Below are 72,089 nucleotides of genomic sequence, written 5' to 3' on the forward strand. Positions count from 1 at the left end.
TGTTTTGGTTTGAGAAATAAATTGTAGTGTTCTTTCATAGAAAAAAAAAATATCACATAACGGGAAAAGATATTATTAAATATTTGTGTTACTGTGCATATAGAGAGGACACACTGAAAGAACTGATTGAAGAGTATTGTTACGCCTCAAAAATATTTAAATTTAAGTAAGATAATAATAGATAATAGTTCCTATTTTGAAGTGACTGCGTCTAATTTACAAAGTAAAATATTAATTATAAATTATTGTCTACTTGCTTTACTAAAAAATCTGAAACTGGTGCAGAGAACAGCCTGCATCTCCTACTTGACGCTGCACTAAAATAAAATGAAAAGGATCTACATCAGGTTCAACAGAGGCTAAATTCAGGTGTGCCAAACACAGTAACCTAAATGATATCCTTACAGATATATATCAAGTGCATTTTATATGTGGATATATCTTGAGGAGGACTCATTTAATAAATGACATTTTTATTCACTGGCTACTTAGAGACTAGGTGATAAGGTTAAATCTAACTTTACATAGATCTCTAAGGGTTAAGTATAGTATAACGTATGAGCAAAATCTCAAGTTATAGTCATTTGGAATTATGCTGGCAGAAATTGATAATGAGTCTAGGAGCTGAGGGAAGATTCTGCTGTTCTGCTGCACTAAGGAGACTGACTTCCTTCAGGAGACGATAAAACTTCTGCATTAAAATTCTGATCTTGCATTTTTTTAGGACACTGACCACTTAAACTTGTGGCTGATTTTGCTCCCAACTCGACTTTGGAGTTAGAATATGTCAAAGAATGCCTTTCTATTTGAAAATGTTGATTCAACAAAAGACAAATATTTCCTGAGAATATTTCCTCAAATTGCCAATATTTTCTGTGAAATTTATCAGATATCTCGTTTCAACAACACTGAGTTTATTTATTTGATTTGATTAAGAGTAAACTGCATTCCTTACAGAGATATGTATTAGATTGATTCGTCTTTTAGACCATTTTAATATCTATAATAAAAATGCTACTAAAATATTTTTTTTTAATTACATTTAAGATTTTTCATTCAAACAGATTAAACTTAACTTATGATGGAAACATCCAGAATCCACCAAGACCAATCACTCCCAGCTTCTTTTATTTGGTAGCTACTGACCAGAAAGTACATCATTTGGCAAGAGTGTTAGAGCTGTTGGAAGCAATGCCATCTTCTGCAGATTAAAGTTCCTTGTCACCTTATATAAAAAATGCTTTAATATAGAGAAAATATATTTTAGCTCTTAGTAAAGCTTTATAATATTATACATAACTGCTGGTATCTTTTAAAAATTTTGGTTCATCTTTGTTATTAAATGTGTTTAAAACATAAGGATTGAGGATCAGTCTATTTTTCTTTCACATAAGATAAGAAGCCGTTGTTTCCCTTTTAAAAATTGAAATGGCAGCTGCTTTGGCAGCTGCATAGCAATGTAAACAAGATACCGTTTTCAAGTTTCCACGTATTTATCATATTACAGACTCTGAGAGGCTGAATCAATAAAATAAAAAACTCTAAGTAAAGGTTGAGTGGGTTATACTACCAACAAGGAGATGTGTTGTAATCCTAGCTCAAAACAGTCTAGAGCAATGAGGAATGAAAATGATAAAATTAAAGCACAGTTTCCTTCCCTAAGAGTAGGTTGATATTTACATAAAATATAATAAGGATATAACTAACTTAATGCTCCGATAGATTGTTAGAAATCATTCATATGTTCCTTCTTTTTTTTTTTTTCCAAGAAAAAGGGAACATTAAAATATTTATCAAGCAAAATGATTCACATAAATTACACTCAATTGCAAAATACTTCTAACAGAACTAAAATGCAAAATAGACTAACAGCTATCTGCATTTTCTTTATTAGAGGATGAGTCATTAATTCTCTTTCTTCTTGCATTCATAGAAAACATGACAGTCTGTGATACAGATTATGAATGCAGGGACATTAAATTTTGTGAGGTTAACCAAGCTGAATGTAGCAAATCAGTAAAGAGTTTAAGTTCTTGTTTCACCATAATCATATGAGCAGACTCACTGACTCTACTGCAGCTCACCCTGTCTTGCTTTTCGAGTGCCAAAATTTTGCATACTTTTTTTCGTTTCACTGGATAGGTAAGTATGTTTTGTCTTTCTGCCATATGAGATATCTTTTGTGTTCTCTATATGCAGTAAATTTTATAGTAAACTAAACTTTATATATGCTTTAGAGATTCCAAATTCTGCTTAATGTCTTCATCTTTAAGGTACACTTGGTTATTAAAAAGCTAGCTTTCAGAAAGCCACAAAATCTGTAAAAATGGACCAGTGAGAATTTAGTCTGAAGCCTAATGATTCCAGTATTTCCAGGGTGAGGGTAGTTGGGAAACATTCAGACCACATGAAGCCTGAATTGTTTTGGATTTAGTTGAAATACAATCTTTTACAGTACAAGAAAGTCTCCAGTAAGCTTACTCACAAGCATACCCTATCTTACACGTAGTCAACGTGACATTTTGGACCACATAGTATTTCTGCATATACATAAAGAAACCAATGTTTTCTTATCTAACTAACTGACATCCTTGCAAAATCTGTCCTTTACTTCCCTTGTGAAATCGTGGAAATACTCTTTGTAGCAGAAAAAAACTAATGCTTCTAGTTCTGTAGGGCTGGAAAATCATCATTTTTTTTCTTAATTGAATTCTTATCTAAAGAAACATAGACAGAAGTGAATATTGGCAAACTAGACCCAGTTTTTCAAACAGAGCATTCTGTCCTTGGGGAAGAAAGACAAATATGTCTCATGATCACATTTAAAGAAAACGTATCTGAGGCCACTTGGATTTATTTTTTAAAATCTGTCCTCACGTAGTTATGAATTCAGAGCAAAGAGTAATGCAAGATGGAATGGGTAAAATTTAGCTGTCTCAGATACCTACTTAAGTGGCATACATTTTATAATTATGTGTGTGTATGTGCTTGTTTATGTGTGTATATATAGCACTTGCAAACAATCATATATCAATACATGCACACACACATATTTATGCACATATCTACAAGCTTTTAAAATATTTTAGCTGGGTGTGTGGCAAGGAAATAATAATAATAATAATAATAATAAAAGTTCTTGCCCAAAGCACTGAAGGACTAAAGCTATGCCTGACTAGTAAGTTAGCATCAAATGATGGCTTCTTTTGCAAAAGACTGGACCACAGCATTGTTTATTCTTCATTGGCAGCTTGCCCTCCCTTAAGGCACAAATAAAATACTATCTTTAACATTCAAACAAATCAATCTAATCAAGGGATTCATGCAAAAGAGATTCAAATCTGGAGAAAGTAAAATGAATGAATAAATAAATAAATAAATAGGGGGAACTTTTAGTCAAGTCAGAAGAAAGAATTATTGACTTATTTTAGATATAGGACAGCGAAATTGAAGCAGGTGTCAGAGGCAAACAAGGTCTGCATCCCACAGGCAGTACTGAAAGCCTGCATGTACTAATGCTGAGGTAAGCTACTGGTGGCAGGATCTCTGCATGGGTGGTCAGGCAGATACCTATCAGAGCTGAAACATAGCCAGAACGTCAGTTTCGAATGCATCTAAACTGAGCTGCAGGTGTGCACCACAGTATGCCCTGAAACAGAAATCTGGTCGAAGCACGCAATGGCTGCCATCCAGACAGCACTCCCAGGAAAATATCCTATACAAAATAGATGAGAGGGAGAAGACTTGCTCTGGTTTGGAGGCAGGCCGTTTTCCAGACAGTGAACTCTAAGCTCTGAAGCATTCCCAGTTCTCCTCTTTCTAATTTAGATTACAGCCTCAAGTTTTCAAGTACCCACTGTACTTCCTGTCTATTTGCCAATTTGTATAATAATGATAATAATTATACCAATTTTCAGGGTGGAGTTGTACATCTACTGCTGCTAGTGCAAACAAATAAATGCTTTTGCCTTTCTAGAAAAGAAGTTATAGAAAAGAGTAAGTAAGCAATTTCAGAAAAAACTGTTTAATTTTCTAGAAGTGGCATTTTGAAGCCTAAACTCTGAGAGAAACAACACAATTCACTTTGCACAAGATATATACAAAGGACTAGCAGACCGGTCAAATGCCTGTCTACATACTCTGCTATTACAGTGTTATAAACACTACCTAGGACCCAGCCTGAATGGTCTAAATCTCTGCACATTCTGGTTTTCTATGACAAACTACGTCTATTTACGGTATATAATTTACTGAGCAGGTACGAAGAGGAGATCCAGACTCAGCCACTGCATCTTGGAGCCTGATGTGTACTGCGTTTACCTAGTCACTAGAAAATGAAGTGATGAGACATATAACCTTGTTATCACACCTGGAATCTGAAATTTGCCTTTCAGTTTGCAACAGGTCAAAATCACTGTTTTGTTAGCAATCAGAATATACTTTATTATATATTCCTCTCTGTCAGGCTAAACTTTCAAGTGGAACTTCTGTATCAGGAACTGCTGCAAAGAAAACAAAACAGTTTGGTAAAAGTTTCTAATTGTTCCAGCTCATTCCTGTTAAAATCTTTTGGTGTAAATAGATCTTTTCTCCTTCTTTAACCATCTTTGCTCAGATTGATGTCAAATGCCAGAAACTTGTAAACTTACTGGTTTAAACTTGGATGAATTTTAAGTGGTTTAACATTCTGGGAGAGAGACTCACACCTAGCTGGCAGAAGTTTCAGATTTGTGACTAAATGGCTGTCACATCAGCGGCTAAAAATAAGATCTGTAAAGATCTGTAATTTTCTTAGATTTAAGGCAGCCCTGATTTAAGACTGTGACTGGTATTTGGTCTTCTGCATGGTTCTCTCTCCTTCTGTCAATCAAGCTAGAAGTTTTCTGAGGACAAGGAGAAGCAGCTGCAGAGTGAATAGGAGCTCTGAGTAGCTCATCAGCACAGCTGTTCCTCTACATTTGTTTCCAAAGCAAAAAGTCTTTTGTGTTTGTATTAGGCAAAGAAATGTACTATTTGTGCCTATGAGACTTTTCATTAAAACTTCTGAAAGGTAAAGAAAGCAAAAAATATGCTTAAGAAGTGGAATTGCATAGGAATATTAGACAATTATTTTATTTACTCTGGATAAGGAGTTAATCCATATCAATTACATTTTGATGAAGTCAAAAACTTTTGACGAAATCAGTCAATTTAGATAGGATATTAATATTGTTGAAGATTTTAGTACCATACTGTTTGAAAGTTGAATCATGGCCTGTCAGTCAAAGTACTTCCCCTTCCCCTTCCCCTTCCCCTTCCCCTTCCCTCCCTCCCTCCCTCCCTCCCTCCTTCCTTCCTTCCTTCCTTCCTTCCTTCCTTCCTTCCTTCCTTCCTTCCTTCCTTCCTTCCTTCCTTCCTTCCTTCCTTCCTTCCTTCCTTCCTTCCTTCCTTCCTTCCTTCCTTCCTTCCTTCCTTCCTTCCTTCCTTCCTTCCTTCCTTCCTTCCTTCCTTCCTTCCTTCCTTCTCTCCCTCATAGAATCACAGAATGCTTTGGGTTGGCACCTGGCTTAAAGACCATCTTCCAAACCCGCTGCCATAGTCAGGGTTGCCAACCTTTAAATCAAATAGTGCTTGCTTCCTCCCTTTCCTAGCTCTTCTGTTCTTCCTCCCTCATCCTCTCCTTCTTCCATTCTTTTGTTCTTTCTCAAGAAAAATTACACCACATAACTACATTTAGAGAGATAACATCCATATTTATCAATTAACCTATAAATACACGGAGATCATGGTTTGGTTCTCTTCATGTGAGAATAACATTTGTCTTAAAAAAAGATAAATCACTATTATTTTTCCCAGTGTTATGAGGCATCCTTCCTCCTAACTGACTTCACTATCTTTATTAAAAGAGTCTTGGTTTATGAAGAGGAACACTGACTTACTTCCGCATGTGAAAGATTCATCTGATGCTGCAAAATAAAGATCATTCTCTAATTTCTAGCTGTACCAAAAAGATTACAATTTGTCTTGATCTGTATTGCTTTTACTCACATAAATTTTACACTGATTTTCTGATGAGATTATATCTAGCAAAGTCTGTGATTTGCACTGTTTTATAGTTAGATTTTGATACAGAGAGACCAATGAGTACATGCTGCCCACCATGGAAGTCCAAGCAGCTTCATGTTAAAGTACATGAAAAATCACTGTTTTTATTTAAAAAAAAAAATACATACACAGGTCAGCAGTTTTCTTTTTGTCTTCGTACACACAGATCTAGTGGTTCTTAAAAGGTCTGACCCCAAGCCATTGAAATCAATGAAAGTTTCTGTTGACTTCCAAAGGATTTGGACCAAAACCAGTTTACACATTCATGGCTTCAAAGTAGGAGACCCATTTAAAAATGTGGTTCTTGGTGTCTAATGCTACAGTCTTTTGTGTTTTCATTATAACAATTGCAACACAAGATCTTTGTGCCAGATGTTGGGTCACTCACAAGAAACATCTGTTACCAGCACGCAAAACCTGGCTGGATCAGGGCCATTAGGAAAAATAAACAAAAATACTTACTTTGTTTTCTTTACAAGAATTATTGTAATTCTCTCAAGAACATGATCTTTCCCCACAGGAGTGAGATTTTGAGAACTATATACACAAAAAACTGAACACACTAGATCAGTGCCAGCAAGAGTGTTCCTGAAAACTTCTAGATTCATTTGGATTTATTCTGAATCAAAGCAGAGGATCACCTTCCCTTTTTTCTGACATAATACATTTATTTTTTCCTTCTGTCTCAAGTAAGATATCACTTTCAATATAAGAATAAGAGTACAGAAGAGCACAGAATAAGAGTAGGCACAATTCCTTTTTCCTCTTCCAATTTTAGTTTCTTTGCAAGCCATTTGAACTGGGATAGTGCAAGCTATTTAGATTGTTAATTGTCTAATGAGGTGTTCAGTTTGTCTTTTAGGAAAAAACCATGTGTCAAATCTATTTTCAAAATCTAGCAGTCAAAGTTCAGACAAGGTAGTCATATAGCCCAGAGGACAGGAATCAGTCCCAGTGGACTTGCTTTTGGCAGAACTTGTTTAATACTGCTTTGTGCTAGCAGGAGAGCTGTGGCCTGGGACACAGACCAGTGGTCTTCTCTCTGGGAAGGGTCATGTGCTATGTTGAAAACTTGAGGCTGTGCCCAGCCATTCTTAGTAGCTGAGCTCACATTTGCAGAAGAACTCTGAAAAGAACCCCCACAAGTACACAGATCAACCAAGGGAGAAAGATTAGCTTGCCTGCAAAGGATTATAGCTATTGTGCTACTAAAATATCTTTAGATATTGTTCAGGGAAGGTGGGAAGTTCAAAATTAAATGTGGTTGCACAGAGACTGAGATTTCAGCAACTAAACCAGTGCCTAAGATAAAATCCATGGGAAGCAAGCAGTGGTGATGATGGAACATGGCCAAGGGCTCCAGCTGGGTAGCATGGGTAGGATTAGCCTTGTTGAGGAAGAGAAAGAATGGAAAGTCCTCAGCAGAAATTTTCATATAAAATATTGGGTGCAGAGAGAGGAACATGGCAAAAAAGAAAACTTCTCAAAATGCATATATATATGTTTTATTTTTTTTACATTAATATAATGGTTTTATTTCAGTGGAAAGTGTAGACTTACAGATCAGTGGTTATTCTCAGATCATAGGTGAAATCTGTAGTCATACAATTAAAGAAATGTTAAAACCTTGGAAGAGTCAATAGTTTACTGGCTGCCTTATTTTACCCAATCTATATTTAGTCATAACATTTTTCTACTTGTTCCTTCTATGCCCTCCCTCCCATCCCTTTTGGGCTTGTTCTGGCACATAGAAAGGAAAACTGGCTTCACATGTACTAATTGCCTGCTATAGTCTTGATCTTGGTTCTGTACTCAGGACCAGATGGGTGGAAGTGCTGTTCAGAACAATAAATCAGAGGAAGTTTTAGGGGGTTGTCAGCCCATTCCTCTTTGGATGTGCATTTGCCTGTGGAACACAAAGCACACACTACTCACAAGGGAGGCTGCAGATGTCAGACCAGTATTTTTTGTGACCTTCCTTAGTATTATTCTCTGCAAAGACCTCCAGAATGATATAATGAATCCCCTTAGTGAATTTTGCTTTTGCTGGCTGACATGGGCTCAGTATTATTTCCCCGCCTGGAAGGTCCTGGTCATATAAGGGAAGGAAATGCAGACATTCACAAACTTCATCCTCCTGGAATGAAAGAAAAACATGCCTCCCTGAGAACACCTGTTACTGGTTTAAATGTCTGTTTACGCTTACCCTTAAAACATGCTGAAACCCAAAGAAGGGTGGAGTTTGAGAAGGAGAAGACAGCTGAGAAAAATCTGCCCTGCACAGGGTAAGAATTTTTTACTTTGGAAAGAAAAAAAAAAAAAAAAAAAAAAAAGAGAGAGAGAGAACTCAGACAACTCTGCCTGTTGGTATCTTGATGGTGCAGTAGGAAGTTGGTGGTAGAATATAACTTTTGTCTAATGTCAAGCCATTTGCCCAACAGGTGTAAATTCCTGTACATCACTGGAGATTTCCTTTGTGTTAAGTTGCTTTGTGTTGTGGGGCTTACAGTCAACTTCCTGGCTGTATTTTTAAAAGGAAGCTAGAGATTTTTGTATGACCTGCCTTCTGCTTTGTCTGTCTTGCCATTGCTGCTTCAGACAAAGCTGACTCATCTGAATCACTTACTGTAACTCCTTTTGATCGGTCACTACCTCCTGTGTCTCATTCTCATGTCATTCACAGTCCACTGTTGCTCTCCTCTTCCCTCCCACTCATAACTAAGAGCACGAGATACATGCCTGAAGAGAGAAACTGATCTTACATTAGCCAGTAAGGGCAATGGCCTGACAGCTGCATAGCCAATTTTTTTTTTCCTTGCTTCCTGGACTAAACTCGATAAGTTTTCTGCATAACCCCTTTGAAAAAAGAGGCTGATGTGGTGTTGCTTGTTGAGTGAAAGCTGTCAAAAGTTAGTAATTCTGATTTTCTTCCTGAGCGTTAACATCTGCTTGAACTAAGAATTGAAAAAAACTGCTAGCTTTTCTCCACCAAGTGAAAGCTTCTTGAAATCCCTTGACAGCCTGATATTATCCGTGGAGCTTTTGGAGAGGGTCCAGAGGAAGGCCACAGAGATGATCAGAGGGCTGGAGCACTTCTCCTATGAAGACAGGCTGAGGGATTTGGGCTTGCTCAGTCTGGGGAAAAGAAGGCTCTGGGGAGACCTCATTATAGCCTACTAATATTTAAAGGGAGATTATAAACAAGAGGGAGATCAACTTTTTTACATGGGCAGATAGCAACAGGGGCAAGTTTTTTTACTGAGATGGTGAGGTGATGGCACAGGCTGCTCAGAGAAACCCCATCACTGGAAGTGCTCATGGCCAGGCTAGATGGGACCTTGGGCAGCCTGACCTAGTGCTTGATCTAGCTGTTGGCAAACCCTGCCCATGGCAGAGGGGCTGGAATTAGATGATCTTTGAGGTCCTTTCCAACCCAAGCAATTCTATGATTATATGATCTATTTCTGATATATGTGGAAGAGCTGAGCAAAACTTAACATTTTTTTTTCCTTACACATGCCTAAAGGTAACAGAGAGAACTAAAGATAAAGAGAGAACATGATAATTTCTAGGGATAAGCAGATTTCAAAGATTTAATTTTATTTTGCAAGACTTGTAAAACATCTGTATGACATTGTACTTCCCAAACAACAGTTTAAAACTTACTGATTCCCTAGGTTATAAGGGACAGAAGCAGAGCATAATTCAAGCTCATCACTGTGGCACACACATTTATTTTTCAGTGAACATTTAGCCAGTGAATTATTTTAATTTCTCTTTTCAGCTTAGGTTAAGTAAAAAAGCATTCAAGCAGTTGAAATCTGATTTATTGCATGCTGAGCTCTAATAGCAAAGTCAAAAATACTTGTTACCAACTAGATCAAACTAACAAATGCATGGCTCCAGCTCAAGCAGGGTATGGAAATCAACTTTCAGACAGATGTTACAAATTTAGTGTTAAGAAATGAACAAATTACTTTGCTTCTTTTACCTGAAAAACTATATCTTTCATTGTAAGGCTGCTGTGTTGTAGAATCACAGAATCACTGATTGGCTTGGGTTGAATGGGACCCCAAGGATCATCAAGTTCCAACCCCCCTGACACAGGCAGGGCCACCAACCTCCAGATCTGGTACTAGACCAGGCCACCCAGGGCCCCATCCAAACTGGTCTTGAACTACTCCAGGGATGGACATCCATAACCTTACTTGTCAGCCAGTTCCAGTACCTCACCATTCTCTCTGTAAAGAACTTCCCCCTGACATCCAATCTAAACTTTCCCTCCTTGAGCTTAAAACCATTCCCACTATCCAACTGAGTAAAAAAGTTGATTCCCCTCCTTTTTATAATCACCCTTAAGTACCAGAAGGCTGCAATGAGGTCTCCCTGCAACCATCTCTTCTCTAGGGTGAACAAGCCCAGTTGTCTCAGCCTGTCTTTGTAGGGGAGGTTCTCCAGCACTCTGATCATTTTCATGGCCTTCCTCTGGACCCTCTCCAACAGCTCCTTCTCTTTCTTGTGCTGGGGGCCCCAGACCTGGACACTGTACTCTAGATGGAGCCTCATGAGGGCAGAGTAGAGGGGACAATCACCTCCCTGTCCCTGCTGGTCACCCCTCTTCTGATGGAGCCCGGGATAGCATTGGCTTTCTGAGCATGCTGCTGGCTCATGTTTAGTTCATCCACCAGGACTTTCTGGTCCTTCTCCATTATGTTTTTATGACATATAGAAGTGTTCTCAAATGTTAGCAAGATGAAAACACTTGTTCCCTTTGGCCTGACACAATATTTGCTGAATTCAGGAGAAAACCTTCCACTGATTTCAATTCATCATCAGCATATATAGAATTTTCAGCATTTTGAATGGTGTTATTTAATTACTTCACAGTCATTGCTACCCCATTCTAATGCCAAGATAGAAAGTGATGTGTAGAGCTTTTCAGAAATCAGTAATTAAGCACCATAATTATTTTTAGGGTTACCAGTTAGGAGAAACACACGCACATTGCTGGCTAAGTAGCATATTTTGGCGATGTTGATCAGATAAATATTTTATTTAAAAGTATAACAAGTTTACTAGCAGTAAAAAGGTTGAAAGAGGCTTTAGATTAATTGGGATATTAAATATTGCTGAGGTGATGACTCATTACACCCCTTCTGGCACAAAGTATGTATCAGGAAAACATATGCTCATGTTTTGAAAGTCTTGCAAAAGCTTTGCTGGAATGTCAGGCCTCTTTTGATGAGATCATTTTCTTCATGCTAAGTACATAGAACTACTAAGCACAAGCAAAAAGAGCAAATACCAGTCCTGTAGAGGATTTAGTCAGGGCACAGCTGGCAAGAACAACTATTTGGTGTAGTCTGATTAAACTTTGGTTTTAATTTTGAGATGAGTTCAGGAACAGCACTATAAAAGATGATGAAAGAAAGCCATATGGAATTCTGGGCTGCTGACCAGTGTAGATAAACATGTTGGCTTACAAAAAAAAAAAAAAAAAAAAAAAAAAAAAAGAGGATTCCTCTTTAATTCTGCACAACAGCGGTACCTGGAAATGGTGTTCAAAGTTAAAAACTGTATTCAGGTTTATGGCAGCTATGGGAATACTTTAGGTTTGGGACTATGGAAAATGATAGACTTTCAGCCAGAAAGAGCATTATAAGATGAGCTCTTTTTTAACATCTGTAAAATTATGCAGAGAAAAGCATAGAGAAAAGCTTGTATTAACAGATACAAAATATTTTTCAAGCTATCTGTTTTAGCCTATTTCTATAGATGTTGATGAATAAATATGGCAAAATCTCCACACACTAACATCACCTTTGATCTTCCCAAATAGCTTCCCACATGCTGGAGATGCACTATAACAACAGCTGTTATCCACACAGTCTAACAGCTTCTAATTGGCATATGTAATCATAGATGGTGATAATCTGAGATAATAAGAGCCTGGTTCTTTTGTACATCATTGTCCCTAGCGTTGATGATCCTGATGATCTGTTGCATGTTATAAGAATTCTGTGATTAAGAGACTGGAATTATCTACTAAGTATTGTGCAAAGCATGACAGGATAAAAATGGAAAGATGTGTTTCAAATAAATACTGATGAATAGTTTGTTAAAGTATGAATAAGTGTCTACTAATAAGAACACAGACATGGTTTCCTTATGAATATGAACTAGTTAAATGAGTAACTATTCTGTAAGTTTATATTTGGCAAGGCTTGTTCATTAGTCCGCAAGCAATTTCTTTTCTGCATTCAATGTAGAAGGTCTGATGAGTTAATGAAATGAGGGAAAATAAAAATACCACAGAGCAATTCAAGCAGTGAAAGCTAAATTATACTCTTGTATCTTCTGAGACCAAAATTTTTACTCGGTCACTTGCATTTTTTTTCCCATTGACGTCAATGGGCACAATTTAGCACTGGAAGTTATATTACAATATGCTGCATTGATGTTTCAGAGCTGTTGATAAAAACGCTACAAAGTGTATATTAACATATTTGTCTTTAAGTAGTAAGACAGGTCAGACACTGCAAATGTGCATTACTGTCACAGCAAAAGATTATAGTCAGTGTTAACTTTTTAGCAAAATAAGTTGTTGTTCATGAGAGAGATTTCATGTTTATTATACCTTTGAGACATTACTATATTTAATCTTTTATCAAAACCATTATGAAATAGTAATTCAACTGAAGTCTCTATGAGATTTTGTACCAAATGAAGTTGAGAAACTACTCAAGGTCTGCTGATCTCACAGTTGGGTTATATGCCACAGTTTGACTGTAGTGAAAACCTAATTCTAATTAGTTCTAATTCTAATTTGTATTCAAGTTCTCCAGGATACATTTTCATGTCACATACAAGTAACGTGAGATCTTATAGTATGGATGCTGGTCTAAGGTCAGTGTAAAATATGAATGTATACTCAGAACTTTATATATATAAATATATATATATATCCTCTTGAAGATTAAAGAAAATACCAACACAATACCATTAGTGACAGCTCCCAAGCAGAAAACATTAAGATGGATCGGCAGCCTCCAAAATGATGATTTCTGTGGACCCGTTTATTTAGATGCATATGAAGGTCACTACTGTTGCAATGTGTGAAGTATATACATATATATATATATGAATATATCTGAAGTAAATAAGGATAAAATAGTTTATCTTCTTTTCATTCCCATTTTGTAGAACAAAATACGGAATTCCCTCACAGGAAATTTTTTTAGTTACAGCAGAAATGTACAGCTAGATCAATAGAGTAGCATCAATTAACTTCACACACAGAATCACTCCAAGATCATCCAATCCAACAGTCCACCTACCACCAATATTGCCATGTCTCTAAATGCTACATCTGCATATTTCTTGAACACTTACAGAAATGGCGACTCTACCACCACACCAGGCAGCCTGTTCCAGTGCCTGACTGCTCTTTTGGAGAATAAATTTTTAATAATATCCAACCTGAACCTTTCATGATGCAACTTGAGACTACATCATCTTGTCCCATCACTAGTTACCTGGGAGAAGAGGTTGACCCCCACCTTGCCGTAACATCTTTTCAGGTAGTTGTAAACAGCGATATGGTCTCCCCTGAGCCTTCTCTTCTCCAGACTGAATAATCCCAGTTCCCTCACCTGCTCCTCATAAGACTTGTATTCCAGACCCCTCACCAGCTTCACTGCCCTTCTCTGAGCATGCTCCAGGATCTCGATGTCTTTCTTGTAGTGAGAGGCCCAAAATTGAACACAGTACTCAAAGTACAGACTTACTTGAGCTGAGTACAGGGGGACCATCACCTCTGTGGTCTTGCTAGCTTCACTATTTCTGATACAAACCAGGATGCCATTGGCCTTCTTGGCCACCTGCACACATTGCTGGCTCATGTTCAGTTGAGAGTCAACTAGCACCCCAAGGTCATTTCTTCCACACAGTCTTCCAGGCACTCTGTGTGAAGCCTATAGTGTTGGTGTGACCAAAATGCAGGACTTAGCACGTGCTCTTGTTAAACTTCATCTCATTGCCATCAGTGCATTGATCCAGCTTATCCAATCCCTCTGTAGGGCCTTCCTACCGTCAGACAGACCTACGCTTTCTCCCATCTTGGTGTCATCTGTTACCTTACTGGAGGTGCACTCAATTTTCTCATCCAGATCATCAATACAGATATTGAACAGAATGGACCCTAATACTGACCCCTGAGGAACCTACTTGTGACAAGTTGCCAGCTGGATCTAGCTCCATTTACCACCACTCTCTGGGCCCATCCCTCCAGCTAGTTCTTTACCTAGCAAAGAGTGTACCTGTCAAAGCCACAGGCTGACAGCTTCTCCCTGAGCATACTGTGGGAGACAGTGTTGAAGACTTTGCTGAAGTCCAGGTAGACTACATCAACAACCTCAATATGACTTCATCTACCAGATGGGTCATAAGGTCATAAGAGATTAGGTTTGTCTGCAAGGATTTGCCTTTTAAGAATCCATGCTGGCTTGCCCTTATCCCCTGATTGTCCAGCACATGCTGTGTGACCTCACTCAGGATGGTCTTTTCTATAACCTTCCCTAGCATCAAGGACAGGTTGACAGGGCTACAGTTTTCTGGGTCCTCCTCCTTCTTGTGGATGGGAGGGAGCCCCATTAAGAAGTTTTCAACCCTCTGGAACATCTCCAGTTGACTAGGAACACTGATGACGGAAAGCAGCTTGGCAATCATGTCCATCAGCTCCCTCAGCACTCTCAGGTAGATCCCATCCGGCTCCATGGACTTGTGACAGTCCAGGTAGAGTAGTAGGTCTCTGTTTCCATCTAAATTGTGAAGGGTTTATTCTGCTTCCCATTTGAGACTTCCAGGTCAGGGAGTAGAGTACCCTGAGGATAACTTAGCTGACTATTAAAGACACATGTAAACAAGGCATTAAAGTCCTCAGCCTTTTCCATATCATTTGTGGTACTGCATCCAGTAAATGACGGATATCCTCCATAGCCCTCCTCTTACCATTAATATATTTGTAAAGAACTTTTTGGTTGTCTTTTACTACAGTGGCCACATTGAATTCCTTCTGGGTTTTTGCCTTTCTAATTTCCTCCTTGCATATCCTAGCAACTTCTTTGTACTCTCACTGAGATACTTGTCCCTTCTTTCACAGGAGACAGGCTCTCTTCTTCTCCTGGAGCCTCAGCAAAAGTTCTCTGTTTATCCATGCCAGTCCTTCCCTGCTGGCTCATTTTACAGCAGCCTGCTCCTGCACTTCTAAGACTTCCTTCTTGAGGAGCATCCAGCCTTCCTGGACTGAATGCCAGGGACTTCAGGACTGAATCCCAAGGGACCCTCCCTACCATCATCCTGAATAGTTCTATATCTACCGTCCAAAAATCCAAGGTACCAGTTCTGCTGACCCTCCTCCTGACTTCACCAAGGATTGAGAACTCTACAATTTCATGGTCACTCTGTCCTAGACAGCTCCCAACCTCCACATCTCACACTAGTCCTTCCTGTGAACAGCAGCTCTGGTGGGACACCTCCCCCGGTAGTCTTACTTAACAATTATGTCAGGAAGTTGTCTTTCACACACAAGTTCTTACAAAGATTCTTCTCCTAAAAGAGAAGAGAGATTTTTCTCCACCTATTTTAAATCTCTTTCAAAATGACAAACATTAAAATGGAAAAAGATCACCTTTATTCGGAATATAGTATTGATATTTTTGAGACAACAACAATTTCTATTCACAATCTATCATTTGCAATTTTACTTCTGCAGACAGGTTAAAAGATATTTTAAAATGTTCTAACTAAATGATTTTCCATGAGACAATGAATAGTACTTGTGCTTCAAGTGTGGAGCCATCTAGAAATCAGATCTCTGAAATATAGCAAAATTTGAAATAAAGAGAAAAATCAACTGTAAAATATATCCTGTTGCATTCATGTAGTCCGAACTCTGTTTATATTTTGGTGGATTTCAGTCTTTAAGCAGTTATCTTTGCCAACATATTTTCATTTCACAAGTTCATTTTCCTTAGAAAAATATCAAAAGTGATTTCAAAGAAAGCTTATGGCATTCAGAATTGGCTGTAAGAACAGAAATCCTATGCAATACTTTTGCAATAGATCTGCATACAAATTTTGATTGTGGTGCAAAGGGTCATGATGTCATCACTAAGTTCAACAGTGCCATTGCTCAGACATTACTACTGACAAAATTATAAAAAAGATGTGTGGCAGTTTTTCTTTGCTTGACTGGGATTACTTGCAGTAAGAAATATTCCGTCATAATTTCTATAGCTAAATCAAAAGAACATCTAAATACAGGAATAGTAATAACTGTTCATGATCTTTTCAGTTCAGTGTGAATAGATTTTTCATGTCAGGCATTTAACAAAAGAGAAACAGTATTCATTGATCATTTAGCACTGATTACTCTGATCAGTGCTGAAAGAAGTTAGTGTAAGTTATTTATGTCTTTTTCAAGCAATGAATTTAGATGTTCTTTAAATGAAAAAAATCTTGGAGTACATATCACTAATACAGGAAGTTATAACATTTTAGACTCTTGTAATTTTTCTGAGTGCAAAGTTAGAGAATGCCAGGGATATGGATTAGCAGAACCAAATTTACAGCTTTGTTCCTTCATGGACATTTCTACTCTGCCATTTTAAATCATGGTTGCTGTTACACAGACAAAAAGCCCTTTTGTTTTTCATGCAGTAAGATTTCATTAGGCAAGATTAATGATCTAAGTGACAAGAAATACAAATGTACTTTTATAAAATAGAACTCTTATTCCATAATCTTCTCTCTGGGTTGACTGAAGTTTGAAGAGTTTGTTTGTTTGTTTCATTTGCTTGTCATTTGGTTGATTAGTTGTTTTTTTTTTGTTGTTTATAAAACTACTAATTTTATAAATAATTTTATTGTTTTATTGATCTCCCAATCTTTCATCCACCTAAATTTTATTTCTAGCCATTTCTTATTTTTCCAGATTTATACATGTTTCACACTTATACGTTGGCTCTCTCAGCTCTTAGCTTCATCACTGCTGTTCGTAGTGAAATTTCTTTTCCTGTTCTCTTCAGTGTGAGTGATCAACATGCTCAAAGTTTCCTATGAGCTGTTCTACTTTTGGTCATTGATGATCTACCAACAAAAACATCTCAGTTTCTAAATACAGCTCATAGAAATTTCCTGAGCTGGTGTGGTAGTGGTGAAGGACAGTACTTTGCAATTATCCTTCTTACCATCAATGGTTTCCCTCAAGCTTTAGTAAATGAATCATGGGAATGTTCTAGTAGTTACTCAGAAATTATCCCACTTCATTGCATAATTCATTTATATTTGATATATATTGATGTATATTTGAGATACAAATATGAGATATTTTTTACAAAACAAAACAAACAAACAAAACCAACCTAATAAAACAAGCAGGAAAATCTGAAAAACTGCCTAAATCACTCGATAGAAATATTACATTCCTGATGTTTGATATTTTATCTCAAATTGTTCTTTTTACAACTTTAAAACAGGAGCTGTATGAACAATATCTATGCACAGGAACAGTAGATTCAACTAAACAAGAAACTATCATGTAAAAATGTATTTTTGGTAGTCTGCTTCACATGAATTAAAGGATCATAGAATAGCTGAGGTTGGAAGGGATCTTTGGAGATCATTCGGTCCAAAACCCTCCTTAACTGTAAACATCTAAAGCATGTTGCCCAGGATCGTGTCCAGGCGGCTTTTGAAGATCTCGAAGGAGGGAGAGTCTACAACATCAACATCTCATGTTCAGTTGGAACTTCCTGTGTTTCAATCTGTGCCTGCTGCCTTTCTTGCTACTGCTGAGCACTATGGATAAGAGTCTGACCAAATCCTCTTGAAAATTTCACTTCAGCTATTTATACACACTGATCAGATACCCTCTAAGCCATGCCTTCTCCGGGCAGAACAAGCCCAACTCTATCAAGCTTTCCTTGTAGGAGATGTGCTACAGTTGCCAAATTACTTTTGTTGACCTTCATTGGACTTGCTCCAGGAGCTCAGTGTCCCTCTTTTACTGGGGGGGTCCAGAGCTGGATACAGTACTCCAGAAGCAGCCACACCAGGGCAGAGTAGAGGGGGAGGACCATCTACCTTCGACCTGCTAGCCACCGTATTTTTAATGGACTCCAGGATACCTTTGGTCTTTTTGGTCACCAGGGCACACTGCTGGTTCACAACCAACCTGTTGTCCTCCAGGACACCCAGGTCCTCCTCTGCAGAGCTCCTTTCCAGCAGGTAAGCCCTTAGCCTGTATTGGTGCATGGGGTTATGCCAGGTCCAGGACTCTGCACTTGCTGTTGTTGAATTTCAAGAGATTCCTCTCTGCCCATCTTTCCAGCCTCTTCAGACCCTTCTGAATGGCAGCACAGCACTCTTCATTGTACAGGTAATGGTATTTTCAAACAAAATATTTTGAAGAAATTAATACGTTTCTTCCTTTTAAATATGCAGACCCTTCCGAAGCAAATGTGCAGGTCAGTTTTTGCTCTGTGGCATTGCTGTCTCTTTCCAACAAGAAAGATTGCACACAGAAATAAAAAGGTCACAGTGCTCACTCTCAACAGGATGTGAAATGGAAGAGCACTCTTACTTAAATTTAGCAGGACTTACTTAAATTTAGTTGAAGAAATTCTGTATGCAGTTGATCTAAGACTTTGTTACTCTTTGTAATTTTAAGTATTAGAGTACTCTGTACTTAAACCAGAGATAATTTCCTGACTACTATTTAACTTATAAAATCTTAACCTGCTCCAAACCCAGTAATTTGAAGGCATTCAGATTCCTGGAAGTTATTATCCTTCTTCCCATAAAAAAGTACGAAACAGCAACAGAAGTGAAGTTAATGATTTTTTAAAAAATGAATAAGGAAACCTCCTTTCCCCACATATCAAGTTGTGGTGAAAGTTCATAGTTCAATTCAACATTTTTGCAGCACATAAAGGATGACATGGTCATATATTTTCTTGTCAAACAAACAAACAAAAAAAAAGGACAGGAAAATTTGACTAGGACTGAACAAGACCTGAGTTCCTCAGAAGGAGCATTTGGAGACTAGTCCAGATGCTTTGGAGTGCATAAGATGGTAATAGATGCAAGCTCAGGTAACTGAAACTCATTCCTAGTTTCAACGAGAGCAAAAGTTCCAAATAATTCTCCAGCTTAGAATAAGAAAACTAAGGAGTCAGTCAGACTTGTACAAACACCATTTTTTTCTTCTCAGTGTTCAGAGACTAAACGGCTAACCAGAACAAAATTATTTTATTGTTATCTTTCAGTATAACAAATGTTCATAATAAGCTTGCCAAAATTAAAAAAAAAAAAGCAACCAAAAGCAACAACAAACTTTGCTTGTTTCTGTTTACTTAACTATTCTCTTAAGAGAGAATTTCTGTAGTCACTAATAATAGACTAATGCATTAAAAGTAAAATAATAAGCAGAGTAATAATACCTTTGTTATGAACTACTGTAAACAGAAAAGCCTATATTCTCTGTAAGAATGATGACATTTCATAGAGATTGAATCAAGTGATAGAAATCATAACGATTAGAATTTGTCTGAATATAGTTTAACGTCTATTTTAGATGGCTGTAGTGGCTACTGGTACAATTGTATTTGTGAAAACAATCTACATTTGTAAAATTTTGCCAAGAATCTATAAATAAAGAAATACAGAGGGCTGTGAGCATAGGAATTGCACTACATTAATATCCTGTATTACACTGATAGCCAAAGTTGTCCAGAGAAAGTGTTCCAGGTAAGTAATGCCATTGCTCGGGATATGTTACTCCGAGCCCACCTGAAAAACCTGAAACATTTTCTTAGTCATCCAAAACTAAGCTTTTTTTTTTTTTTTTTGCAAAAATAATATGTGACAATGAGAATGAGCTGTCTTTAAACAGGCAAAGCAAAAAGACAGTTATTTGAAATTTGCAAATACTTAAAATACTAGTGAAGAAGAGGTATTTGAACATAGGCATTAATTTGAGACATCAATCTCGAGTTAAAACTTTCAGAACAGCTCAGACTAAATCCAGATTGCTTTTACTGCTAAATTAGTTCAAATTAATGGACTTGAATTAGGTACATTTTGAGTTTAAGCAGTGCAGACATACCCTTAATGGGTACAATTTTGCAACCTTTCCTCTCACATAAGCAATCCATATTCCTTTAAATAGCCTTAATATGCTCACTGGATCCTTATGGGTTAAAAAACTCATAGAATCAAGATCCCTGTGCCAACACAACGTAAGTATAGAAATGTTAAGGACTAATTATATTGGAGATGAGAGATGTGACAGACATTACAGGGTCAAGTAAACAAAATTCTCAGAACGAAAATGTGACGTCATTTTAACAAAAGTACTGCCAGCCCTAATTGCAGATCCATGTTAGGAAGTTGCTTTAAAAACATGTATTTAATGGCAGGTGGTTATCCATGCAGACATGTATCAGCACTTATATCTATTTTTGTGTACTAAAAATGTTTTGTTTATGTAAAATCCATCTGTACTTCCACACTATTAAAATGGTAAAGCAGGTCAGTATGGCACATTGCTCATTTGACTTTCAGCAGTAAGGGAGTTTGTTGCATATTTCTAAAGATGGTGGGTATTGTAAAAATAAAAATATGTAGATCAGCAGCATTTTGTGTATTCTAGAACAATGTTGCTGGTTTTATTTCCTCAAACAAATTGTACCTCAGTGCTATAACAGCAAAGGGATAGTATGATTGCCAAATTAAAAGTCACCATATCACTTATTTTATTGAAGTGGCCAAAAGATGCTCTATTAAACATGTCTTTTTCTAAATACAGAGTTTACACACAGCCACATGTAAGTAAAAAATAATCTTGAAGAATTACTCTGTTATTATATGAAGTCAGCATTGAAAAATTAATTTTTGTCTCTCTTGGGAATTTTAAATAAATGAGATATGGTAGAAATCTAAATCTAAATTAAATAGGTAAGTCAGAATCTAATTTATATTCCCATTGATCTCAAAAGTAATAGAGCACATTCAGGGCTTCCAGAATCGATTTCCCACTATAGACACTGCCTAGCATGATAAATACTACATTTTCAGTGAGACTTTAAACTGAGCTCCAATTTATGCACAAACTATAGAACTTCAGTTCCTGAGGTATAACCAGTCCTTCATTATAGTTCTGCATTAGGCAAACCATTAAGTACATTTTCACTTTAGACTTTTCTGCAGTCACTACAGCTATTAATGTTTTGTTATGTGTTTAAGTGCTCTCCTAGTTGAAGGTCATACTGAGCTTGGTTGTTTTCCAAATTATTTTTGACAATGAGAACAAATGCACTGTACTCAGACTTTTTCACCAGCTGCAGAGAAACGAAGAGCATCAGATTTCCTCTAAAGACGTGGTTTCCAGATGTTTTTTTCAGACAGTTCTTCTGCCGCTTTCTTCTCCTCTTCGTCTTTATCCCAGTTTCCACTAACAAACCCTAAGCTACTGTGCCTTTTCTCCTCTCTCATCCAGGCCACCAAATTTCTTGCAGCTTTATCCTTGTGACAGCGCAAACTCTGGAATGAAGCATAAGCTATTAAATCCCTTATGCTGGATTGTGTCAATAGTGAAAAATTGGTTCAAAACTGAAACCTGTTGCCAGAGTCTCACCAATGAGTGCTTTTCCATGCTCAGACTCCAGTCTTGGCACAAATTTTTCTCACAACCAAGCTTATTACTAATGAGTAGCAATGAACATCACCCAGTTAATTTCATCTTTACACATGTAAAAATTTTTATGAATTAATTAAGCTATTATGAATTATTAAGCTATCTATTACAGGTTTTGTCCATGACAATGCATTTATCTCAAAAGATGTGAATTTAGGAGGGAAACTGGATTGATTTCACAGACTATTCTTGATGTATATAAGCTTAGTTGTCTGATAACTAGAGGTCCCATGTAGCTTGCTACATATTGACAGGAAAAATAGTCCCTGTTGTAATTTCCCCACAACAAAAAGAGTGTCCTTCTTTTACTTGACAAAGAGAGAAACTAATGAGCTATTTATTCTCTGTACATTTCTTTAAATGCAGGTGCAAGGATGTCTATCCCTTCTTCTTGAACAAAAGGACAGAGCTTACTTATATCACTTCATTTGGCGCAATTGAAGTGGAAACGTTCATCTGCTTACATTTTGAACACACAGCCAATATCACATTTCACAGAACAGTCAATAAGATTTACACAGGACAGTGTGTAGCTTAAGGGTAAAAACTATCATTATGCAATGTTCAGGAAAGGTCACCTCTATTAATTAATGGATTTGTAGTTTGAAATCAGACAATGGCCTTGCAGCCCACTCTTGCAACAGTATTTGATTACTGCTTATTCCTTTTTAACGGCAAGTATCTTTCCCAAACATCTATTTACCCATGTAGAATGATACCATCTCTCTAGAAATAGGAATCAGAAATCAGGTGAGCTGAAAGAAACTGGGAATAGCTCCTGCTTTAGGCTTCTTGATATAAGTATTTCAGAGTAAGTGGTGTAAGTATAACATAACTGCTTCCAAGCTAGTCTTTAATTACACAAGTGTAATTAAGTAAAGGAATCTTACCTTGTGTGTATATTCTGGTTACACTTCATTACTCTTCGATATAGTGTTCTTTCTATACTTGCAAGTATGATTTCTTGTATATATTATGTGTCATTAAAAAATCACTATATACAATGAAGTGAAACAGTCTTATTTAATTTGCAGAAGTTTGTATATAAAAAATAAAGTTGCTTGTGTAACTTTCAATTCTTCTTGAATTAGTACATCATATTTCCACCTCATAGCTCACATCCTCTTCACTTGAAACTGGGTGAAAATAATGAGTTGATTTAAATTCTAGTTGAGTTTGGATTTAAGCTTTTGTTCATTTTTTTCTTTCCTGAGTATTACAGTGAACCTTTCAATGATCACTGAGCAAATACTGTGCTACAGTGAAAATGAGTCAGATGTGAACAACCTTTGGCAGTAGGCAGGCTGACTTAGTGAGGCAGGCTTTAAACATGAAGATGTGGAGGGCAGGGTACAAAATAACAATGCTCATGCTATCGCAACCAAGTGGGGAATAGACCAGGCCAACCAGAACAGTGACAAACGTTGCTTAACTGTCTCCCATGACAAGAGCCAGAAAGCTAGCCGCTTCAGAGTGTGCACAGCAATGGTGGATCCTCTTTCACTCTTCTAGGAAAACCTGCATTCTGTGTTCTCTTTTCTTCTCCAAAATGCCTGTATACAAATGCACAGCATGGGGAATAAACAGAAACAACCAGACATCTGTGTGCATTCACAGAGCAACGATCTCCTTGTGATCATAGAGATATGGTGGGGAAGCTGACATAACTGGAATGCAGTTGTGGATGGCTATGTCCTTTGGAGGAAAGACAGACCAGCAAGGTGAGTTGATGGAGTTGCTCTTCATGTGAGAGAACAAGTGAATGTATTGAACTCTGCCTAGAGATGAACAATGAATGAGTGGAGAGCTTATGTGTATTAAGGGGCAGGCTAATATGAGTGACACCGTTGTGGCACGTACAGTCCAGGATCTTCCTGCAGTGCATGAAAATAGATTTCTGATGCAGGTGATGGAGAACCCAGTGAGAAGTGTGCTGCTGGACCTTGTTCTTATTTAAAAAAAAAGAAAGTCTGATTAGTTACGTGAAAACTGGGGGCAGCCTAGGATGCAGTGACCATGAGATAGTGGCATTCAGGATCTTGCATGAAAGAAACAGAGCAACAAGTAGAATTCCAACCTCAACCTTCAGAGAACCAAGGGTCTATTTGGAGGTATCCCACAGGTTAGAGCATTGTAGAGTAAAGGAATCCAAGAGAATTGATTGATATTCAAGCATCATTCCCTCCTATCTCAAGATCAGCACAAACTCAAGAGTAAGAAACCAGGCAAATGTGGCAACAGATCTGCAAAGATAAGCAAGGAGTTCATTGAAAAATTAAAATGGAAAAAAATCTATAGAATGCGGATAAGAGATCTGACCACTTGATAGGAATGTCGGAATATTGTCAGGGCACGTGGAGATGAAACAATGAAGGCCCATGTGGAATTAAATCTCTAGATGGTGGGGTGCATTTAAAAGAGTGTTGACAGTAGGTTGAGGGAGGTGATTCTTCCTCTCTACTCTGCCCTGGCAAGGCCACATCTGGAGTATTGTGTCCAGTTCTGGTCTCCCCAGTTCAAGAAAGACAGAGAACTCTAGAGAGAGCACGCTGAGTGCTATAAAGATTATTAGGGTCCTAGACCAATTTAAAGAGATGGTAAAGGCTGAAAGACCTTTAGCCTGGAGAAGAGATGACTCAGAGGGGATCTTACCAATGCTTTTAAGTATCTAAATTGCAGGTGTCAAGTGAATGTGGCCAGGTTTCTTTTCAGAGGTGCCCAGTGACAGGACAAGGGGCAATGGGCACAAACAGGAATATAGAGTTTCCATACGAACATGAGTAAACAACTTATTGCTGTGAGAGTGACAGAGCACTGGAACATGTTACCCAGAAATGTTGTGGAGTCTCTTTCGGAGATATTCAAGACTCTCCTGGACACTTTTCTCTGCAGCCTACTGTAGAGAATAGGATCTCCTTAGGTCTCTTCTAACCTCTTTGATTCTGTGATTCTGTGTACACGTTTCTTAAGTTTTACTGTAAATATTTTCCACTCTCCTTGGTGGGCCAAAAGTATCCTGAATTTAACTTCACCAAAGTCCATGAACTTCTACCAAGAAATAAATTGTCTTATTAATTTTTAAGAGGGTGCTGAAGGAAACTGATGGCATTTTAAAATTCCAGCTCTTGTCTCTCAAAAAGAAATACATATATACGTATATATTTATGGAGAAAGAATACTGAAGCATCACTTTGTTAGTAAATTGAATACCAGTGTGACATTGGGTATATTTGCTAGTACAATTTGAAGTGTTTGGAGAATGTATACATATTACTAAAGGCTTTTTGGCACGGTCACTTGAAATCTGGATTGCAACAAGCATTTTTTTTTTATTACTGACAAATAGAAAGCATGTGTTTGGCATTATTTATTGTTTTCTGTGTAGCATGTGTCAAGATTTGAAAGCATATGTCTCACTAGTCACGTACTAAGTTTGGTTGTTATAATTAAGTTGCTAATATCTGGCACAGTAAGCAGTCAGCAGGATTTGATTTCACAGTTTAACAGACTGACTTGACACCTCTGGAAGTTGAGGGGGAGACACTCAGCAGCACACTAAGAGAAATACCATCATTTTCTTAACGATTCAGACCACATAATACAAAACAGTCATTAATTCTGATCCTTCCATATCTGAGTGAAGAAACGGAAACTGTCCACCTCACTTGGTTATAACAGTGTTCCAAACATCCAAAATTAGGGTATGTTTTGGAAAAAGCTCTTTGTGTGTGTTACTATTATTAAGATATTTGTTTATTTGTTTTAAAGAATATGAACAAGATTTCCAAAGTTAACACATATTTTTTCCCTCTGTCAAAATGAGAGTTCTTGAGTTGCTGCTCCTTTTAACAACTCAAGTTTCGAAAGAACTATAACTCTTTTAGTATCATGAAGCTAAAATCAAGAACATGTTAATAAATGCACTGAAATCATAATGCTTTCTATAAACAAGTTATTGATTTTTGTATTTTTGAGTGATTTTCAACATACAAAAGAATAGAGTTGTGGCTTTTGTCTTTCAAAACATAAGAATATATGTCTGCAGACTACACTTCACCAGGAAATACCCTGGAAATATGAATAAGCTATGCTATATTGTTGTGCAGTGGGTAAGTAACAAGCAATGTCTTTCCAAATCAAAACATGGAGATATGTATAGAAAACTAACAATTTAACTGAAACTGGTGACCATGGAGTTATGCAGCAGAGCACTCTCGCTTTTCTGAGAAGTGCACTGAGAGAGTGACCACGTGACTGAAGAGACCAGTAATGTGATAAAATCCTCTGTCCTTACCTCTCACTTCCAATTGCAAAATATTTTGAAGCATGAATGAGTTTTGCCCACTTGTGGCAGTTTTTGCCAATGATAGTCATGGCATGATTTTTTCCTCTGTCTGATTCTTAATTCTGCCAATGCCTAGGTTTTCTAAGAAAAAAAAAGAAAAAGGAAAAAAAAGTAGGGATTCTGACAGTAAAACATTAAATGGTTAATTTTTCTCAGGAAAAGAAAAGAAAAATGAATGGCTTTTCTGAGTGGTACACGCTCAAGTAGAATTAAAGAGCTTTAGCAAAAGTTTTGTGAGAGGCTGGGTGACATTACTTTCACCACAGTGTTATTCAGAAGAAACCATTTCATACATACATCCGAGGCTGAGAAACTTTGCTTCTGCTCCAAGGCAAGCTGAGGAAACCAAAACATGTGCAAGCAGATGATGTCGTATTAGACAGTGTTCACCAGAGCTGGACATTACATGCAGCTGGTACTACGTAACACTTTGAGGAAGCCCTGAATGGATTACAAAACTTAGTACTTCTTTCCATTACTATTGCTGACCATTGATATTTAGCAAATTTTATTACTTTGTGCATCCACTAGGGTCTTTCAAAAGGTGGAAGAAAAAACTCAAAATTCTTGAGCACTCCAGACAGAGGACTTTCCTTTTAAATATTTGTATTCCTATCAGATGAGTTAACATTTTCCAGCCACACTCACTCCTGGTACCCCTGGTTTAAGGTGTTCAGTTATCTGAATTAGCAGGGCTTGCACAGGTGTGAGTGAGGGCAATAATTAGCCCATTCATTCCACAATCTGTGCTTCTTTGAGGATCCCTGGGGAACATATTACTGGCAGCAGGTATTTGTAGCACTTAGTAGTTTCACGTTCAAAGCTGAATACAATATCTCACTGTGTAAATCTCCTAGGATTAACGCTTTGATTAAATCTGAGGCTGGACATACTTGCCCCGGAAGAGTGGGGACGAGTTTCCTTCGTGTCTATCTGCACTTTATAAGCAGAAGGAAGAATGGTTTTCCGAGGCTGTGGGTTGATCTGATGGGTACAAAGTGATAGCCCCTTTCCCAGCAACATGCCACTGAATTCATCTGAGTTACAACTCTTAAAGAGTTATATAACTCTTAAGGAAAAGGCAAATACCACACAGAATTTAACAAAATGTCAATAAATCCCTTATTTCTCACTTCTACTTTTGGCTGAGTTACTGTTCAGGTGAAGGGAGATCTGCCTGAGGAAAGACAGCAGAATTTCATGTGCTGTATGCTGCCAAAGCAGAAATGTTGGGAAGAAATGTTTTGGCGAGTGGATTGCTCATCACAATACAAAAGTTGTTATAACACAGTGAAATTGTGACTGTTAGACAGAGTCAGACTCTCCAAATCAACATTGTGAGGCCACCATTCCAATGTTTAAAAATTCCTGTCATACATAGCCTTATCAGATGACCTTATTTACTTTCAGCTACAGTTATCTTTACTCATACTGCATGACTAAGATGGGTGGAGATATCTGCAGAAAAGAACTTTTCTTCATTCACTTCTAGGAGCTGCAATACACATGCTGGGAAAAGTAGTCTAGTCTGGGGTTTCAGAACCATTTAACACAGATTCTATTGATCTTACTGAAGTTCATAGGAATTTTATAACATTCTGAACTTTTGAAATCCCATTGCATCTGTTCGTTTGATATTCAACACTTATATTTGCTCACTTTCTTCAAAGTTCTTCTGTTTCAGCTAGCTTCCAGATTCAAGACATAGTTCTCTGGGTATAAAAATTTTGTATGCTTCCTTTCTTATGAGTTTGTCTTGTCCTTAGATTCTTCTATGATGAGATGCAAGTCCCAATGAAGATTTTATCATACAATATTTATTCCCATATATGGATTTCCTTGTCTAATAAAGATTGTTCTGTAGAATCTGGCATGTTTTCATGAAACCTCAAGGAGTAACATATTTCAGCCAATGTCTTCAGAAGTTATAGACAGAAGAAAGGAAAAACATATCCCTTTTAGACAATGAGGAAAGCATGCCAGTAAGTTAGACTAAGAAAAAGTATTTAGGGAAGATACATTCAGCATGTTAGGCAAGATTTCTGAGATAATCCATGTCTTTTTAATTGCATGTAGACGAAGGAGTGCTTATGGTTTATGTGCAGTGCTAGATACCTGCACAAAAGAATAACAGGAGTGATAAGGCGAAAAGTGATGTCCTATGTCCAGCCAATGAGTCATTTTTCCTCTAGACCCTATCCTGTAGTCCCTGTAGAACTCTATTACTTGTGTTTTCATTGGCTGACCCGGGCACCAGTTTTCATAAATCCTGAATGTTTCAGTGAAGCAGAATCATAGCAAATTTCAGAATGAATGATATTCTCTGTAAGCAGGAAAAAATAGAATAGGAACATCTAATTACGTTAAACACTTGTTGTCCACTGAATCTGTGATAACTGATTTCATATACAGACACTTGGTCTTACTCCCCTTCCTGTTTCCTAGGTGTGCTCAGAGTTGGCCTCTAACATTTCCTGTGATCAGCTTTGGTGAATTCAGTTCATGGCTTAAACTGCCACTGCCAGTTTGTTTGCTGATTTTGTTTTTTTATGGGTTTTATGTGAGTTATTACTCATCAGTATGACTAGTCAAGTGATTTAACAAATGAAGTATCATCCAGTGAGCACATACTTGTACTTCAGCCTGACTAAACCAGCTGTCAGGGATAACAGCTGCTGATTCACGAAAGGAATGGAAATATATCTTTGTTAAATCGGAGCATATCCACCAAAATCTGTCCTAAATGAAAATGACTGACTATGGTCATGCATCAAATAACCCAAGGGGAAATCTAAGGGTTGGGAGGAGCTTAGCAATCACAGAAATCTGCTCTAAAAGAAAAGTTGTAAAGAAAGAGAACATTGATTCTATTTGATTTCATTTTCCAAGATCCATGGATTGTTCAAGGAATTTAAAACACATTGTAGCATAATAGTTGAAAAATTCCATATACAGATCTGCATTGTATTCTACATCTGAGAGTTTTCATCGTAGTCCTCTGCATCTCATCTCTTGAGATGTTGTTGTCCTCCTCTTCTTAAAAGAATAATCATACACATCCTCACATGCCCTCATTTTCACAGCCCTAATCATTAGATAGTTGCAGTCCATATAGGTTTAACATAGCAAATGCTATTACAGAAAATGTAGAGAGGAAATAAAAAAGCTGTCTTAGAATTAATTTATTCAAGCACTCTGTAAAGAATTGGAACAAGCAACCCCTCACAAGAGTATTTATTCCACAAAATTCCATCTCTAATGACTCAATCATGAACTTCAGTGGAAACTCACAGAATATTTTCATGTAATTAGTAAGGTTTTACTTAAACTTTTCCAACTAATGGCTTCATGGATTTGATATTTCTTTGCATAATAGATGCCAATATATTTTTTTTCTTGCATAGGTAGTTGATTAAAACAGTTACTTCTACTTACTTATTTATTGCAGCATAAATTTGAATTATTCATTCTGAAACAACATTTACCACTGAAATTTACTTTTCCCTCCTGAAATTGTAGGTTTGTCTGAAAGTTTCTGTTTCTCTTCCTGCTCTTTCAGTTAGTTAGTAGTTTCTTTCAGTAGTTAGATATATTCTCTGCCAGGAGGTAACTTAGAACTGTTTTTAGAACTGTTTTGATTTTGCAAGGCATTCCCTTTAGTAGGCTAATTAATCTGTCCTACATAAAATGGAAATGATTCTAGGAATCTACTAAGGTTGTTCCTTTATGTAGAGTAGAAGTAGAAAATTTGTAGTATCAGAATTTGAAGGAAGTTATCCTGTACCTTTAAAGAGCAGTCCGGCTTTCAACTGTTCTTCAATGGGAGGAAATGTAGTACTTTTACTAAAACAAAGGATAAAGATCTATTTGTCTAAAGGGAAAAAAAATAAGTCCTAGATAATAATAATAAGAAACATATATTGAATATAATAGATAAGTCTCTTAATAGAAGCAAGGAGGAAAGAATATTCCAGGGATTTGATCTTGCTCTGTAATGTCAAAGGGTAACTTCTCACTGACTCCTAAAGACATGAAGTCAGGATTTCATTAAAAACAAAAACTCAGGTAATCTAGTTGTATTTTGCTCTATAACAGTCTCACAAACTAGCTCAAGATTTACAGATTGTATGACAGTGACATGTGAGATGGTAGGTTAAATATAACCAGAAGCCAACAACTCAGCACTAATTATTAGCAAAGAATACACCACTGCTTATTTTGGATTTCATGTCAAGAAAGAAACAAGACTTGTCTCACAAAAGCTGAAAATCTAGATATCTCGATAAGATTTGGGATGTCTAAGCCAAAAGTATGGTTACTGTGTCTGAAAATATGACATTTGAAAGAAACAAAGAAAAAAAATCCCCTTTTAATTTTGTCTTTATACTTGCATTGCTGTTCTATTGTTCTATATACATTCTAGTAGGTAACTACTGATGATACCTCCCTAAACACTATCATAGCCCATCTTTTTCCCATCAGCTGGACTAATGAGCAGAGATAGCTGAATGCAGAAGAAAATTGAATTATTTCTTCCCCACAGAAAAAACAAACAAACAAACAAACAAATGAAAAGCAGCTAGTTAGAATTCTTTTCAGTTTGTTTTATGATGCTTTGTAGGAAAGGCTCCTCATTTTCATGGAAACTATCTGGGTGATTTGATGTACTTCAAAGTATCATCATAAAAAGTAAAACACGTGGTATCGGATCCAAGTTGAAATTATTACTTTTCCTGTTTCATATTTAAAATAAAATCCCTTCATTAAGATAGAGCTGTCTTGCTCACAACTTTTTTTTTTCAGTAATTTCATCTTCTCTAAATCTATTCTTAACAGAAATCTTCATTGATTAAGAAAATGTGATTTATTTTTTTTTACTCTCCCCTCCTTTCTTTATTCGTTTAATATTATTTTTGCATTTTAATCTGTAACAATCTATTTCACCTATCACCAGTTAGCATAGTATTTTTTCTCCTTACTTTTTTTTACTACATACATAGAAACCACGGTGTGCCTCAGTTAGGAATAAAGTCATGACAACCTCCATCATCAATAGAGGGAGGGGACAGAAGTCTCACTATGCAGGCTTGAATTATCCTCTGGAGGTCTCTCTCCAGAAATTACAAAGAAATCTGTGGATGACCCCATGTGATCAGGCACTGAAAGCCAGGTTGGAGAGAACAAGCTTCATTGCCTTATGAAGCACTGAAATCACAGGGAATGAATGTTACATCATCTCTCTTTAAGGTGATCTAGATTGCTTATTATCCCCACGTGAGGACAGTCTTACCACTTTAACAAGACCTCAAAAACCATTGAATATATTTCATCTATTTCTAGCAGTCATCAGCTGCTACACAAATATTTTGCTCTTCTCAAGTGTTTCAAAAAATGAAATTGTTGGAAGCAAATAGCATATCATGGCTTTTTTTTTTTTTTTTTTTTTTTAATAGCGTCTTATTCTTCTCTTTCCTTCTTCACTTCATATTACCTTTCTGGAGGGAGAGGGAGATAATTTTCTCTCTCTTACACGTTTTAATGAGATGTGATAAATAATCTTTTATAATTTTATCAAGATTAAAAAAAAAATTTTTTAAATAGCAGAATTGTAATGACAGCCATCAGAGGTGGAAAAATATAAATCCTTCTACTTAACATCTAACAAGCTGTTAGTCTTCCAGAATGATTGCATTCTACAAAGTAGAAAATCATTAGTATCATATTCCATAATATGCGCCATGCATAACAAAATGTTTTCCAAACACAGTGTTACTAACAGTGTAGTAAATGCAGGAAGAGAAAATAAAAATATCTATTGCATGAAATGTGGAAAAGAGATGGAAAAATCATTAAATAATTTGGAAACACTTAAAAAAGGATTAAGGTTGATGTAAATCATTCATCCAGACATACACCAAATATCCTCCAGATATTGTGAAATCTATCTTCATACCCACCTATCCTCTGAGGAGTCTATTAGCTCATTACTGTATGTTTATTAATTACCATTTACAATACACAGTACATAGCAGCCCAAAATGCATTAAAGATAAACAAATAGAAAAAGTCCTGTAAAATTACGTAATGCATTAAAAAAAAGAAACACCCAAAGACTGACAGACAGGCATATTCTCATAAAAAGAAACATTTCAGTTTAAGAAAATAATAGGAAATATAAAAAAAATAGTAGGAGATGATATTTTATCTGAGAAGATAGATTGCAGATGATCTGTTATATTGTGGCTGATGTTTATAATGGCTACATAAAGGAATCTCTTCATTATCCTTCAGTAGTGCAGAGTGGTTTCACATATATTTTTCAACATCATTGAATATTTCAGTTGTAAGCTAAAATAGACATTAATTTAATGTACTTCTTTTGCACATATTCATGGATTTATACTGATTAGCCAAGCAATTATGTGTTGACAATGAAAATTTTATTCAAAACTGTTCCTTGATAAATAGAAAGCTCTCTTTCATTCACTGCTAAGTAAGTAAATGGAGAAGACCAAAGCTTCCTAATGGTAATTCCCAAAATATTCTTTCCTGGACCCTCCTCTTAAATTTATTATTTCTTTTTATATCTGTAATTTATTTCTTGAGGGAAATATTTATTTTCTGTCACTACACTGAGAAGTCTATGTTGAAACAAGTGACTCCAGGCAACTGTTGCCTTTGCTTCACTAACAATTCTACAGCAAAAAATGGTTTCCTCAACATTCCCAGATATTAAGCTGTTAAATGAAAACTTTTCTCCAGCAAAAATGGACATTATTGTGAGCTACAACCAAACCAGTATTTCTAGGTTTGTTTGTAAGATGTAAAAAAGCAACCTTTCATTCTTGTTCACTGAGAAAACCTTACTGCAGAAGTGGATTCTTCTCACAAGGTTCAATGATCTGTGCATCTCCACACAGTATGACCCGCAAAGGCTGTCAGGAGAGTAGTAAATCTGTGTTTCTAGTCTGAGTGTCTTTTGATGACAGTAACAGAACTCCTCATGCTGTACATACATTCTCAGATACTGATGTACGTTGTTGCTAGTGTTCCATACACAGCTCCTACAGGCTTTCATACAAATGCAAAAGCTCAGTGGCAAAGTAATTGCTGTGGGAACATTCCTTTTAATTTAAGATGTCCTTTTTAAAAATAACTGCAGAGGCTCAGAAGGAAGTTAAAAAATAAGCTGCTTCCTTTCAGGAAGCCAAATGGAAATGTGCTGGAAAGCTTGCATTATTGTGTAGTTCAAAATAAGGGAAAAATATAGAAAAACTCAGCTCACACCAGAAAAACTGAAGAGCTTCAAATATTTTTTCTAGACCTGTTACTGTATGTAAATATTAACTTTATTAAGATTCTTAAAGATAATTTAAAGAGTTTAGTCCAGTAATCCCAGAGCCAACAGTGAAAGAAATGGGCCCTGATATTCATAGAGCTCTTTGGTAGCATTACTTAAGATTTAATATGAATAAATTGCCACATTAAGTATTTGAAGTGAACTTGAAAGTTTCTCTTAAGTGTTCACAAGTTACTGTATAGCTACTGTATTTTGAATTCTTTCAATAAAAAAGTGTGGTATAAATGTAGGGAAGAAAGCAGATTGTTCATCCTCTCTTGAGTTTATAGTTAGTTCAAGACAGGACAAATCATTACTATTAGATGGAGCTGTTACTGCACAAAAAACAAACTTTGCAGGAATTTAATATGTAAAGTCATCATTATCACTGACAGATAGATGACCACACAAACATTTTTTGTTTGTTGTAACAAGTTGAAAATGTTTATTTTCATAATCCTGAACATTTGCAAAATAGAAAAACAGAGAAGTACTGGAGATTGTTTGTTGAGTTTATCAAATGTGTCTCTGGTCTCAAGATCTTACAATTAATACTGTGAAAATGTTAAATTTGCAAAATAAGTGGAAAGTATTCCTAAATTTTTAGAGAAGTTTGGACATTTTTGGCACATCTACTAAGAACCAGATAAAGCATCGGTAACTCTTCCCTGATGTTTGAAGATTTACATTCCTTTACAGAGGTAAAATACAATGGATAACAAAGTGCAGGTAAACACACGTATGGCTCAGGTACTTCTGTAATCCTAGTATGTGATCTTGTGGTTTGTTTGTTGGTGTGGTGATGAGCTTTTCTCAAAACTTAGGAAATTCACTGTTCTGAGAAATCATCTATGCATTGTACCTATCCTTTCAATGTCTTAATACGTATTTCTTTATCTTAAGGAAATCAGAAAAAAAAAACTAAAAGCAAACAAACAAAAAAAAAACCATCGTATCAAGATCACAATGCCCTTAAAATAGAGCATTTTGAATTTAAATTTTACCAGAGGGAAAACAAATATTTTTGAGAACTAATAGCTGATTATCCTTTATATTCCTGTAATTATATTCTTCTGCAGCAGTGTTTTGGTTGTAGGCACTTGGAAAACTGAAGTATTTTGTAACAGAATTGGTTAAATTTATCTGATGATACAAATCCTGTAGGCTTAAATTCCATGGAAATTCGTGGGACCAGAATGAACATTAGCAAAATCAGAAGTAGTTATTTTGTAGGAACATTTACATTTACACTACATGTTAAAATAATTTCTTTTCCTTGAGAGAATAGTTTTAACATATATTCTACAAGAACTTGCTGGCAATATTTTATTCAGTTTGATGCTGACGATTTTGGCCATTTTTATACTTGTGCTGGAAGGACCTTCCCACCGGAATGCCAACTCAAGTTTCTCAGCACGGCTCAATAGCACTGTTCTGTGAAATCATTTATAACATAGACCATCTCTGTATATGCTGGCAAGAGATACATCCTGGTAGTGAGAACACAGTTTAAAAGAGTTCCTTTTTAAAAGTTTCCAGGACAAGAATAGACAAAGCATTTTTTTTTCCTATTCCACTTGTTCAAATTACAGCTAAAATTATTTCTTTAAGGCACAATAAGGAAGTCATTTTGTTTTCAGAATGTTGTTCCCATCAAGGTCAGAATATAACAAAATGAGAAAATATCTTGCTACAGTGGATGATCAGACTTGAGAGGCAGAAGTTAATAAGTTGTACTCTGTCTGAAGTCCAGTAATAAGCAGCATTGGGGCTGGTCTCAGTTTCATTAATGTCACTTTCAATATGTGGAAAAGCTGAAGATAGGCTCTAGGTAGGCTTCTAGAGTTTGCAGATGACATCAAATTGAGGGGATCAGTCACTATAGTGATGGAAAAGGGGGAATTAAGCATGCTGAATGAATGGTCCAGCAGGAACAAGGCTCTTCACAGAAGTGTTTTGTGGTAGGGTGAGAAGCAACAAAACAAAGCAAAATAAACTGGACATAAGAAAGTTTTTTCCCAATTAGAATAGTGAGACTTGCCTAGAGAGGTTGAATCATCCTTAGAGGTTTTCAAGACCCAACTTGGAAAAAGCCCTGAACAACCTCATCTGACTTCAAAATTATTTTTGTCCAAAAGAAGGTTGGACTGGAGACCTCCTGAAATAGATTCCCACTTTAACTATCCTCTAACTTGTGATTGCATATCTTTTCTATTTCGTCATATTGTTAATTTCCCCATTTATAGCATTTAGGATAAAGGTTCTTCCAAAGACATATTAGACTTCTATTTTTCTACCTCAATCTGGGAGTAGCGATGGTGGGAAAACAACAAATAAAACAGCAAAACAAGAGGCATCTGTTTCTTATGTATCAGTTTCAAACTTAAACAGTTCATCTCATTAGTAATGTCCAAAATGTCAACGCCTCACTGAATGTTCATTACGTCAGCAATTTTTAACTTCAGTTGAATGTCCTTGTGTATTAATAGATTATTTAGATTTCCTTTTTGTGTATTTCAGTTCTTTCTGACACTCATGACTTCATTTTGACAACGTTTCTCTTCCAGTATTTGTAGTAAATGTCGTATCAGTCTGATCAGCCATTTCTTAAAATATCCAAGCTATTTCATTTCACACTAGTAGATGAGACGTTTCTTCATTTGGACTGGGAGATTTATCTCTTCTCTCTCTGTCATTGTGTATAATTTCCTGTGCTCATTTTATTTATTAATAATTGGGCTCATTTACTAATTGGGCTCTAATTGGGCTCATTTACTGCATCCTCTCTGTCATAGCTAAATCATAAACAAAGTCTAAAAAAATCTTTAAAAAGCTAGATAAGTAGATAGATAGATAGACAGATCAATAGACAGATAGGTTAAAATCAATCCTATTGCTTTTAGTTCATACCTTTGGGTTGTTGGGGGTTGTTTTTTATTTTTTTATTTTTTTACTTTTTTTAATTCTCTGTTGGCATATTAATTTACTCTCTTTCTGTAAATGATTTATGACTAGTATCCTGTCACCTTCTAAAAGATCATCTCCTAACTACTGTATTTCTTATTTCAGTATGAAGTAACACATTTTGATGCTTGTTTCATAGAGTTCCTCAGCTTCTATCTCTGCTTTTCAATAACACTATACTCTTTAGGTGCTAAACTCAGGTAAATTAAACATGATGTGAGTGAACAGGTATACAACTTGTTCCAAAAAAAATAAAAAGAGGAAAATAGTCTCACTGCATTTTATTGATATCAAAGACTATACTCAGAAAGTGAAACAGTGATCTTTTAATAAGACTTTCAATATATTCATCTGAGCCCAGATCAGTTTTTCCTTTTGCCCTTTGACTGCTTATTGCATAACTGTAAACTGTGTAAAAGGCCTCAGTCTAGTACTGTCAGTTTGAATGCATATTCTTAAATTCTCCCTTTTTGACATAGCTCCACTTAGGAAAATCATACTCAGTGAGGATATTGCTTCCCCCTTCCAAGGACTGAGCAAAGCCAATGAAGAAATTTCACTGTGATTTTAAGCATTCGTGTGCTGCATTTTTTGATCCAAGATGTCAGTTGACATACACTCAATAAACTTTTCATGAAACAGATTGGCAGTACTCTGGGAGGTCCAATGTTGGCTATGTTGGCTATGCTATATTGGCACCAAGGCTTTTTTTTTTTTTTTTTTTTTTTTTTAATTTTCAATTTAAACATATCCTTTTTGTTATTATTATTATTACAATTGGCAAAAAGATTTGGTCTTGATGATATTCACTAAGATGCGTTGGAGAAATGCTGAGTTTCAGCTGAAAAGGTGGTACCAAGGAGCACAGTAAGAGGGACAGAAATAGAGACTAACTCTGTGGCTGGTCAGTAAGGATACTAACATGAGACACAAAAGAGCCCCATTACAGCTCTTGATTTCTGGATCTAAATTTGAACTAGCTGGAAAACATTACTCTGAGTTTGTCAGAGACTGATTGGCATTAAAAAGTTCAAAAGGTTTTCTTTTTGTGCCAAGGTGGAACAAAAACAAAATTCTGGAGCCATGTAATGACTATGGAAGAGCACTGTCATCCCCAGGTCAGCTGTCCCTGATTAGGGCTGCTTCCTGTCAACTCATAATGGAGGGTTTTAGCCAATAGCTGGATCTTCCCCATAGGCTGCCAAACATTTCCTCATGGAATAGGCTTTATAGTGGACTGATTGTCAACTGAATAGCAAAATCTAACTTCAGTGTGAAAAGAATTATCCTGCAAGAGGAGTATGATCCTAAGTGTCACATATACAAGACAGCAACACTGAAGTACTTCTAAAGAAAGAGAGGAAAAAATGTGATTGACAAATCTCTTGATCACTTAATGATTAGAAGTCACAGCTCACAGAAAGAAAAGAAGAGAAGGAGGGAGGAAGGGATGGAGAAGAGAGGAAGGGAGGGAGGGAGGGGAGGAGGAAGGGAGGGAGGGAAGGAAGGAAGGAAGGAAGGAAGGAAGGAAGGAAGGAAGGAAGGAAGGAAGGAAGGAAGGAAGGAAGGAAGGAAGGAAGGAAGGAAGGAAGGAAGGAAGGAAGGAAGGAAGGAAGGAAGGAAGGAAGGAAGGAAGGAAGGAAGGAAGGAAGGAAGGAAGGAAGGAAGGAAGGAAGGAAGGAAGGAAGGAAGGAAGGAAGGAAGGAAGGAAGGAAGGAAGGAAAAGAAATGAGAGAAAAGAAAAAAAGGGGAAGGGGAAGACAGAAAAGAAAAAAGAAAAAAAGGAGAGGAGAGGAGAGGAGAGGGTAAGGGTAAGGGTAAGGATAAGGGTGAGGAAAGGGGAGGGGAGGGGAGGGGAGGGGAGGGGAGGGGAGGGGAGGGGAGGGGAGGGGAGGGGAGGGGAGGGGAGGGGAGGGGAGGGGAGGGGAGGGGAGGGGAGGGAACTATTTGGGTCCATCAGCTAATATGAGGTTCTGATGGCTACGAAAGGATGGAAAGTAAATCAAAATTGGTCAAGGTAACCAAATAGTCTCGTTTCAAATTAATGTAAACTCACACTATTCTGAGTACTATGATAGTGATTGCTGGACAAAACTCCACATGACTCCCAGAAATGGCATTTTTACTGTTGAGATTTACAAATGCAAACATTTATTCACTTACTGCAGACCTAGATTGTGCTACACTTGAAAAACAGTTACATTTCTAATGTGACTCCTCAGTAACTGATCTATTTTGCAGATATTTCCAAGAGTGATCAATTACACACTGAAGTGACCACTACTGTACGTTACATTAATAGTATTTTCAAAATTTTTTTGCTTTCCAGTAGTTGTGAAGAACTTATGGATATGGATACCTGCGCTGCATTTGTCAGGAAATGCTGTTTGTTTTGTTTTCAGTGCAGAGCAAACTTGAAATCTCAGTTTGATCTTTGCCTGAAACACTCCGTCACTGGTGTATCATTGTTACATTAGAAGACACATTGCCATAGAAATAATGTACTCTCACGTGTTACATACTTGCCACATTCATCCATATAGAAGTACCTGGATTCCAGGGAAAAACAAATCTGATTGAACACTTTCAACCTGCATTGTCCCTCCCAAGCTTTAGATACATAGCACATATTTTTATCATGCACACATGCATATAAATTTTTGCATTGTACCTTTTGGTTTCATTCGTTACACATACCCAGACATCTACCTAATGGGGTATTAAAGAGAGATCATAAGCAGTTAAAGCACATGTGCAGATAGTACAAAGTTCAGAGAAAAGTTCATCTTGCTATGCAATGCTAAGGAGTTTATATACTTCTGTATATAGTTCACAGCAGTCAGTATTCTGAGTGTGCATCCACCTAGATCTAAGTAATGTAAAATTCAGAACCCAGGAATTTCTATTTCTTTCAGTCTTGAAATAAAATGACACTGAAGTAATTCTACTTGTTGGAATCCCTAGTCTCAAAATATTTATTGAAGGAAAACACTTCTTTAAACATTTTATTGAGACTGCATGAATGATCTTGGTTCAGTACTTTAGCCTCTTAGAGGTATTTAGATCCTTAATTTTGTTGAAGAATGCCCCAGTCTGATAGTGCTACTTCACTGAGGTAAAGAAGAAAAAAGGGGAAAACAAATGGCTTTTTACACAGCACTGTGGGATCTCAAATTGAAGCTACATACAAATCTCATTATAGACATCTATTCCATCTCTTATATTTTGCCTAATTTGACAGTGAGTTCTCAGTCACATAGTGATTCAAATCCTAAAACACAAACTGAGATAATATATGTATGTTGTATAGTGTTGTACTGCTTTGGAGTGGCATTAGCTTAGACCTTGATAACAGTATATCATACCTGTACATACTGTATAATTTTGCTATGCAACGTAGAGATCCCCCCAAATTCTCAATAACATGTGGTATTAATCATATTAAATACCTTTTTGCACAGATATGATGGCTGCATATTGAGGACTGCAACCTCGGATACAAATTTCCATGCAGTAGGATCACTGCAAAAAAAAGAAAAAAAAAGAAGAAATTATGAAGGAAGAATGAGTTACTGCTAACTAAAAAAAGTAAATAAAATAAAAATCCCGTCAAATATGGGTGAATACTTTCAATTAGACTGATCTGTTCCATGATATGTCTGAGATTCTTGTTGGCTTTGTAAACTAGATTTAGAACTAGGTTTTCTAACTTGTGATAAAACTTTGAAGCTTCTGCTACATTCAACACTCCATAGCAAATAGAAATTAGCAGCAGGTAGAATGGATAGATCTACATCTCAAAGCCTCTGACATGAGTGATGCTACTCCCAGTTACTTTCCCAGGCAGCTCTCCTTCTCCTCTCTATCTTCCAGTTACCCTATATTGCAGAAAGGAGGCAAGTCAAATAAGACAACTTTGTACAGACACCTCATCTTAGCCTGTTGTGTTGCAAGTTTCTCTCAACTGGAAAAAGAGGTCTCCCTGTTGAATTATACTCTCTCCCAGCTAGCTGTCTCAAATTTTTTTATTACTATTTTTATTTCAAACAAATAAACAGACAGCACCAAAAGAAAAGAAATCACAGTTGCCTGAAACAAGATACGGTCTTTTATGTATCCTGTTTTGTTTGGCAAAAGCCCTTTTAAATATTTATGCGACTTTCAGCAAGCATAAACCACAGTAAAATCTCAGGTTTAGCATATACATTTAGAGTTACAGTTTTTTGGAGCCAATTTGAGAACACAGAAGCTTTACCGTTTTTTCAGTCTATATCATTACCACTGACAGCATCGGTCCTCTTCTCCTTTACAAGTGTAAATCTGCAGCTATTCTGAAATTCATGTCTCACTTCTGTGCACTGATAATCTGCAAGAATTGGATTCTTGATATCTACAGTAACAAAACTTTCAAGGCCACAGAAAGCATCATTACCACTGCAGACTCCTGACTTCTAGAATGCAAATCAAAGGATTCGCTGACATAAGATATGCCAGCTAAGGTTGGCTGTAAGAAAGCAGAGAGTAAGAGTACACCCTGGTCAGCACTGTAGCTGGCAAGTTTGCCACATGCTAGTTCATGTTATTTAAGGGAATTCAGATGTTACAGATTCATTTTTTATTAAAGATAAGGAGAGAAACAATGGTCAGCAAGAACCATATGTTTTCTTAATTATACTATGAATTTTCTTTCTAATGATATCCTGCCAGTAAATGCCATGCAAAGTTGATGACATGTGATCCAAGATGATGCACAGATGCACTTTTATAGAACAGTGGTACATGTGTAGCCTTACATATAGAAAACGTGCATTTAATTTTGTAACTGGCTGTAATGCCAGAGGCAATCACAATTTTTTTGTTGTTTTATAACTTACAGAATTAGAGAAGTAGCATCTATTTTGAAGTATTCTGGCATTACCGTTCCCAGCTAATCTGAAATTAATGTGCTAGATGTTACATGCAAGCTGCTGGATAGATATTCATACTACCACTGAGACTGCACTCAGCAAAGCTAACCACTACATTCCCCGCCATCCACAAATCTACTTCTCTTTACTACAAGTTTAAACAGTAAACATGGGTGTAGAACTGGACTCGTTCAGTAGATTGTCATCTTGCCCTCCCAGCAGATACTCTTCATTAAGGACATGAGTTGATCTGCTTCAAATTGTTTAAGCATTGCCCCAAAAGAAAATAAGAGTATAAACAGGAATACACCAAGAAAGTCTGTTTCCTTCCATTTTCCTTCACCTTAACAATAAACAAGAGGCATCAAAGGACCCCTCCTGACCACCTTCAAAAGCCCAACCTTTTACTAAAAAGAATCTTAAATTAAAACAGTTTCTATTTGTGGTCAGTGGAAAGTGGAAAAAGTTGTTTTTTTTTCTCCACTTAAAAAAAAAAAAAAAAATTACACAATAGCAAAGGCTTTAATTCTCTGTTGCAGCTATCTCTATTCATCTTAAAAAGAGAAAAATAAAATAGAATCATAATAACCACAGCAAATAAAAAGAAAGAGAAAACCATCACAACCCTGAGACTGGTTCCAACCCTTCGTCTCTGCTTTTTTAGTGGCTTTAGTTGCTGATAAGGCATAGAATTATTTTTTTAGCTACTAGGAAGCAAGAAGAAAAAATTTTGAAAGTATCAGATACAGACCATGTTAAGCAAGCTCAAACAGCAAGTCAGTGGAGTTAAAAAAAAAAAAAAGACAGAAAAATAAGATCTTTAAAGATGAAGCACCAAACGACTCTTAGAATCAGGTTCCAGTACTGCATGTTTCTGTGAGTGCAGCACCTATTCTCCAGCTGATTAATGACATGATAATTTATGTTTACAGGGCTACTTTTAGCAGAAAACAATTGTGGTAGGAACCAAATAAGAGGATTTTTGCCCAGGAAAACTCTGTGTTTACTGTAAAAGGGCCCTATTTTCTACTATTTCAGAGTTGAAAGAGATTTATAAGGGTTGGAGAAGTCTTATGGAGGTATCCTTATATCAAAGCAGCTGTTAGTGAAATAATGCATTATTCATAGCATTATATTCCTATTATGTTTAGGTGCCTATGCTCTCTAAGGACTCTAAGAAACCTTTACACTTATTCTATAATACTGCAACCAGTATTGATCTTTTCTGTGACCTCAGGTGCATGTTACCATCCACAGATCACCAGGGTCAACAAAGAGGTAAGTGCAAGGGATTACCAGATCCCACTGCTAGGAACTCCTGGAGGTATGTCCTCAACTCTCACCCTACCCTCAAGTAGTGTGTCTCTGAATCCTGGGGGGTAACAGAACAGAGAGCCTAACACTTTTCATTAGTAAAAGCCTTGAAACACAATATCTCAAGTTGAAAGGAATCATAGAATCATAGAATGGCTTAGGATGGAGGGGACCTCAAATGTCATCTAGTTCCAACCCCCCTGCCATAAGCAGAGTTGCCACCAACTAAACCAGGCTGCCTAGGATCACATCCAGCCTACTCCAAAGGAATACCTTTGCACAGGAAAGCTCCCAAGGAGATGCTAATCTTTCTTCAACATTGCCACCTGGGCATGGCTGAGATTATCATAGTACCCGTGGGGACCCCACAGGATCTGAGAATGGTACCTGGAGCCCATCCCTCTATCTTGGGCCAGGAACAGTGTGGTGCAAAAAGGTTTTTCCTAAAATACAGACTTAGACCCTTGGCAGTGCTTTCTAGACTAAGCCATTCAGCCTGGTTGGGGAGAGGGATGGAATTACAGGCAAAATAAAGAAAGGGTCGTCATATAGAATAAAAAATAAGAGACTGAAATTATTAAATCTAAAGGTGAGGGTAGGGGGAGCAGGAGAATTAATAAAACTGCCAGGAAAGCCAGCATGATTGTGTGGAGATCTGGAGTTCTCCTATATCCAAACAAGCAATCTTTACTGACCAAAGAACCAGCTGTGAGGTGTCTGTGAGTCCACATCTCAGCTGGCACATCCCATCAATAGCAGAGGGCAAGATAGCAAAAAGCAAGTTACTGGGGAATGTCTTTTGTTTTGAATCATTTGTTAGCTCTAGCATGATGCTATGTCACAGCAGATCACCACTGCCCTGATTTACTGTCATCTGATAAAAGGAAATGAAATTTCTTACGATATCCTCGCCATGTTTTTAAGCGGCTTATTGTGAGCTTTCAAGACAGCAAATCTGAAATTAGAGATTCCCATGTTTTTCTTCCTTCACCAGCTTTTTGTCTGGATGTGAAAGCTAAACCATATGGTTCTACCTTTTGAACCACGGGGAGGTAGTAGCTGTATGGTGAGGACATCACTCGTGAAACAGCAGCTTTTTTGTGTCAACAGTTCTTTCATAATTACAACTGCTGTTACTAGCACTGAAGATCTGTTCTCTGCTGCTGAGCTAGAATTATCTGCAAATAGTTCACTGTGAAATCTGTTATCTTATAGACTTGCAAGTATTTCCATATATTGTAACTAACTTGAGGGGACTGGAAGCAGCATTTTTTTTCTGTGACATATACTATGAAGAAACCATATTCACAATGTACTGCTGCTCCTGTACAAAAGTATCATTAAATAGAGTAATGCGGCACTTGAAAACATGATATTTTGTAGTTACTCAGCACTACACATATGTACATGTTCACCCAGTAGTGTAAATAATGCCAGAAGTTTTCTTACATGCAAAGAACTATGTGCAAAGACCTCAGCTCTTGAGAATCAACTGCTATCCTGACATCTTCCTACAACACTGAAATCCCAGTTTTCTGAAGTGAAACGTTCTAAGCGTTTCTCCAAGTGGTTGTTGCATGAGGCAGGACAGGAAGATGAGCAAACTGAAGTACAAAAGAACAAAGCAATGCACCCACAACCAGGCACTTGGCAAAGCTAGAAGTAGACTAAATATTTCTGGAGTACTAGTACAGCACTCTGCTCATTAGCAAGGCAGTCTACTTTCCAATCAGGCATCTAACAATTACCCCACAACTACTTTTTGGTTTTAACTCCTCCCTTGAATAGGTCATGAGGACAAGTAACTTGGGTTATGCCAAGACCTGAAATGGGAGACTGGTGTAAATGGAAGGTAGCCAGCAGAATGTGACATCTGGGATAAGACAAGGCACTAAGGTGTGTTGTACATTGTTATGAAACTATTCTACCTTTGTTTTCTGTGTAACGTTATATTTTTAAGAACTGTGCCTGCCTGAGGAAACAGTAGTTGTTTTGTTCTCTGAATTGCTATAGCCTCGGGGTGTCAAAGTCATTTAGCACAGAGGGTTGAATTCCATGTTAAATTATGGTTCATGGGTCACTGTATAAATATACGAATTGCATACTTTCTAGCACAACCGTATCCCAGTGATGTCAGTGGAAGTTCACAGAGAGATCAGCATCACTCAGCTGAACAATTTGCTCCCTTTTAAGATCACAGCTGTCTCATCTCTGAATTTCCTTCTTTCTGCCAATTCCAGCTCCTTGAGAGAGACATTTCTGCCTCTTCTCCATTGTTTGCTGAAAACTAGTAGAACCATAAAAATGTTTTCAGGGATCAGTCTGTGAGCAGTTTGGGTGCATATAAGGCATGGGTATGTATCTCCTATCAGCTGTGTACAGTCATATGTGGGAGTTTTTCTTTGTAAGCAGGAAGTTTGAAAAATGGAAGCAGGATTTTATATCCTTTTCCCTTGGATATGGCATGCAGGCTACATTTTCATCTCTGTCAGTGTGAACGGAAACAAAATTAATGTTCTTAGAAACTGAATGTTTTTCTTCATCTAGTGCTACATCTGTTTGAATCAAGTGCATGTACATAGCAGAAAGCTAATTCCACAAACACTGAAGTCTGTTTTCTTGTAGATTTGTGCATTGGGATGATCCCACTGTTAAGAAAATTCAGATTTTACCTACTCCTTTCTGACTGAAACTTTCTTCAGTCAGAATCGTCATGCGGGTACTCTGGTGTCTAACAGTGTGTCCATATTCAGCTGTTTATTTCCATAAATCTGGATATAATCATTTTGGGTGCTTTCCTCTACCTTGCTTGCTCAGAAGATAAACTGAAATGCGAGGAGGGAGGAAGGAAACAAAATGAAAGATGTATCTCTGTGATACATCTATTTAATGTTCATGCTGTTCTTAAGACATTTAAACACTAGCATTAAGATTGGGCTGCTGTTCCCCAGCACAGAGCATGAGTTGCTTTGCATACAAAAGCATGGCTCACTTTCCACACTGGGAAGCGTACCTGCATAAATCTCCGTATATTTATGCTCTTAAATCTCAGCTTCAGCCCTCCTGTCTTGTCTGCTCATCCCATCACCTCCTCCCCTTCCTTATGAGGGATGCGGATGTTGTGAGCAGATGTTGAGATTAGAACATCGATTTTCTATTCTCCCTCACAAATGAGCAGGAGATTGCTTTTAAAGGTATTAAATGGACACAGGTGGGACTGTAAACTTAAGTACCTCCACATACAACATCTGCTGCGTGTTCTCCAGTCCCTGTTATCTTTATAGCAGAACTTGATCTCTTAACCCCTTCACAACTGCCCCCCTCAGTATTTGTGCAAAGATGTGCAATGTTTTTTCTTTGATATTCAGAGAAGTCACAATGGATCACCATGATGTGATTGGCATATGGCACAGTGCTTTGAAAAGCAATGTGCTGAGCAATTTGCACAGGTGGGTGGGGAAAAAGACAAGTGTTGTCCAGGTGGTCTCAGTCTTGCTGGAAATAAGAGGATTCCAGACATACTGCAAGACAGCAAATACCACTATTCTCCCTTCTTTTCATCTCCCTCTTTCACTCCTCCCACTCAGAAATGTCTGTCTTGAGGAAAAAGCATATTTCTAAGGATACTCCAAACCATTTGACATCTATAAGTAATGATTTCTAACCATTTGCCCTGGATATAGAGCAAGTGACTTTTCCTTTCACCTCCAGATCCATCCCTTCTTCCTGCTTCTTACATTTCTTCTTGCTTTCAAGTTTAGGTAAAAAATAGAATCTTGGTCCACATTAATATATACTTAACCTCTTCACTGCTGTCTCTCAGCACTCTCTAGCATTTGTTCAACAGAACTGTGGGGTTTCCCTTTGAAGTCCAAATGAAGACACAGTGGTTCCTTGTGCTGGAGCTTCAAGCTGGCTGCCAGGTGAAGCATTCACTTTACTTTTCCGTGTGTTCAGCCTGAAAAGAAAAGGAAGAATTGCATTAAGGCACACAAAACATGTAGTTCCAAACTGATTTCTATGTAGAATTAAATTGAAAGCTGTAGACTCAAGATTAATGTTAATATCATTTGCTGAGTGTATCGAAATGCTAAAACTATCAATGCCTTGTGCATGAGTTCATCCACAGCTGGATTGGTTAAGAGAGACAACATGACATAAAGTAAGAAAGAGCTGTATCCATGAAAATCACAATTTCTTGTAAAGCTTGTAGCCATACAAGTAGTATGTAGTACGGGAGGAAGCCCAACAAACAACCTTATGCAGAGTTCAGCATCCAACAATGAGAGAAATGGAAAGCAGACCTAATTTAAGCTGTGTGTACACTTAAAGCACGTAAAATACTACTGTTCTGATGAGCAGTTGTACATCCAGTTGTACAGTTTTTATAGTGCAGCAACTGGACAAAGTGAACAATAATGACCCAATACAAATTTCCAAGTGAAACAAGAAAGACCTTAACTGTCTTCAGTAATTTGAAAACCCATGACAGTGCCCCTCCTTCTGCTCTTTTTTCACTAGGACATGTACCATATGTTGTTCTGCTCGAGTATATCCAATGTTGTGGCAAGCACCTGTCTTATTCTTGCAGTTTTAAGGAATGGATTGACTTTCTGGGTTAGTGATTGGAAAAGTTTAAGTGCGTACAGTTTCCAAAAAATGTCACTCGGCCTATATGTTCCCTCTGCGATTTGAACAAGAACTGGTGAAATTAGTCAGGAAGCAGTGGCAGTTTGAGCCTTTTAGCCATGCAAATTCTAAGCAACCTGTCAGTTTTCCTCAATATCTGATGGTTTTCTTTTCCAACTTAGTGGTTCCAATGAAATAAATAAATTTTTTTGCAAGTTTTAAGGCATTGTTTTTAATCACATTCTAATGGTCTTGGCATACTTTGCAGTGCTGTTTGGGTTTTGCATGAGCCTTCTGTAGTCTCTTCCTGTGTGCTCTCTTTGCTTTCATTGCATCCCACTTCTGTTCCAGGCTTCTTCCTCTTGTGTGTTTCCTTTCTATCCTTTGCCTTTCAGTTTAGTAAAACACCATCTAACAAATCTCTGCCCCTGTAGTTTAAGAAAGTGTTGCTTCCTTTAAGAGGAAAATGAAAAAACGAAGAAACAAATGTCCTTAAACTAAGAAGACTTATGCAAAACATCACTCAGCTCAGTATGTATTCCATCGCTTCTCTCCAGCCCATTGTCCAACTTGTTTACTTAGATCACAACTCTCTTTTGGATAATAAATCTCCTGCTATGGCTGCACTTACCAGTAAATGCACATTGTGGCACTCTAAGGGCACATGCAAAGCTCATGCCTGATGTTTTGTAGAACAGTCCCACCTTTCACCTGGAGGACCTCCCCAAACTGGAGTTCACTGGGCAGTGAGGACACATCCACTGCCTTCTCCCACAGATGGGACTTGGAAGTGCTCCTGAGTTCTGCAGCCTAGATGTCTCCTCTGCTACTCTTTGTGTGCAGTGCTCGGAACAATGGTATTTTTCTTAACTGTTCTTGCTTGGCCCCTTGGCAATCTTGTAATTTAAGTAAATAATTTTCTAAGAACATATGCCTGGCTGTCATTTAAAGGATAAACACTGCTCATGAACACTATACATTTCTAACAACTACATCTGTGTTTTTGGTTTGGTATTAGAAAAAAAATAGTTTTCATGACTTAAGGGACAGTTATGTCTGAAAACAACTGCTGGTACTGAGGTAATATCTAGACAATATTTTCAGAACTATATTTCAGACATCAAGATATGACTGAGGCTATTGTGAGAGAGAGCATTCCCAGAGAGAGAATTAATTCAGCATTATTTTGAGTGATACCTTGTAAAGAAGCAAATGTTGTTGGGAAGTAAAGAAGTACTTCCCTTACCATAAACCCTGTGAGAGATGGCAAAGCCTCCTGTTCTTTGGAGTAAATGCCTTAGGTCAAAAAAGGCTTAGTATGTACAGAGAGGCATAATTTCTGTTATCCTCCTGTCCTGAATCTGGCCCTTTTAGCCGTAACAAAAATTCTAAGCCACCCCATACTTTTTGGATTACTTTAAACCCCACCACAGTGCTTTTCTTATAGCACTTTATTTTGAATAGGAATGACTCCATGAAAGGACTCTGATATGGGCTGAAACTGAATCAGTTTCAAGGAAATGCAGCTGGAAGCACACTAATCTAAAAGCTTCCCAAGCAAAGCAGCACAGGCGTCTATTCTACAGAGTGTCTCCGCCCCTAGCTAAAGTGCACCAGGACTTTCTGAGCTCCTTTAACACTTGCACTGCGGCACTGCTTCACAGACAATATTCATGAGGGGAAAAAAATACTGTGTTTTCTTTCAGTGCTTTCTCTGTCTAGCACACTGTTTTCATCTATTCAGCTGGCTAGAGGATGGGTAGTTTTGTTTTGGTCTTATTCTTTTAATGTTCCCAGACCTTTTGACTTGAATTGTACTACTGGTTCAATGCCTGGGATGCAAGTTAGGGCTCTATCTATCACAGGCCAGGCCTTTCTTTCCCAGTAGAGGTGGCAGTGTTTACATTACATGTTATAGCATATCTCATTCCTGTATTTTCTATACATGGAACCTTTGCTCATGTGCGTATGCAGCCTGGACAGATAAGTATCAGGTCAAAACTTGACAGCTGAAATGTGACAGAGGAGCAAAGCCAGCTCATGGTGTAGAAACTGGGAGAGGATAAAACACCAATAAATCTATAGAGTAGTTCAGTCTTCCATTCACAGAGAAAATCTTTTATTGTAACTAAGAAGGTAAGCAAGGTGCTCTGTATAGAACAATCTATGCCTGACTAGGGCGTCAGGTAGCATGGTGTTGTTTTATTTTTCCCATGTTATTATCTCATTTACTTTGTATATATCAAATTCTTCATTCTCTTTTTTTACTACCTTCCAGTGAATTATAACCTACACAGCTATCAAGACTACGGCTCTCAGTGGATTATTTCAGTGCATAAGCTGTTGGTCTGTCTGTGTTGAAGACTACAGACCATAGAATCACAGTGGTCAGAGTTTCTTTTTGCTTTCATGACTCAAAGACTTTAAAATTGCATGGGGGTGTAACTGCCACAGACGAGGTAGTTCCCATGAAAAACATCCATCCAGTCTTTTGCGTTGCTGGAGGAACGCATATCTGTCCCAGTAGGACAGATAAACCTCTGCTGTTTCAGTTCCTAGCCTGGTCCGTTAACGTTCACTGGTGCTTCTGAAGAGGTGCTGTGATCCCCATTGGTCAGCTCCTGTCAAAAGCAGCAACCCCTGGCATCAGAGTGAGACAGGCAGCTGGAAATACCCACTGATGGAACTGCCCCTACAAAATCCACCTGAAGAAAGGAGCGAGAGCCTTCAGATACTACTCAAATCCTGGCAGCTACAGCAGTGACAACAGAATATCTTTTGACAGCAGCACATTGAAAATGCAACCCTTTCGCCCCTGGAAGTCACAACTTACACTAATGAATTCACTGAAGTGTATTACTGGTATGATTCAAAACTCTTTTAAAAGGCACTGAAGTCTGTTTTTTCCTAAAGACAGCAAAAGTAGAGGAAACAATAGCTAATCAGAAGATGCACTTACATTTACCTCCAGAAGTGTTTGCGTATTTGTGATTCAGCTAGCAAAGTAGAGATAAGCCAACCTTAACATCAGGGTGCTAATGGACTTTTCCACACCGTATCATAATTAATAGCTACACCAAAGATAACAGTCAAGTAAGCAAGGTTGACTTCAAAAACAGTGCAGCCACATAATCTGTTTTGGATCTGGTTTTCTACCTACATATTTTTATTTATATTTCTACATCTATATATGCCTGCATTTATGAAGATAGAAGGAGGATTATTGATATAAAATATAAAAATCTGAAAAACAGGAGAATACAGACTCAAAAAACAGCATGTCTGATTTTCTGTTTTCCTAATACCATGTTTTTTAACTTTTCAATGCTTTCTGAAACAAGACTATCAGTCTCTATCATCTTCTGCAAATGTTTTTCACAAGCTTAGACAGAAGCAAGCAGAGATTAAAGTTGTGGTGTACATAATTATTATATCATGAATAGCATGGTAAATAAGAGCCATGTCAGGCCTGAAAAACAAAGAGAAGAAAAATAAATTCCTTACCAACACCTATCACGACATCTTGCTGTTTAGCAAGGGCAGAAAATGAATGAAGATATGAATGAGTTTACAGTGAGTTCACATACTCTTACTACTGACAAAATTGGAGTGCAGGCTGGAAGCGACACTACAGGTTCCCTACTGTGGCAAGGATAACCCTGCCCTCTTGTCTTGTGTTGCTGTAAGTGCTCATGCAGATGTGGGGTCATGTCCCTGGAGCAGCAGCTGCTGGGAAGGGGTGGGAGCTCATGGCCTGGCCCCTGGCAGCACCCCGTGCTCCCATGCTGCTCATCCTGCTAACCACCCCATGTTCCCATGCTGCTCACCCCACTCCTAACCACCCCATATTCCCATGCTGCTTACCCCACTGCTAACAACCCCATGTTCCCATGCTGCTCACCCTGCTAACTGCCCCGTAACACCCCGCACAGCCCACGGCATGCTGCAATCCATTCTGCTTCACTTCCCCCATCTCTTAGTTTCTAGCTTTTTTATTTTGCATAACTTTTGGGAGGAAAGCCTTTTCCTGTTTACAAAAAAGTACTGTATCTGCACTCAGCAGGATTAGGTGTTGCAAAAAGAAAAAGTAGCATCCAGATATCTTGCAGAAAGAAGCTGACCTCCTAAATGTGTTTTGCTGGGTCTGCCCCAGCCCAGATGCTCCCTTAACAGCGGGCACTGTGGCTTTAAGGCTATCGTTCCAGATCCACATCACACCCACATATTTGTCCTCTCTTTACACAGCAAGTGCCAAGCGGTGACATCTACTATAGTCTCTAGGACATGCTGGTCTCGCCGCGAGGAAAAAGGGCGAGAGGGGGAGGGGGACAAGCCAGAGAAAGCACAAATCCTGCTGTGTTCCAGAAGGATGAGTCACTTCCTCGCAGTAACTCTGAGATGCCTTATTTATGGCCGCTCTGCTGATATGAAGCCCATCTCCGTTCCTCGGCGGCGTCCCCGGGCTCGGCCTCTCTCCTGGCTGCCCATTAATCACGCAGCACTGCTATGGAGTGCACACAGAGTGGGAGTTCTGCCTGCCAGTGGCCTTTAGCTGTCTCCAGTTCAATGAAATTACCTTGTGTGAAGACTTGTTTTATGAGAGATTGGTTTATTTGTAACTAAACTACTTCCTCCGTTATTTGATAAGCTCAAATATTTGCTACTGATAGTCAGAGAGTGTCACATTTATTATCCCGTTTCAGGCATTGCTTAACTCCTTTGTATTAGGCTTCTTTAACCCCTTTGAGGGCAGCAAGGAAGAAAAAAAAGACTGTAAAAATCTGATTTCTGTTACTCATGCTTTGAAATAAACAAAAGGGTTTTATCCTACAAGGAAAGTAGCTTAATGAGGTTCAACTACTCCACAGTGATTTTTTAAATGCATTTAACTTAGCATTTAGAAGGACTCACGTTGTTTTTGGATCAGTATAAAGAGAAAACTGAAGTATACCTCTTCTTTTTCTTTTATATTTTGTCAGTCTTCCTGTTTTAAAGGAATATGAGCATATGAACATGAAGCACCATTGTGCCAAGGACAAGGCACATATATCATCTTTGACATTCCTATGTCCTATTTTCAATCTGGCCCCTGGTGGCTATGTCACCTGTGACCTATTTGTGCCTCTGTTTGTGCGTTACTAACCCTGGCTAAGACACAGTCTTGCTTGGCTTTTAAAAGACATCCGATGTCTTTCTTTGGAAGGCTAAAACACTCGCAACATCAGAGCTAATTAATACATTTAAAATAATCCACTCCCTAACCACTCCCGGATTTTCCCTAAACCGTTTTTCTTGGGGAAATCAAGGAGTTATTATTAATTATCTGCTTTTGACGACTCCAGCTACAAATCACAGTCCAAATACAAAAGCTACTTGTATATGTTAGGAAGAAGAAAAGTGCCTAACTGTATCAGAGCAATCTTTAGGAATCCTATCTTCCTATTCAGGCTTCACTGTACTTATTACAAAACTTTCCAGGGCACTGGGTGTTCCAGTAGTGTACATGCTGTAAGCAGTGCATTTCAGCTCCTGCCTGCCAACACCAAGGATTTCTAAATCATTACAGCCCAGGGTATACTCAAATGAGAGCATGGAAGGGAAATGAAGAAATCTCTCTTTGACTAACAGGAGTAGGAACTCTGGGTCTGGTGCTGTGGGATAGAAAGAGTCTTCAGTTCTGTTTTGTGTCTTCAGAGCACCCCAGCTCTAAAAATCTTGAGATACCTCAGGCTACAGAGAGAATCCAGAGGAGAAAGCCTCTGCCTGCTGTAACTGGGGAGGGGGGGGAGGCATGGTCATATTTCTCTACTGAACGTAAGGGAATGGTCATTATTCACAATTAGCATATGGTCATTATTCTGTAGCGGGAATGGTGTAGTTCCAGGACTGCTCATGCATTTTGCTTTAAGGCAAGCAGGCATTTTTTTGTTATGGTCTACAGGCGCTGAGGAAGGGCTTTGGACTGGGGAAACAGCTTTGTGCCCAGAACTATGTCTGAACACAGGAACAGCTCTTGGTATGTATGCTTGTCAGAGGCTGCAGTGAGCCAGTCCTGCTGCTCACAATACAGTACACTAAATCCTATCTGAAATTAATGGGACTGCTTTTATTTAAAAAAGGGAAAGGGCTGAACTGCAGAGAACAGAATGAGACCAGTTAGAAATCTCCCTCATGTGGAGGAGACAGGAAAAAAGATGCTGAAAAAAGTTTAAAAAGAAGCCGGATAAAAATAGACCTGCTTCTCATCACAACTATTATTTACCTGAATATGACTATATTCTACCCCAATTTTGTTTTGTGAAATTATTCTTTAGTACAACCATAAGAGGGTTTATTAAAAAATTTGAGACGTGAATGCTCAAGTGGAGCTTTTGGTCTTGCTGAAACACTGTAGTCCCTAAAGTTCAGGGAAATTATTTTTGTTCCTCTCTGAATTAACAGAGATGGGGGGGAAATACATGCTCAATGTGTTAGGTAGGAAGGAAGCAACGGTTGATTCTTTCTCTCACAGATGTACACATATATGCAAACATTCACATGTTTACAATCAGATTACAGCAAGCTTGATGAACATGACCAGGTGTCTGGTGTGAAAGGAAATATTAGGCCTGAAACTGTAAGGATATAGACACTTAGGACTGCTGCCTTCCCTGGGGGAGACTTGGCCTTATGCAGGTGGCTGAGTTGATTTCTAACCAAGATCCTGCTGGGGAGAGGCCAAATTGGCTGCTTCAGCTGAAGTCTGCCCTGGAAGACAGGGACTGAAAGCTGAGCCTGGGGACACCGAAGGTTCATTAAGTGTGTGTTTGTCTTGGACTCTGACACGAAGATGCTGCTGTTCCAGATGGGGCTGAGCTCTTAAGGCTGAGGACTTCTTTGCTGATACAGAAGAACAAAAGCATTTGCTGTGAATTCTGCTTCACAACAGGAGTTCTCACAGACATATAAATTTTGACATTTTTTTTAGTAAATGTATTGCAAAATCACAATAAAATGGATTTTTACAAGAGTATATTGCTTAGCTAACTGCAGTTATAAAGATGGACATATTCTGGATTTTTCTATGCCCTCAGTGAGAACACAGGCTCACATAATTTCTTTTTGGTACAAGTCTGAAGGCACAGAAATGTAACAGTGAAAAGGTGTGAGTATCTTATTCTATCAGTCATTTCAATCCAAAATTGATATGCAAATGGAAGTGCTCAACCCAATGTGTTCTGCAGCTGGTCACAGAAAAGTTGTTTCTCTCTTTAAACATTTAGATTCCTCAGGCAACACATACATTCTATTCAGATGCTTAATTCAATCAGAACAGCATCTGGGGAGGGTTTCTAAAATCATGTCTCCTAAAATAATTATTTTTTTACTTGTTATTCTCTCAAATAAATTAAAATTTATTTGATGGCAGCAACTAAATATCTGTTTTATTCATAACAGTGAACTGTATCTATTGCTGCAATTATTAAAATAATTCTCTGCATGCTTCTTCCAAATATCAGTTATATTTAGAATATATTGGTTGGGAATTGATCTATACCTTCGTTCTATTTCATAGTACTAATGACTGCCAAAAATGTATTTAGAATCTTATTCCTTTGATGATTATAAATCTCCTAATTTCTCTTCTAACTCAGATACAGATTATATTTATTTTTAACTGTGCCATCATTATCTGTTGGTTAAAACAATAATAATAATAATAATAATAATAATAATAATAATAATAATAATAATAAACATTTTACCATCTGTGGTGTTTATCTGTTTCCTATTTCCTTTAATGTTGCCTGGATCTGCACAGCCTTAGCCTTTCATTTGGTTTTCTAGACATACCAAGTTCTTCTAGCTGCATCCAGTTCTCATGGAGAAGTGTGGATGCCCCACACTGTTCAGCAGACCTGTGGACTTGCAGGCATAAATACATTTTCCCTTTCTTGCCTTTGCTCACTGCCTTGGAGGTATTACTTTACTGTAAAAAAATATAACAAGCAGTGATGCAGAGCTTTCTCTGTAAATGGTGGAGACAGCCTACAGACAAGAAAACATGGTCTAAGGTCTTATCTGCTCATTGCCATCACCTGTGCAGAAGCAAGTATTTTGCTTCTCTGCAGGATACAACCAGTCAAACTTAAATATTTTGCTATAGGACTCAAGTGCCTTCAGCTCCTGCTGTTGCCCAATTTCAGCTTTGAGTTATGAAGCAAACTAATATTTTATGCTGTTCTCAGTTCCTAGCACATGAGTACTGTCTATCACAAGTTCTCTCTAATGAAATACAGTGCTTGATTGGACTTTATTTCTCAAAGTTATGTTATGCATTCTGCTTCCTCTTACACTGATGGATTAACTGCTGGAGGGTCATTCATTGTTCCTTACCTCTGTTTAAATCTAAATGTCTTTTTTTGTTTTTAGGATCAAGCAGCATAATAGAGTCTGTATACAATAACTCTATGCCTTATTGATTAAATTTACAAAATTCAATTCTACTATGCTTTTATATTATCAAAATAACTATATTTGTCACAAAACTGCAAAGGAGATTATATTGTTAATAGCTTTTAATCTACTATATGAGATTATTTGGGAAAAGAAAAAGATTCAGAGTCCACAGAGTGCCATGTGTTCTGCTAAAATTATCATAAATACTATTGAGATAAACTTTTAGCAATCTAATACTGCAAATATCCTACCAAAAGAAAGAGTCATAATCTTCAAGTTCTGTGTGACACCAAGTGCACTGACAGCCCAAAGTAAATATTATAAAACAAATGGAAAGAAAGAGTACAATGGGCTTATTATCTGTGCCAGCAATCATAGAAGAAAAGATTATTTAAAAAGATAATTAAAAAAAAAAAAAAGGATAAAAAAGAAGTTGTCATGACTTAGGAGCTAAAATAAATAATATCTAAACTGCTAATTTCTGAATGTAGCTTCCTAAACAAAACATCTTTAAAGACTACTTGACATCTCTAAAACCTATTTGGATACATTTGCTTTGGAGAAGTTAGTGAAGTGAAAGCAGTAGTAAGATCCTAATTTTTGTGCAAGGATGCAAGGGCAGAGTAATCTCCGTAGAAATCTCATACGTGTGTGTATATATATATGTGCATGTTTAAGGATAGCGTTTTATCCATGACTCCTCTATGCTTTTTTTCAGTGGTTTGTTTTTTTCTTGTATATGAATTGTGGTAAATTTTAAAGAACTTAAATCTTTATTTTGAGATTTATTATAGACATATCATGAGATGTTAGAATATGTTTTTACCGTCCGCTTTCCATAGTGGAAATCCTTTGTGTTCCTTTCAACATTGCCTAAGGAAAACGTGTTTGCACCTTTTAATATGGCACTTATTGCAGTGAATGTTTTTGTACAAGGTCAGTACAATAATGAAATTGATTCTATCTTCATTATTTAAAGTTATGTATGAATACACATCTTCTCAACCAATACCTTTGTTGCAAATTGCACATGAACTAATCTGCTAGGAATTTAAAGAAAAAAAAAATCATCAGTCCTGTTAGGGCTGGTTTCTTCTTCCATTGGAGTCAATGGGAATTTTGCCATTGACTTAAGTGGGAGTAGGATCAGGCCCTTAACGCTGTGTATTTATTCTATTTAGGCCAAAAGACACACAGACACAGAGAGGAGACTGTTCAATGGCTGCAGTTTTATTCAGTAAGCTCACTGCTTGCTGGCAGTATGGCACCTCTAATGGAGCAAAATATTACAGCGTTAGGGATTGCTTTTGGCAGTATGTGTGTTACAGCATGATTCAAAACAGTTACGGTTATGTTTTCAAAGATGTAATGAAATTTTAGCTACTGGACTCAGAAGCCAATTGGAAATGTTAGATTGAAATTCTGCATAAGACTTGTTGGGAAGTGGCTGTTTTTTCATTTTTATTTTTACTTTTAATCTCTATAAATTAAATCTTTCTTGGCTATGGACAGGGAAGTGCACCTTGAGATCTGGATTCAGTTCTAGGGCTTTGCCCTGGACATCCTGTGTGACCCTGAGCCAATCATTTTAGCTGTCTCTCTAAAATGCCGCTAAATGTGGATAACAATTCTGCCTTTCTCCTGTCCTCTGTCCTGTCTGCTCAGCCTGTAAGCACTTCAGGGAACAGACTGTCACTTACTGTGCGTGTCCATGCACTGGGAACATGGCCTTGGTTTGACTATGACTAGAATAACTAAAATAACAAAATAATATATTACATGTCTTTCAAGAAAATGCCTCCTTTTACTTGCGAATGACCTTTAATAAAGTTGAATTTAAACTGATTTTTTCTTTTCCTTTGGATAAAGCTATTGATGTTTACTTGACTGATTCACCTCTATACTATGAGAGCGTGTAGGGCTACAAGCTCTAAGCTATCTTTCACAGCTTGTGCTTTCTGCTCTAGATCCTCTTCAACCCCTACAGGGTTGCTATCAACCTCAATTACCCTCTCTTAACAATTGTTTTGTATGTATATATAAAGTGAGTATGTGAAGTATCTCAAATATATCTAGAGCACATGAGACCTGCTCTGCACATGTGAACAGATTTATGCACGTCCAGTAAGATTGGTTTCTGCTGGATGTTGTGAAGGCACCATCTATCAACACAGTAAGTGCAAGGTGCATAACACAAGGGTTTGACACTATCTCCCCAGGACCTGATACTTAGGCACCATTAATTTGTAGACAAGCATGAATCCAGTTTATCCAGGATGCACTGAATTTCCTGCATCTGAGTAACTCAACAGATAGTAGCAAGCCAGAAGGTGGTACTTGGCAAGTTTATAAAACTGACAACTCTAAATCTGATCCCTGATGTATCTATCATCATACTTCACTTCATATATGTATATGAAACGCCTTATTAAAATCAGTGAGATATTCACGGATAAGGTTTAACTTGTAGCTTGGGGTCAGTGGGAGCTCATGGGTGTGTTAAATTTACTCTGAAAATGCTTCCTGGATAAATACTCTAAGGGTTTTTAGGAAGACAAGATCCCTTTTTTTCTGGACTCTGACTTACGCTCCTGAGAAACTGGGTGCTAAGCTCCTATGTCATGCCAGAAATAGTGCTGTTCTGGGCATGTGCTAAGGCACAGCTCTGCATGCCAAGGGAAGGAGTATACAGATTTAAAGTGCTCTTGTTGAATGGCAATTTTTTTAATGACAGGCTGTTTGGTTTCATGTTACTCTTTTGGGAACCTGAGTCGTTTTTTTGGATATGGCCCATAATGTTTTCCTCAAACATATATGCAGGAAAATAAATAGATCTAATGTCACTGAGATAAAAGTCCTGTTCCTGCCAGAGCCTTTGGGGAACACTGAGGTCATATTCAGATATGCTTTGATTCATAAAAGTATGCAACGGTCATTTTTATAACCCTCTCCATATCTCATGCTGTCACATCTGTTGGCAGAACTGGAAGGTCCTGTTGTTTATTTTCAGGTCACTCAACTCCTGAATAGAGAGAATGAGAATATTTTTTAGAAATTCATCTGCTGTTGAACCAGGCAAAATAGTCCTTAGCTCAGATGCCATCTGGGGATAATGGAGAGAGCTCACATAGGTTCCAATTCAACTAGGAGGTTGGTACCAGAAAGAGAAATAGCACAATAACCACAGGATGCAACACAATGATTTAATTGATGTCTTGAGCACTGTGCCTTCCATGGACTACTGGCTTGATCTGGTGCAAAAGTCAATTTGCCTAATATATTTTACAGAAAAAAACAAAGCCAACCTTTCTTGGGGGAGAAAACAAACAAACAAACAAACAAACAAACAAATAAAATAAAATAAAATAAAATAAAAAAGAAACCAACCAAACAGAAAACCAACTCCCTTTTATAGTTTCCTTGTCTCTCCATGCATGCCTGATGGGAGCTAGGTGAACACCATGGACTTACATGTCACAAATAACACTAAATAGAAGGGATCTTGTGCTCAGCAATTTTTTTACTTGCTATAAATTAATTCAGAGAGTTGAGAACAACTTTGTTAGCTCAGACTGTGTTCTGTAGTGTCATTTTGTGTTGAGGACATGGACATGGATATAGGACTCAGTAACTTACATGCTGAATATCTCATCAGCCTTTCCAGTGTCCTAAGAAACACACCAAAATAGGAAGAAAAGAGCAGTGATGGTGCTCTCTTTCTCAACTGAGAAAATAATAGTTTTTCAAACTTTGTAACACACCACAAAACCTTCATATTTCTCTGTCTCATCATGGAAGTATCCTGTTGTAAAAACCCAGAGTGCATAGGCACAGAATGCACGTCAGGATGTTCAGCAGTTAGATAAACATTTGCATAGGTCATGAAAAGAAGTTGATTTATTGATTTGTTTTGTACATAAAAGTATTTTATATGTTTAGAAAAAAATAAGCACTGAACATCTCCAAACAGTAGATTGTTCCTTAGGACAATAAATTGTTATTTGTCATTTAATGGTTCATATGACACACACTTAGAATTTCATTATACACTTTGCTTTTTCTGATAAAATAAGTTTAATGACCTTCCGCTCCAATCTTTGAAGCTGGATGCTTTCTCTGAAGCAAGGATTTGTACTTCAAATTGTGATAATTACTGCACTCTCATAGATTTGTTTGCAAAATATATACCAGTAATGTTCTTATATCAGTAGGTACAAGAGGTTGAACTTCCATTAACACTATAAAGAAAAATTATGCTTCAGATGCTGAGACCAGCCTAATGACTCTCTCTATGATCACTAGTACATAAATACACCAAGGTCATAAAATAGGTCGTTCTTATGGTTTAACCTGACAAGTATCTCAGCACCACATAGCTGTTTGTTCACTCATCCCTTTTCCAGTGGAATAGGTGAGAGAACTGAAAAAGAAAACCAACAAAATAGAACTTGTTGGTTGAAATAAAAACTATTTGCTAAGATAGAGAAAAGAGAGTGGAAAAAAAAGGATAAGAGTTATGACAATCATACATATATATGTATATATATAACAAGTGATGCACAAGCAATTGCTCACCATTCACTGACTGATGTCTAGCCAGCCCCTGAGCAGTGGAAGGAAGCCCAGTGAACTTCCCTCCTTATTCAAACTTCCCTTCCTCATGTCATATGGTATGGAATATCCCTTTGGCAACTTTAGGTCAGCTGTTCTGGTTCTGTCCCCTCTCAGCTCACCATACTGATAGGGTAGTAGGAGAAGCTGAGAAGATGTAAACATCCTTATTTCTCTACAGCAGTTTTTAGCAATAACTAAAACATCCATGTGTTATCAACACTGCTTTTCTCCTAAAACCAAAACAACATCATACTAGATGCTATGAAGAAAAACAACTGACCAATTTGAAACTAAGATAGTCATATATTCTATAATCACCACCAATAGTGAGAGCAGGAGTTTTGGGAGCAGACTTCACTTCTTCTAGTCAACCTCACTGACAATGTAATCACTGTGCATTACCAAAATTTTATGAGTAATAAAGCTGCAGTCTTTCTGGTCTCTGTTGCAGAGTGGAAAACGTGTTGCTGTGAAGTACCTTATGCTAAACCCATTTTCACAGAATCACAGAAACACCAAGGATGGAAAATGCCTACAAGATCATCCAACCATCCACCTATTACCAATAGTTCTCACTAAGCCATGTCCCTCAACACAAAATCCAAATATTCTCCAGGGTCTGTGACTCCACCACCTCCCTGGGCAGCCCATTCCAGTGCCTGACCATTCTTTCAGAAAAGTAGTATTTCCTAGCGTCCAGCCTGAATCTTCACTGGCGCAGCTTGAAGCCATTCCCTCTGGTCCTATCACCAGTTACACGAGAGAAGAGGCCGAACCCCAGTCACTACAACCTCCCTTCAGGTAGTTATAGAGAGCAATACAGTCTACCCTAAGCTTCTTCTCCAGACTGAACATTCCCAGCTCGTTCAGCCGCTCCTCATATGGCCTGTGCTCCAGCCTCCTCATCAGTTTTGTTGCCCTTCTTTGAACCTGCTTCAGGGCCTCAACGTCTTTCTTTCAGTGAGGAGCCATCCCTGTCCTTACATTAATCATCAGTATTCAAAGATACGTCTGTACTCCTAAATAATTATTTTCTATAACTATTAAAGTTCTATATATATATATATATAATAATTCTTTTCTGTAATTCTATAATGAAACACTGCACAATGTTTGCACCTTTCAGACATCCGCATACTTAAGTCTCCATGTTTAAGAGTCGTGGTTCTACAGGCAAGATTTTCTGGTTTAGTTACAGAAATTCAGTGAAGCAAAACCTGGCAGCTTTGCACAGATCTGTACACGTACAGTACTGTAGGTCTTCTGTAGTGCAACTGTAGGTTATGTCATGTACAATATCTTAACTTTCACACTAATATTCATTCCTTTTGGCATATTCATGTTTAACAGCCTTCACAAACGATCTAGGTTACTAAGGAATACATTGTGGGATAAGCTACATTTTCAACTGCATTTCTTCCTATAAACATGTCAAACATTATTTTTTTAAAATACTGTCCCTCTATAAAATCATAACATAAATTACGGTTATCAGTTTTCCTGGATTGTTTTTACTGTCTTTAGAGATAAAATCAAGAATAGGAGGAGAATAAGCCTTCCTTTATTCCAGCAAATCATTCCTCAAAATTGTATTTTAGCATTCACTTTCCAAAAAACTTGTGCTTCTGTAACAGAACTCACACAAAGTGTTGGAGAGGTTTAGAGCCCTGAACACGCTGGGTTTCAATGTGTGCCAATCTGGTTTGTAGTTCCATATTTTACAGCATACTGGATTTCTGGGCCAAGATAAAACTTGTTCACCAGTATCACAGTATTGGTGCAGCCATGTTTCAATTGTGACAGGGAATTTTGTATCTAACCTAAGTTTTCATAGGGACTGATAGAAAAAAAAAAGGTTTTTATCTAATTCTGCACTTGTGTGAAAGAAATGTTTTACTCAGACATCACTGGAACTCTTTTTCCTTACAGTTTATTCAATGAGCCTGTTCTTTTCTTTGAAAAGCCAAAAAAATTAAAGCTACTCACAAAATTGTACTGTGTTGGACAATTCCTTCTCTGATACCAGCTGTGCCTTTTTCGCAAAAGAAATATTCCCTGGAGTACCTCCTGGAGTGAAGAACATGGTTCTGAGCTTTATTGTTTCCTGAGAGCCTAGAATCATGTATTCAACTCTCTGATGGTGTTGAGGCATCCACCGTGGCAGGTACTACAGCAGACTTGATATGCGTTTTCATAGCTTCGGTGCTGCACCAGAGAGTGCAGGGAGACAGACAGCTGGACTAAGATGTGTTTTTGATTTTAAATTGGATAGAAATGTCAGAGTCCATAAGAAATTGTGAGAGACAGAGTTCATTCCCACTCTTCATAGAAACATAGAATGTCTCGGGTTGGAAGGGACCTCAGGGATCACCAAGCTCCAAAACCCCTGCCAGTGGCAGGACCAACAACTACCATATCTAATACTAGACCAGGCTAACCAGGGTTCCGTCCAACCTGACCTTGAACACCTCCAGGGACAAAGCATCCATAATCTCTCTGTACAGCCTGTTTCAGTACCTCACCATTCTCATAGCAAAGAACTTCCCCCTGATATCTAACCTAAATCTTCCCTCCCTCAAATTAAAACTATTTCCTCTTGTCCTGCTGTTATCTACCCTTTCAAAGAATTGACTCCCCTCCTGTTTGTAGTCTCCCTTTAGGTACTAAAAGGCTGCAATCTGATCACCCCTCATCCTTCTATTCTCCAGGCTGAAGGCTCTTCAGATACTTATTCTCAAGTTCATTCCATCTTCTCTGTACTGATAATTTATTTTACCTTTGACAAGTGTAATCCTAACTAATGTGCTTGAATTATGCGGTTAAAGTTGGATAAATTGACTTGAGATTATAAGTTATAGAAATACATCAACATTTTTCAGAGTAAAAAATGCTAATAGTCAGGATGTCAATAAATTAATGTTCTATTTAAAAACAGAAAAAAGACATGAGGGAAAAGCACTGTTTATAATATGAGGGTTTTATGGTCTTTTTTTTGGGGGGGGGATATCTAAATTGTATCAATTTTACTGTTTCTTTAAAACATTGTTTTGCAGACATTGTGATCAACGGGCCTCATACAATCTAATTTTTTCAAGAATTTTCATCAATTAACTTTCTTAAATTATGAAAATCCTTCTTGTGTCTCAATATAACCAAGACATAATTCTCCCAACATGATTTATCTCAGCTGTAAACTCATACGGTACAAAGATTATCCTTAGTAACAGGTATGGACTTCTCTCTGAAGTCCGTAAACTGGAATACCAATCGAAAAAGAAATTGAATCATACCATTATCATCCACAGGTGAATGTACAGGAAACTCCACAGCAGACAATTATGGAATAACTTGCCTGTAGAGGAAAGGTATTTTGAAGCCTTTACTAAGGTAGGGATATCTTATGTTTTTCAATAAGATGATTTATATCCCATTCAGGTTGGCTAAAGCTCTGTTCCTTGATCCTTTTATGAGCAATACTGAGCTCTTGGTAATCACAATATCTTGTGCCAATAAAGTCAACAGCTTAATTAAGCCTCACTAGAAAAGGAATTTCCTTTTCTTAATTTCATTTTCCATTTAAGGAGCACTTGCTTTTGTGCTATTAGAAGGAATGAAAATAAATGATTCATATAATTTCACTCTACTATTTATTTGTGTGCCTTCATCATGTCACTTCTCATACATCCCTGTTGTGATGTTCAGTCTTTCCAAAGAATTTTTGTTTTTATGACCCTGACAACAAACTTGGGCTTTTCAGAATTATGAAAAATCACTTGCATTTTAAATGAATGTTTTCTACATTTTTTCAAGCAAGGATAATAGAAAATGTCATTTGCTGTTTTGAATAACAGAAGTTAGCTGATCATCTTCAGAAAATCTGCAGCTTTCGGGAAGTTTCTTTTTCAGTTTCTTTTTTCAGTAGCATAAGCTGACTAACCTAAAATTGCTGTACTTGCTGTACTGACTATTTAGGTAACCATGTAAAGAGTTATGCATGTACACTGTAAGCTGTCACTGACAAATGGATGTAGAAACAAACTACTTGCTTTCTTACCAATTCTTGAGAATGCCAAAGTGCTACAGATTAGCTTTCATTTTTCTGGTGCCTAAGCATGTATAAGTTAAGCGTGTATTCAGTCTCTCATTGTGATTTTCACATTTAATTATTCATTCATGTACTCCAAAATACTAGAAAGGAATTACAAGTTTTCTCAGTGTGTGAAACTTGTTCATGGTGTGGGCAATGTGTATGCAACCACATGTGCACACGTGGATGCATTTTTAGGGCATGCCACTGTATAATGCAAAAACAAGATTGCTGTGCAAAGACTGTACTACCATTTACTTATGTTGAGCAGTGATTCAGTCCTTAATGCTACCTGGTACTCCGATTCATCAAACTGATTCAGGAAAATAGGCTTTTTCTCCTTTAGTATGGGAAATTGTCAACTGTGGGTCAGACTACTTCCCTACCTCCTTCTTAGGAATATACGCATCATCAGTTTGCAAAAGGGTATAGCAGTTCTTCCTGGGAGCTTCATATGTGGGACAGAAAATTGTGGAAAAGCTTAAGAGAACATCCAGCACTATGCTATGATTAGGTTGTCTGTAAGATGCAGGGGCACACCATAATTAGGCTAGCAAGAGTTTAAATTGCTTCATCCAGATTCCCATTTATATCCATTTTCTTTGCCTCCACCTGCCTTTTTGTGGGGTTTGTTTTTCTTGTTTCTTATGGCTAAGTTTCCCACTCTGTGTTGGATTTCAGCCAAAGCATGTTTTTATAAGCTGGAAAGAATTTTTCCCACATTACAGACTGGCATCTAGTGGGTGCACATATTTTGCCATCCTAAGAGCACACAGGAAAGCTGTCTAAAGAGAGTATGTTACCTTATGGGAAATTCATTATAGCAGTCATATTCATAAGAAGTTAACTGAAGTAGTTCTAATTAATGATTCTTCCCCTCCCTCATAAGCATTTTGCCTCTCTTTATGTACAATGACTGTGTTCATTTGGGTTTTGTTTTTGTTCTGCTTTCTGACAGCTCCTGGCTATCAACTTTTATTTCATTTAGGTATTTCAAAATTACAGCTGTCAGCTCCTTTCGCCACCTTATGGCTTTTGTTACTGAAGCCAGTTTTATACTGTTCTAGAAAACTCCTGTTATGGTTTATATCACCTTCTATAAAGATGCTCTTAAATTCTTGGCTTTCTGATGACACTTTGAAAGGCCTTTTCTAAGGCCTCTTTTACTTCTACCCAACTGAATCTGCTACCTTGGCTTACTCAGTTCCTCTTGACTTTTAATGAGCCTGAGCTTTTGTCCCATTGCTAAAACCCCAAAGTGAAGTGCAAGTGGACTTCTTTGTACTCGGTTACCATGCTTTGACCCTTTTGGTCCAAATAACTCTACCATGAGTTAAAATTTCCTAATAGCACAATTCCTGGGGTTGTTAGTATACAAAAACCTGCCTACTGTGTGAAAGCATTCTCTTTATACAGAAATGTAAGTAAAAGCATTCTATTTCACACTGTTTCTCCACCATGAAGGGTTAATCCTCTCAGGATACATTTCAAAAAGTTTTTAAAATGTTTAGAAATCTTTAGCTGTTTACTGGTAATTTTGTTGTTGCCACTGTGGTTCTGCATCAGGTAAAAAGAGGAAAAGCAACCAAAAGATATTGATAAAAGCAACCAAATTAGGTGCCCATGCTGGACACTTGAAAGCCCTAGTATGCTTTTTCTTGTACAAGAGATGATAGTGTGATAATGGTCAAAACTGCCATCGTCTATGCACTGATTTTTTATTTTTTTTTTTATACTGCTGATTTCAGGGGGATATTTTTTATATTACTATAAAAGATTTGAATATTGAATCTTCTCAATTGCATCTTTTGATTGAGGAACTATACTGTATGAGCTACAAGCTACAGTGTTTACAAGTCAGATTTGCACAATTTAATGCACATTTGTAACTAACAGGCTCTGTAAGAATTCTGCTTTTGTTATTCAGAACTCTTAGTTTTAAGTTGCTGAGATCATTAAGTTTATAACATGAATTCCATATGTTGGAAATGTTGGCAGAAAATATGCTACATTAGATTTGATAGAAAAAAATACAGTTAATCCATGGAACTCTTTTATTTTCATCATCCATGCAGAGGAAAAGTCCAATAACACTCAAAAGTGATTTTGCCGGACTCTATTTTTATTGTTATTCATTCTTCTGCTCCAGGGAACAAGTACGTTTTTCCAGGAAATACTCATTACTAGTTTCAAAGAGACATTCTTTAGAAAACTTCTAAAGATATGGGTATTGACTCTATAAAGAAAAAAACAAAACAAAACAAAACAAAAAAACCAACAATATCCAGTATAATTAGTGTGTTGTTTCTGACAGATGATAAATTTTATGCTAGCAAACAGTTTTATCTCATCCTTCCTTACACAAATGACTTTGTTCTTCTAAGTCGTGCTTTGTCTTAAGAACATTTTTTTACTGTTTCCCAGGTGTAAATGATGAAAAGTCACTACCTTTCACACCTCTAACACTTTTTGTGGAAGAACTTATTAAAATTTGATCTTCTTTGCATACTGGATATCTCTTGTGACTTTATCTGAATGTGCATGAATTCATAAACTGATAGCATCAGTGTTTATTGATAAAAGGATGTAAAGGGCTTTCAAGCATTTTCCTGATGAAGTCAGCATGTGAAATGTTATACTGAGGAAAATACATACTACTATGTCCAAACAGAGTGGACTGATTCAATGATGTACCTGAATCTTCCTTTTTCTAGTCACAGCCTTGGTCAGAGAAGTGGAAGGTCAACTTCCACAGTCTTTCTTCTGGAGAAAGGCCTACTTGACACAGACAATGCCTGTTCTGTTTCAATCAGTGGAGATTCGCATCCTTTCACTATGACTGCTTATTTCCTTTGCTCCTTTGACTACATGCCAAATACAATTTTCCACCAGCACATGGGATGGAGCTGTAGAGAAAAATGAGCATGATTCCTGTTTCTGTTCTGATGAGGTCAGATGCCTACACTTTTTTCCTCACCTTTTTTAAAATATACAACATCCTTTTTTGTTTGTTTCAAGACAGTGGCCTTATGCAGCAACATTTCAAATTGCATAGGTTTTTGAAAACTGGAAAGGTTTTGTATGACATTGGGGCAATCTGTGCGTGGAAAATACATAGGTTTACACCTTTTCAGTTGATTTTCTTAAGTAAAAAAAAAAAAGAAAAACAGAGAGAATTTACAAAGCACAGATTCTGAGAGATTTAAACTCACTGTGAAAATTTTGCACAGCCCTGTGTAATAGTAACTTTAACTTGACACAGTCCAGTTGTTCTGGTTCTTTATTTCAGGCTTCTTTATTACATGCACCTGTTTCAACTAACTTGTAGCTGTTTCAGAAACTCCTGATTGGCCCACAGCCAGGAAGCACTGTGTGTTCCCACAGTTAATATGATCTAGGTCTTTAGAGGGTTCATGGGGATGTGTATAATATGAAAGTCCAGACAGATAAAAGCTTTCTCCCTACTTCTGTTCAACAATAGCCTCGCCTGTTTGCTTGTTCTGGTCTCACCACCAAAAATTTGGGAGAAGACTTTTTTTTTCCAAACATCTCCTGCACAGACTGCACATCAAGTTCACAACAAGTTCAGGGGTGTTTTGCACAGTTTTGGATTTCACTATGACCAGTTCATGCAACTCTGGACTAATCCTGTCTGTCCAGTTCCATAGTGAAAATGTGGGCCTCCAGTGACTTCAACAAGTAGGAATAACCAGCTAATTTAACAATAAGTGCATTATGCTATTGAATGTAAATGCAGAGATGCATTTTCTGTTTGCACATTCATGTTGGCTCGGGGTACTTTTAGGTAAAACCAAGCTGTTAGCAACACAGTCACCTTATTTTCAGGAAAATGAGGCTTTTTGTGAGCATTGCTTGGGTTTAAAGTGAGAAGTATGTTAATAAGGTCTCTGGTGAAAGATTTGCCCATTGAGTTCCAAGGTGCTCAATACCCGAAACTGATCATATTTTTGTTTTCAGTATCCGCATGCAAAAACATTCCTCCTTTGCAAGCAGCAAACCTAATGATTTTTACATCTCAAAATCTGAACAATGGGACAAATCTGTGCCAATTTCTTCATTAAATTTTCTTCACACTGTTTCAGAAAAAATATCATTAAGAATCTGTTCCACTATTCTCTAGACCTTTTTTGTCATAGAGGCATGAAGGGCATATTTTCATATGTGTAAGGATTGTGAGAGAACTCTCCTTACAAGAAATTAGCTGCACATAGGATGACTGTTTTTTTTCGGGGTGGGGTTGGGGGGGTGAGGAGGCAGCAGAATTTACTCTTTGTTACCTATGAAGATGTAGACAGACTTTAACTGTAAGCATGAAGAGAAACACTTAGCAGGGTATTTTTCCATTCTGTGGCTCTGTGGTTGCAGGAAAGCAGAATGTGATACTTGGTGAGATTAGAAGATCAGAACCTGAATCAATAATACTGCATACAGTTCTTTTGGGTAGGGTCAATTTAAAGGAACAGCAGAAAATTGTGATTTAATGAAACTAAACAGAAAACACCACACTGTATTTACGAGAACAGCATATTTTTATGTGACATAATATACATTACAATCATTTAGGAAAAAAAGATTATACCTAACCTTAAATGCTGAAGCATTTCAAAATGTTATAAAACATTTACTATGATAGATTTCCCTAAAGTCTGTTGAATAAATTTGCTTACTGAATTCTACAATTAAGAAATTACATTTTTCTTTACTAACCACTTTCAATGACTGAAGTTTTAGTAGTAGTAATTGTTCCTGCCTTGGCTTTAGTGCTTGTTACTATTGAATACTTTCGGGTTTCTTTCTTTCCTGAAATAAATTCAGGGCTAAATGTTGAAATCTAGTTTTTATTTCAAAGTCCATTTTGGAGGCTGCCTACTACCAAATTAGAAGATGTACTGTCATCTGATCTGGAAGTCTAGGCTCATTAAGAAGAGTTAGATTGTAAAGAACTGATTGTTCTCACTTCTTCACATGGAATCTAAAACATTAAAAGTTTGTTCATCTCTGCCAGATCTGCATAACATCATACATATCTAAGATCACAGAATCACAGAATTGTAGGGGTTGGAAGGGACCTCCAGGGATCATAGTGTCCAACCCCCCTGATCATCTTGAAAAACTTACTGGTGTTTTTATCTGTATTTTCAAAGCAGTTATGTTACATGGAAGGCTGAAGAAATGAGATTTATTTATTTCAAGGCTTCACAAGGAAGGGAAATGTGAATATTTCTCACCTGCATTTATGCCTAAGCCAGGCACGATTACCTCAATACTTTCACTCAAAAACATTATAATTCAAGACTTCTCCTAATTTTTTTATTTCTCCCAGAAAATGGTTTTCTAGAGTCAAGCTCTTTCCTGCCTGCTCTGTTTCCAGCTTCATGACTTGTATGTTCCTGGGAACAGAAAACAGATTTAAGAGGAAAGGTTGCTATCAGAAAATCCCATTAGTCTGGATTCTCTAGAGACCTGATGCACAGCTCTATTCAAACACCTCTGCCTGTAGATTTCTCCTTTTGTCTTATTTCTTTTTCAGACAGAAAAATGTCTTCTGCAATTTTTGTTTGAGCAAACTCAAACAAAGCAGATAAAAAAATCAGAAACAATATACCTTCTTCTATTTTCAGCCCTCTGATATGCTCCTCAGAGATCTTGGTGACATGGAGTATACATAATTAATCAACAACCACTCTGAGTACACTTCCAACATGTTTGCCAATGGAAGTCTGCAACCTGCTACTAAGCAATTTCTCATAGCAAGGTCAGGGATCAAATAACAGGCTGCTTAAACGATCCAAAAGACAGATTAGATTAAAAAAAAAATGGAAGACGTTCCCCAAAAGGACTTGTTACCTATTCTCACTGAATCCCTAGTTTATTGATAAAGTAGTTTCTTATTTCATTAAGAAATAATAATAAAAACAGTACAAAATGAAATTTCTAAGAAATATACAGTAGAGGCTATTTATTGAGGAAAAAAGTACATTTAATCCAGTATTATTCCTTCAATAGCAACTAATACGTGGAACTTTTACTGACCTTCTAGGAGATACTTCTCCAGACAAGTCACTTACGCCCTTCTTTGAGCTTGAAAGCAGATATTCAGTCAAGTCTATGGAGAGGCCATACCAGAAAAGACGAAAAATAAGGTAGGGAAGGAGCACCAGTGGGAAACTAATATGTACAACATAGCTTGACATGGGTAAAAGGGTGTCAAGGACTTTAGCTGAGTGTGGGAGATGAGGAAAAGTATTGTATTAATATTTTATATTAATAATATTAATAATAATTAAAATATTAATATTTCTCACTACACAAATCCATTTTAATTAACAATAAATTAAATTAATTTTCCCAAGTCAAGTCTGTTTTGTCCACAATAGCATTCAATAAATGATCTTAATCCATGAACTTATTCTATTTTCTTCCCAGGTCCAGTAGAGTGAATGAGTGACTGGGTAGGATCTTGGCTGGTAACCAAGACAAATCCACCATAAACCACTATCTGAATTGCCCACTGTAGAAACTCAGGGCTCTTGTGTGATTCTTTCATATGCTTTGCAGCCATGCCACTGAATATTGGACAACTGTGATAGTCACCTCAGAAAAGGAAACCAAAGACAGCTGGGGGAGCTGATAGCCAATACCTGCTCAACTGGAAAGAAAACAGTTTTGGAAAAGCAGTCTTGTGGAAGTGAGTCCATGCTGGAAGACAGATAGACTATGCAATCATGAGCCAGAACTTTTAATAATTTCTGTGATGTTTAAGAATTTCTGTACTCAGCTCACAGGTATAGGCAGGGCGCTGGCCTGAGGCAATGAAAGTCTTGTGTACAAAAAAAGAGACCCAAAAGCAACAAATTTTTTTTTTAAATTGTAAATGTTGCTAAAACAAGGGAAAAGCAATGTGCCTTCAGCCCTTTACTAGGAACAGTGTTATTCCATACTGCAGACAGAAATTGAAGCAAAGATCATTCAGTGGTGGCTGGGCCACCTTCTAGCAGATTATAGACTCATTTCTGCAAGGTATGCTTTAGCATATTACTGAAGTCAGAGTTTCTAATTTTTGGAAGCTGGCATAAACAAGCTTGTGGCAGTCACCCCCCACAGAGCAGGAGCTGCAAGAATTAGTGAAAGATATTTTTTAGTCATGTCAAATTAAAGCTATTGTCTTCCCATAAAACTATCAGAGTATAGCTTATTCTTCCCAGAATGTATGCACTGGAGGTAGTCTTCCCTGAAGGGGTACATTCAACCGTAGTTACCAAAAGCATAATTCTCTGCTTTCTTGGAACAAGACAGTGCTGGAAAGAAATCAGTTTATGTATTTAGATATTTCACATGCAGAGCAAGTCTGATTTTTAAATTTTTTTTTTTAAGTGCATACATTTTTATTAGTGCTGGACATTAACTTGAGAGAAGGCAAGAACCTTCCCTGCCTTTTATAATTTAATGAAACTTAGGACTGCTCAGCAATTTGCAGATTTGGATTCCAGTTATATAGGGTATTACATAGCCAGCTATTGAGCTGAAAAGACTTGTTTAGTTGAAAGACTGAGCTGAAAGAAAAGGCTTGTTTTAGTGTATGCCAAAGA

Source organism: Tetrao urogallus, assembly GCF_951394365.1.
Source record: "Tetrao urogallus genome assembly, chromosome: 1".
Taxonomy (NCBI): Eukaryota; Metazoa; Chordata; class Aves; order Galliformes; family Phasianidae; genus Tetrao; species Tetrao urogallus.